Source organism: Aethalodelphis obliquidens, unplaced genomic scaffold (assembly GCF_003676395.1).
Source record: "Aethalodelphis obliquidens isolate GAN/ISIS:26980383/991018 unplaced genomic scaffold, ASM367639v1 scaffold13, whole genome shotgun sequence".
Taxonomy (NCBI): domain Eukaryota; kingdom Metazoa; phylum Chordata; class Mammalia; order Artiodactyla; family Delphinidae; genus Aethalodelphis; species Aethalodelphis obliquidens.
Genome location: NW_020837957.1, coordinates 40715025 through 40777374, shown reverse-complemented (window position 1 = coordinate 40777374; position 62350 = coordinate 40715025). Strand labels below are relative to the sequence as shown.

General features: G+C 38.0%; 1 protein-coding gene across 1 annotated transcript; it reads right to left on the bottom strand.

Annotated features, from left to right (window-relative positions):
• Positions 1–25737: 25737 nt before the first annotated feature.
• PRMT6 (protein arginine methyltransferase 6) lies at positions 25738–27695 on the bottom strand. The gene has a single exon (XM_027114514.1). It carries the CDS (start codon positions 27084–27086, stop codon positions 25959–25961), a length of 1128 nt encoding a protein of 375 aa, XP_026970315.1. The 5' UTR covers positions 27087–27695; the 3' UTR covers positions 25738–25958.
• Between the last annotated feature and the right edge of the window lie 34655 nt (positions 27696–62350).

Below are 62350 nucleotides of genomic sequence, written 5' to 3'. Positions count from 1 at the left end.
TTCCCTTTTCCCCTTTTTGTGAGAGTGTATGTGTATGTTTCTGTGTGTGATTTTGTCTGTATAGCTTTGCTACTACCATTTGTCCTAGGGTTCTCTCTGTCCATTTGTTTTTGTTTTAGTATAGTTTTTAATACTTATTATCACTGGTGGATTGGCTTTTTGGTTTGGTTGCTCTCTTCTTTCTTTCTCTCTCTTTTTTTTTATTACTTAAAAAATTATTTTCCTAATAATTATTTTTTAATTCAATAACTTTATTTTATTTTATTTCATTTTATCTTCTTCTTTTTTTCTTCTCCCTTTTGTTCTGATCTGTGTGGATGACAGGCTCTTGGTGCTTCAGCCAGGCGTCAGGGCTGTGCCTCTAAGGTGGGAGAGCCAAGTTCAGGACACTGGTCCACAACAGACATCCCAGCTCCACGTAATATCACATGGTGAAAATCTCCCAGAGATCTCCATCTCAACGCCAAGACCCAGCTCCACTCAACGACCAACAAGCTACAGTTCTGGACACCCTATGCCAAACAACTAGCAAGACAGGAACACAACACGATCCATTAGCAGAGAGGTTGCCTAAAATCATAATTAAGGCCACAGACACCCCAAAACCCAGCAACAGACGTGGACCTACTCACCAGAAAGAGATGATCCAGCTTCATCCACCAGAACACAGGCACTACTCCCCTCCACAGGAATCCTACACAACCCACTGAAGCAACCTTAGCCACTGGGGACAGACACCAAAAACAACAGAAACCACGAACCTGCAGCCTGTGAAAATGAGACCCCAAACACAGTAAGATAAGCAATATGAGAAGAAAGAGAAACACACAGCAGATGAAGGAGCAAGGTAAAAACCCACCAGACCTAACAAATGAAGAGTAAATAGGCAGTCTACCTGAAAAAGAATTCAGAATAATGATAGTAAAGATGATCCAAAATCTTGGAAATAGAATGGAGAAAATACAAGAAACGTTTTAAAAGGACCTACAAGAACTAAGGAGCAAACAGTGATGAACAACACAATCGATGAAACTAAAAATTCTCTAGAAGGGATCAATAGCAGAATAACTGAAGCAGAAGAATAGATAAGTGAACTGGTACATAAAATAGTGGAAAAAACTACTACAGAGCAGAATAAAGAAAAAAGAATGAAAAGAATTGAGGACAGTCTCAGAGACATCTGGGACAACATTAAACGCACCAACATTCAAATTATAGGGGTCCCAGAAGAAGAAGAGAAAAAGAAAGGGACTGAGAATATATTTGAAGAGATTATAGTTGAAAACTTCCCTAATATGGGAAAGGAAACAGTTAATCGAATCCAGGAAGTGCAGAGAATCCCATACAGGATAAATCCAGGGAGAAACACGCCAAGACACATATTAATCAAGCTATCAAAAGTTAAATACAAAGAAAAAATATTAAAAGCAGAAAGGGAAAAACAACAAATAACACAAAAGGGAATCCCAATAAGGTTAACAGCTGATCTTTCAGCAGAAACTCTGCAAACCATAAGGGAGTAGCAGGACATATTTAAAGTGATGAAGGAGAAAAACCTACAACCAAGATTACTCTACCCAGTAAGGATCTCATTCAGATTCGACAGAGAAATTAAAACCTTTCCAGACAAGCAAAATCTAAGAGAATTCAGCATCACCAAACCAGCTTTAAAACAAATTCTAAAGGAACTTCTCTCGGCATGAAATACAGGAGAAGGAAAAGACCTACAATATCAAACTGAAAACAATTAAGAAAATGGTAATAGGAACATACATATCGATAATTAACTTAAAAGTAAATGGATTAAATGTTCCAACCAAAAGACATAGACTGGCTGAATAGATACAAAAATAAGACCCATATATATGCTGTCTACAAGAGAACCACCTCAGACCTACGACACATACACAGTGAAAGTGAGGGGAAGGAAAAATATATTCCATGCAAATGGAAATCAAAAGAAAGCTGGAGTAGCAATTCTCAAATCAGACAAAATAGACTTTAAAACAAAGACTATTACAAGAGAAAAAGAAGGAAACTACATACTGATCAACGGATCAATCCAAGAAGAAGATATAACAATTGTAAATATTTATGCACTCAACTTAGGAGCACCTGAATATATAAGGCAAATGCTAACAGCCATAAAAGGGGAAATCAACAGTAACACATTCATAGTAGGGGACTTTAACAACCCACTTACACCAATGGCCAGATCATCAAAAGTGAAAATAAATAAGGAAACACAAGCCTTAAATGATACATTAAATAAGATGTACTTAATTGATATTTATAGGACAGTCCATCCAAAAACATCAGATTACACTTTCTTCTCATGTGGTCATGGAATATTTTCCAGGATAGATCATATCTTGGGTCACAAATCAAGCCTTGGTAAATTTAAGAAAATTGAGATTGTATCAAGTATCTTTTCCGACCACAATGCTATGAGACTAGATATCCATTACAGGAAAAAATCTGTAAAAAATACAAACACATGGAGGCTAAACAATACACTACTTAATAACCAAGAGATCACTGAAGAAATCAAAGAGGAAATCAAAAAAATACCTAGAAACAAATAACAATGAAAACATGACAACCCCAAACCTATGAGGTGCAGCAAAAGCAGTTCTAAGAGGGAAATTTATAGCAGTACATTCCTACCTGAAGAAACAAGAAAGAGCTCAAGTAAACAACCTAACCTTACACCTAAGGCGATTAGAGAAAGAAGAACAAAAAACACCCAAAGTTAGCAGAAGGAAAGAAATCATAAAGATCAGATCAGAAATAAATGAAAAAGAAATGAAGGAAATGATAGCAAAGATCGATAAAACTAAATGCTGGTTCTTTGAGAAGATAAACAAAATTGATAAACCATTAGCTAGAGTCATCAAGAAAAAAAGGAAGAAGACTCAAATCAATAGAATTAGAAATGAAAAAGGAGAAGGAACAACTGACACTGCAGAAATAAAAAGGATCATGAGAGATTACTACAAGCAACCTATGCCAATAAAATGGACAACCTGGAAGAAACAGACATATTCTTAGAAATGCACAACCTTCCAAGACTGAACCAGGAAGAAATAGAAAATATGAACAGACCAATCACAAGCACTGAACTTGAAACTGTGATTAAAAATCTTCCAACAAACAAAAGCCCAGGACCAGATGGTTTCACAGGTGAATTCTATCAAACATTTAGAGAAGAGCTAACACCTGTCCTTCTCAAACTCTTCAAAAATAGCAGAGGGAGGAGCACTCCCAAACTCATTCTATGAGGCCCGCAAGACCCTGATACCAAAACCAGACCAAGATGTCACAAAAAAAGAAAACTACATGCCAATATTACTGATGAATATAGGTGCAAAAATCCTTAACAAAATACTAGCAAACAGAATCCAACAGCAATTAAAAGGATCATACACCATGATTAAGTGGGGTTTATTCCAGGAATGCAAGGATTCTTCAATATACGCAAATCAATCAATGTGATACACCATATTAACAAATTGAAGGAGAAAAACCATATGATCATCTCAATAGATGCAGAAACAGCTTTCAACAAAATTCAACACGCATTTATGATAAAAGCCCTGCAGAAAGTAGGCATAAAGGGAACGTACCTCAACATAATAAAGGCCACATATGACAAACCCACAGCCAACATCGTCCTCAATGGTGAAAAACTGAAACCATTTCCACTAAGATCAGGAACAAGAGAAGGTTGCCCACTCTTACCACTCTTATTCAACATAGTTTTAGAAATTTTAGCCACAACAATCAGAGAAGAAAAGGAAATAAAAGGAATCCAAATCGGAAAAGAAGAAGTAAAGCTGTCATTGTTTGCAGATGACATGATACTATACATAGAGAATCCTAAAGATGCTACCAGAAAACTATTAGAGCTAATCAATGAATTTGGTAAATTAGCAGGATACAAAATTAGTGCACAGAAATCTCTGGCATTCCTATACACTAATGATGAAAAATCTGAAAGTGAACTCAAGAAAACACTCCCATTTACCACTGCAACAAAAAGAATAAAATATCTAGGAATAAAGCTACCTAAGGAGACAAAAGACCTGTATGCAGAAAATTATAAGACACTGATGAAAGAAATTAAAGATGATACAAATAGATGGAGAGATATACCATGTTCTTGGATTGGAAGAGTCAACATTGTGAAAATGGGTCTACTACCCAAAGCAATCTACAGATTCAGTGCAATCCCTATCAAACTACCGCTGGCATTTTTCACAGAATTAGAAAAAAAATTTCATAATTTGTATGGAAACACAAAAGACCCTGGATAGCCAAAGCAATTTCAGAAAGAAAAATGGAGCTGGAGGAATCAGGCTCCCTGACTTCAGACTATACTACAAAGCTACAGTAATGAAGACAATATGGTAGTGGCACAAAAACAGAAATATAGATCAATGGAACAGGATAGAAAGCTCAGTGATAAACTGACGCACAAATGGTCACCTTATCTTTGATAAAGGAGGCAAGAAAATACAGTGGAGAAAAGACAGCCTCTTCAAGAAGTGGTGCTGGGAAAACTGAACAGCTACATTTAAAAGAATGGAATTAGAACACTCCCTAACACAATACACAGAAGTAAACTCAAAATGGATTAAAGACCTAAATGTAAGGCCAGACACTATCAAACTCTTAGAGGAAAACATAGGCAGAACACTCTATGACATAAATCACAGCAAGATTCTTTTTGACCCACCTCCTAGAGATATGGAAATAAAAACAAAAACAAATAGGACCTAATGAAACTTAAAAGCTTTTTCACAGCAAAGGAAACCATCAACAAGACATAAAGACATCCCTCAGAATTGGAGAAAATATTTGCAAATGACAAAGAATTGATCTCCAAAATTTACAACAGCTCATGCAGCTCAATATCCAAAAAACAAACAACCCAATCCAAAAATGGGCAGAAGTACCTAAGTTTCTCCAAAGAAGATATACAGATTGCCAACAAACACATGAAAGAATGCTCAACATCATGAATCATTAGAGAAATGGAAATCAAAACTACAATGAGCTATCATCTCACACTGGTCAGAATGGCCATCATCAAAAAATCTAGAAACAATAAATGCTGGAGAGGGCATGGAGAAAAGGGAACCCTCTTGCACTGTTGTTGGGAATGTAAATTGATATAGCCACTATGGAGAACAGTATGGAAGTTCCTTAAAAAACTAAAAATAGAACTACCATACGAACCAGCAATCCCACTATTGGGCATATACCCTGAGAAAACAATAATTCAAAAAAAGTCATGTACCAAAATGTTCACTGCATCTCTATTTACAATAGCCAGGACATGGAAGCAACATAAGTGTCCATCGACAGATGAATGGATAAAGAAGATGTGGCACATATATACAATGGAATATTACTCAGCCATAAAAAGAAACGAAACTAAGTTATTTGTAGTGAGGTGGATAGACCTAGAGTCTGTCATACATAGTGAAGTAAGTCAGAAAGAGAAAAACAAATACCATATGCTAACACATATATATGGAATGTAAAAAGAAAAAAATGGTCATGAATATCCTAGGGTCAATACAGGAATAAAGACACAGACCTACTACAGAATGGACTTGAGGATATGGGGAGGGGAAGGGTAAGCTGGGACAAAGTGAGAGAGTGGCATGGAGATATATACACTGCTAAACATAAAATAGATGGCTAGTGAGAAGCAGCCACATAGCACGGGGAGTTCAGCTCGGTGCTTTGTGACCACATAGAGGGGTGGGATAGGAAGTTTGGGAGGGAGGGAGACACAAGACGGAAGACATATGTGGACATATATATATGTATAACTGATTCACTTTGTTAAAAAGCAGAAACTAACACACCATTGTAAAGCAATTATACTCCAACAAAGATGTTTAAAAAAAAAGGAAGTATAGGAGGAAGGAACCCCACTGGGAAGGTAATGACTGCTGATTACCCAATTCAGAGCCAAATATGAAACATGTAGTTATAGTTATTTTTTTCTTGAATGAGACAAGAATTTTGAACAATTCTGTCTGTTGCACTGAAAATCAATGAATCAGAGACTTATCATTATCACTAGCAAAACAAGAACAACAACAGCAATTAAAATGTTTAGTCTAACAGCATCAACGTAGATAGCAATCCATCATTTTTAATTTAAAAACACAACTACCTACTGAATTACCCTAGTATGTCTTGGGTCCAGGTCTCAAATGATCATTTAATTGATATTTTTGCCTTCTTACAAAGTTTAGATGCTTTAATCATAGTAGAAAACTTCAGTCCTTGCTTGTTTAACTGAATTGAGTCTTGCTGAAGTGAATTCAAAGATAAAGCAGGTGGAATTGGAGCTTCCATTCAATGATTTCCTAAATGCTCTACTTACTGTACATTTTTATGCTTAACCATTCAAATTTTGTGGCATAATAATTAAACTGTCAGTCAAAGACACCTGATAGATTTGGGGATAGTACTTTTTAATGTCTACGCTTTACTTTCATTTTCAGAAAATGGGAATAGTAAACTTGGTTTCTTCTCAAGGAAATGTTGTAGGAATAATTTATTTGTTTTTAATTTATGGAAGAGATTTGCATTGCAAAATATTAATGGTGTCATTTGTGGTACACAGGCAACCACAGTAGAGCACATCTAGAATTTAGAGATCTAGCCAGGTATTATCTTATTAAAACAAAATTAGTAAAAAATCAATATGTAGTTGATATTAACCACTTCTAGAAACAATTTTCTTTATCCCTTAGGGGTAGTTTGCTAATACTCTTGAATAAAGTTATTTCCTGGATCAAATCAAGAATGCAGATTATTTGTGTGAATCTAATTAAAGCAACAAAAATGTTTCTTGAAAACTGCAACCTAACTGTATTATTATTTTTTTTTTTTCCTTCTGTCTCATGCCACCTTTATTCTGTCAGGAAATCCATTTGGCTCTATCTTTATTTTTTTAACATCTTTATTGGAGTATAATTGCTTTATAATGGTGTGTAAGTTTCTGCTTTATAACAAAGTGAATCAGCTATACATATACATATATCCCCATATCTCCTCCCTCTTGCATCTCCCTCCCACCCTCCTCATCCCACCCCTCTAGGAGGTCACAAAGCACTGAGCTGATCTCCCTGTGGTATGTGGCTGCTTCCCACTAGCCATCTATTTTACATTTGGTAGTATATATAAGTCCATGCCACTCTCTCACTTTGTCCCAGCTTACCCTTCCCCCTCCCTGTGTCCTCAAGTGCATTCTCTATATCTGCCTCTTTATTCCTGTCCTGCCCCTAGGTTCTTCATAACCTTTTTTTTTTTGTTTTAAGATTCCATATATATGTGTTAGCATATGGTATCTGTTTTTCTCTTTCTGACTTACTTCACTCTGTATGACAGACTCTAGGTCTATCCACCTCACAACAAATAACTCAATTTCGTTTCTTTTTATGGCTGAGTAATATTCCATTGTATATATGTGCCACATCTTCCTTATCCATTCATCTATCGATGGACACTTAGGTTTGCTTCCATGTCCTGGCTATTGTAAATAGAGCTGCAGTGAACATTGTGGTACATGACTCTTTTTGAATCATGTTTTTCTCAGGGTATATGCCCAATAGTGGGATTGCTGGGTCATATGGTAGTTCTATTTTTAGTTTTTTAAGGAACCTCCATACTATTCTCCATAGTGGCTGTATCAATTTACATTCCCAACAACAGTGCAAGAGGGTTCCTTTTTCTCCACCCCCTCTCCAGCATTTATTGTTTGTAGATTTTTTTATGATGGCCATTCTGACTGGTGTGAGGTGATACTTCATTATGGTTTTCATTTGCTTTTCTCTAATGATTACTGATGTTGAGCATCCTTTCATGTGTTTGTTGGCAACGTGTATATCTTCTTTGGATAAATGTCTATTTAGATCTTCTGCCCATCTTTGGATTGGGTTGTTTGTTTTTTTGATATTGAGCTGCATGGGCTGCTTCTAAATTTTTGACATTAATTCTTTGTCAGTTGCTTCATTTGCAAGTATTTTCTCCCATTCTGAGAACTGATTGTATTTTAACAATCCTATTATGCTTTCCCAGTAAAGTCATTTCTTTTTCTATGATAACTATTTCATACCTCTCATTCCTTCCAAAGGGAACAGACTGAGACACATACCCGTTCTATGATAAAACTGTGGTTCTGCATTGAAAGATACTCCCAAATGTTGATATCCCTCAAAAGAGTTTAAATACACCATTTCTTCATTGCTGTCACTTACAACCCCAAAGTCCTAAACCTCAAGATGGAGACGAAGGATTTTTAGCCCAGGAACAATACATTTTTGCCTTTCTGATACTTGTGTGAGAAGAGTTTGAATCTAGGCAGTCTTGAGCTTTCAGCCATTGAAATATCATTTGCTTATGGCTTGGGAGAAGATGCGTAAAATACTATTCTCTCTGGAAAGCAAGACTGTTGAAATGACTGTCCTACTTTAATTGGGATAAAACAGCTACTTTTATGGAGTTTTAGGATGTTAACTAATGTCACCGCTTAGGGACAATGCTCATCTAGTGCTACAGAGAGAGTCTAGCATTTTTACATACTTTTAAGTATACTTCGTAACAACTCATTAAAAGATGTTGAACATTTAAATCCATACTGCAGTGGTGAATTTCAAGCAGGCAACGTAATTCCTATTGTATCACCACAAAGGAAATATTCTCTTCTATTCAATTAGTTTATTATATTTGACTATAATTTAATTATCACACTAAAATAATGCGTTTATAAATATCAGAATTATGAAACTGCCCCCCCCAATCCACCTTATCACAGGGGAAGGCTTCCTCCCACCCCACTCCCCCTTTTTTTCTCAGGGGCAAATTGGTCCTTTAAAAGGAATTTCACAGTTTCTCTTCGTGGAAAAATTCTCAGACCTTCCCTCACCAACAGCCTCCCCCACTCCACTTGCAACTCTCATGACTAAGATAAAAGAGCTATCAAAGCAGATATGCCTCATGATAACTCCATAAACTGACCTGCCAGCCTCTACTTGTGTGCATCTGGCCTGCCTTCCCTTCTTTACGCCCAGAGAAGTACTCTTCTCCCATGAAAGTCTTCCTCCTTCGCTGTGGATCTGCATTGTCACCTTTCAAGGATTTCCCTCCTTCTGTTTTCCTCCTTCATTATCAATATTTCCCTTTCTACTAGATCATTTCTATCAACATCAAGCATGTTCTCTTATCTCCTCTCTTAGGAAAGAGAAACCACCTCTTTTTTCACCCCAAATCGTCCTATAAACCTCACATGTCACTGCTCTTCACAGTGAAGCTTTGCAAATACATTGTCTTTATTCACTGGATCCATTTCATTCTTTAACTCACTCCACTTCAGCTAAGTTGGAACTCCTCTTGTAAAGTTTACTAAGTTTATTTATGATGTCAAATGCAATGAATACTTTTCGTATGTTTGACCTCTCAGCCACATCAACACAGTTCTCCATACTACATGAACTAGCTTTCTGATTGTAATGCTTGCCTAGCTTTCTGAACTCTTCACTCTCAAGTCATCTGGGATGTCCATCCTCTAAATTTGGAACTCCTCAGACTCAAACATTACTTGGTTTTAAGTCATACCTGTATGCTTGACTCCCAAATTTAGACTCTCAGTTCTCTCTTTTGACATCTACATTCATATCTAACTATCCAACCGACTCTTCTATTAGGATACCTAACAGGCACTTCAGATATATTAGACCTTGAGATGGGCTGAATAATGGCCCCCCAAAATGTCTATGTCCTAATCCTCAGAACTGTGAATATGTTACCTTACATGGCAAAAGGAACTTTGCAGGTGAGACTAAATGAAGGATCTTATCCTGGATTATTGTCCTGGTAGGCCCGATGTCATCAAAATGGTCCTTATAAAAGGGAGAAAAGAAGGTCAAAGCCAGAGAAGGTGATATGACCATGGAGGCAGAAGGAGAAAAGAGGGAGCGGAGCCAAGGATTGAGGACAGCCTCTAGAAACTGGAGAAGGAAAGGAAACAGATTGTCCCTTGGAGCCTCCAGAAGGAATCAGCCCTGCTGACACTTTGACTTTAGCTTAGTGAGACTGATTTTGGGCTTCTAACCTTCAGAACTGTAAGAGAATACATTGTGTTGCTTTAAGATGCTAAGTATGTGGCAATTTGTTACAGCACCCATAGAAAACTAATACAGGTCTCAGTGTCAGAAATTAAATTGGGTTTTTAATCCATCCCCAAACCTGCTTCTCTGTAGTCTAAACTAATTCAGTAAATGGCACTATTATTTATGCAGTTTCTCAAACCAAAAACCAAGGAATCACCATTGATTTCTCTTTTTTCCTTCACCTCTTCCTCCAATTAATTAACAATTCCTATTAATTTAAATATATCTCAAATATGTATATTTCACTATGGCCACCTTTGCCAAGTTACTGTCTTTCTTTTCTGCGGAACCTAAATGACCTTCTAAAAATGATCTTTTAGGGAAAATCTCAAATATACACAAAATAAAGGAAATAGTATAATGAACCCTGTGTACTCATCACCCTGGTAAAACACTTACCAGTATATGTTGATCTTCTTCCTTCTTTCACCTCTCCTTTTATTTTCCTGGAGTATTTTAAAGCAAAACCCATGTATCTTGTCAGTTCACCCACAAATACTTCATTATATTTCTCTGATAAGAACATTTTTTTGAAATAATCTCATTGCCATTTTCATACCTAAAAAGTAAACAATAATTTCTTAATATTTTTGATACAATTAATATTTGAATTTCCCTATTGCCTCAAATATGATTTTTACAAATGGTTCCCTTGAATCAGATCCGGTTAGGTACTCATATTGCATTCAGTTGCAAGAGTCTCTTAAGACTCTTAGTCTATAAAACCACCCCTCCCCATCATCACTGCCTTTCATACAACATTGATTTGTTGGAGAAATTAGGCCATTGTTTTTCTGTAGACTTCTCAGATTCTGGATTTGGCTGGTTGTTTCTTCATCGTATTAACTTATTCCTTCATTCCCTTTACTTTCCATAAATCTAGAGGGCTGACTAGATTCAGATTCAATATTTTAGGCAAGTAAGCTTCCTGTTGCTTTCATCATGTTTTAAGACACATAGTAACTGGTTTTCCCAATTTTAGTGCTTAGTACATTTGATTCTGAGCATGTCAGCCTGATTCCTTCAATATAAAATTCTTCATTAACCACTCCCACCCTGGTTTGAGCAACTATGGATAATCATTGCAGAGATCTATTATTTCATTGTGGGTTGCGAAATGATGATTTTCTCATTCTATCATTTCTACTGCTTTATTTGCTGGAATTCTATAAATATTAAGAACTTTTCTTCACCAGTGGTAAAGAATCTGCCTTGCAGTGCGGGGGACGTGGGTTTGATTCCTAGTCAGGGAACTAAGATCCCACATGCCTCGGGGCAACTAAGCCCGCGTGCCACAAAATACAGAGCCCACGTGCCCTGGAGCCTGCGCACCACAACTAGAGAAGAGCAAACCTGCACACCACAGCTAGAGAGAAGCGCACGCACCACAACGAAGAGCCCGAGCACTGCAAGGAAAGATACCGCATGCCTCAACAAGAATCCCGCGTGCCTGCCGCAACTAAGACCCGACGCAGCCAAAAATAAATTTAAAAAAAAAATGGTTTCAAAATATATTTTGGGAGTAAAGCCCTCAGTATTTATAGCCAATCAAATGTGCCAAAGATGTCATATGAGTTAAGACTGACCTCTAATTTTCTGGTTTGAATAACTAAGTTGTGGATAGAGGAGCAATATACTGAGACAGGAAGCCTTTGTGGAAACCAGCCATGGGGGAAGATGAGATAATCAAGGAGATATTGTAGGAAGTAGAAAATAGGGCCTCCATCTTGTTCATTACAATAACTTTTGAGATAAAAGGTGTTCTCAAAACAAGAAATGAGTTTTCTAAAATTTTAGAAATGGGAGAATATCTCAGCAAGTATTCAACCAGTTTCATATTTGAAATACCACATCTAGCACCCCAGTCATGTTGCAACACTGACTCAGGCGGCAACAGCAAATGTTATTATAGCAGCACATTCGTCCTAAAAGTTAAGGGTCTGTCAGTATTTCCATTATAAACTCCAATTTTCAGGGGTTTATAACTTGGCTATTTTCAAATCACATCAGGTTGAAACTTGCAAGTAATAAAACATTTTAAAAAATAGATTTAATGCATTTTTGTCAAGATCTAGTTAAAATATTGCCTAATATTTCTGAGATAAAGTGACCTACATTTAATATATTGTGAGACAAATGTTTAATTAAAAACACATCCTATTTTAAGTTTTCTGGAAATAATTACACTTTATAATAACATTACATTTCAAATGGATAGACTAGATATGGATGGACCACAAACATTATACTGAAGCAATTTTAACACACTATAGCAGAACTTGGCTTATGCATTGCAGTTTTGGATGAATTTCTTCCCAGTAAAACTTGTTGTAAATTGGTTAAGGTTTTATTTGAGGAACAGTAACATGTTCAATTTTATTTTATAAATAGATATATATATATTTTTTTGCCAGACAGAACTTAGTCTCAAAGTTATTGTTCAATTAAAAATATACCATCTTCTCTTTGGGATACAGTATTTTGATTTCCTTTTAGTAATAGAATTTTCTAACATATGGGATGCCAAGTTCATCTAAGCCCTTTGTAAAATCAGTTAAGCCAGGAACTGTGCCTTAAAGTACAAAAACATTCTTCCCTTATGAGGAACAGGAAGAAACAGAGAGTGTTATAGAATAAAAACAATCAAATATTATATCCTAGGCAAGGTGCAGCATGTAAAGATGCATAAGGAAAGTTCTTTGCCCTCCAGAACAACAGAACTACACGAAAGCAGACAGAGGTAAGACCCCAAAGAGTGAAGCGGGTAAAGTATAATGAGAGATTGTGAAGAGATTCCTTCCATCAGGGAAGAAAAGGAAATAGAATGGGAGGTGGAACTGAAGGAGGATCTTAAAGGTTGGACATGCAAAGGAAAAGGGACAAGATGGGCATTCTAGACAGGCAAGGGTGGCAGCATGAGCAAAGGAAAGGAGCCAGGAATTGCATGATGCTTACTGGGATGATACCACCATATTTCTCAGGAACTGAATCACATTTACCCAGCAGATGTTACCTTCTGGGTCTGTTTCAAGTATTTCTACAAAGTCTGTGTGTGTGCATATGTATGTATATTTGATTAAGAGGGCAAATTAGTTGAATGCAAAATGGACCCCAATGCGTAAATTCCTTGATGATCAAATTTAATCCTAGAAAGAAACTTTCACATTAGGGGAAATTTGCTCATGGATTCTTCCTTGTAGTGAAAAAAGTATTCCAGTCGAATATAGAGAAAACTGATATCATAAGAAAGTAATTTTTCTATATATTTAAAAAAATGGCATTGGAAACATAACCCAAATGACTCAGTATCAGAATACTCGTCCCATTTTGTTTGGAGAATTTCATTCTTGGTTATAATCTCACTGAAAGAAACCTTTATGTGTGCAAAAATAAGGCCCACAGGATGCATTTATCCATACCATTTAAACATGAATTCAGCTATATTTTAATGTTTTCTTTCTGGAAATTAATACTGCATATTATTTGGATCAATTATCTAATATTTTCTTTTTTCAGGGCTATCTTGAAACTTTTAAAAATTTGTAAACATCTGAAGTTTAAAAACAGTATTCATAAATTTTAAAATAAATTTTTAAATTTTAAAATAAATTTTAAAATATTAAAAATTGTACATTTTAAAATAAAATGTTTGTTAATATTGAGAATAAATAATAATAAATGCAAGCATTAAGAATATAACCAATCTTTTAATTTAAGAGAATAGTGTATGTCAAACTATCTTAGAAACAATTACCCATCATTGAAAAGACTGCATCAGAGTTGGCTTAGGCAGGAAAATAACTGATACAAAACAATACTTTTTGAATCTAAAGTATTAATAATGATAAATTTTGCTTACACTGCTGGTCATATTGTTAGATTCTTTTATTTCTCAGACATTTTGACTCTTCTGTATCTATCTTCTGGGCACTTTTTGACTTTCCAAACTCTCTCTCTACCTTTCTTTTTGTTGAAAATCTATCTACTGCTGTTCTCCATGCATTTTCTTTTACGTAGCTTTCCCTCTTTCTCCCATGTAATCTATTATTAAACTTATACTTTTTCATACTTCTGAAATGCTGAGATATTTTATGAAAAGCATTGATCCAACTTACACTAAAAGTGAACTCTGGTAGCATTAAGTGCATTCTACGCTTTTACATTGAAAATAAAACAATTCTTATTTGAAGTTGGAAAAAAACAAAACAAATTAAATAGGAATTAAATATCTAAATTTTTAAATTAAATAATGAAAATAAAAGATAATTTGGGAGTATTTCCCCAATTTTCAATTTGGAAAAATCTTCTTAGTCAGAAAAGAAACTCAGAAGCAATTATAAAACTACTAGATTTGGATTCATTAAAATGGAAAAGTTCTGAGTGACCCAAAATTAATGAAGTAAAGGAAATTAAATGAATGAATTATAACACATATGATAGACTACTCCTAATTAACAAAGATCCTCCCAATACCTGTAAAATTCAATAGGAAAATGGGTAAAATAAACAGTAAATTCACAGAAAATGAAATGCAAAGGACCAATGAATATAAGGAAAGATTCTCAACTGCTAGAAGTTAGGGTAATAAAATTAAACATAAGAAGCTAGCATTTTTACCCATAAGATTAAAAAAACAAGATCAATAAAATCTAGGTGAGTGAGGGTATCAAGAAACAGACTTTTTAAGATATTTTTGGTGGGAATCTGTATTATGACAACCTTACATAAAGCAATCTACCAGAATTTGTTAGAATTGAAAATAAGCAAAATACTTAGGGAAATCTATCCTAAAGATATGAAAATACCAGTATATGAGGTGATATTTATAAGGATATTAATTTGACATTTATTTATTAATTAATTTCTTGAATGCATAAGGAGAAAATAATTTTGTTCTCTATAAAATGTAGATTTTTATTTGGAGAAAATCAATATAGAAGTAAAGAAATGAATAAAATAATTTCAAGTGGTAATAGTGCTATTTGGAAGATAAACATGTGGTGTGACAATTAAGTAAATTAAGAGTTGTAGAAGACAGCAGGATGCTATTTTTATAAAGTTCAAAAACAGGCATACATAAAAGTTGGAATGGAAAATACTCTAGGGGGTGAAACTATGGGTAATATGTTATTTTTTCTCATGTTTGAAATTTGCTGTGATCACCTTGCATTGCTTTCTTGATGAAAAAAATATATACTATTAAAATAGATGAATTTTTTTCAAAATGGTTCTTAGTAAAATCCTATCAAAATATATTGGTATGTAGCCTCACTCTGTGGTTGCTGCCTCTTACTGTAGTCTCTCATAAAGCATATCTTTTATGAGCTTTACCCACTCAGAGCAGTAATTGAGAAGATCCTGCTTCTTTCCTTCCTTGAAGGAAGAAATGCAGACTCATGCTAATGCAAATGGACAAGATCAGGGGTGATCTCATGGCATAGACTGGGCAGCATGGATGATGGCAGTGAATGAAGAGCACAGCAGTCTGTAATTCCTTCAGTGGCCTTTTGGCAGTTTTGTAGGATCTGGTCCACTGAGGCCTGGTGGGGAAGAGAAGACTGGCAGATACTCGTCAAACAGTAGTTGGGGAGAAATCTGACTAAACTTGTCAAAATATAGTCTTGGAAAAAAAGTTTTCATCATCTTTAATAAATTAGACCTTGGTTTTATTTTCATTCTTTGTCATAAATTTTAGTCTTTCTCTTTTGTTCATAGAAATCCTGAAAAACCAAAAAGCCAGTCATTCTGAAAGTCCTATCAACCCTTTCATTTGTCTAATGCCTTGCAAAATTTTATTTCTAGAGATTCAACCAACTTCCTCTGACAAGCTTTATTCTGCATGCTCAGGAAAAATTGGGAGACCTAGGAAAAGGCTCAATGGCTATAAACTGGCTAGGAATTATTCTAATAGTGTCAAGTTGAATCATTTGCACTGTCCATTAGTGTTATTATCAGTATCCCAGGTATTACTAAAATTTCCGTGTAGACAGTAGAAAGCCATTGATGGATCATGTTTGCAAATAACTCTCTAAGGAGCACTTGTTTCTCAAGCCATTGTCCTTGCCTAGAATGGCTACTCTGTCCTCTTATGTAAGTTCCATTTGATTTACAAGGTCCCTTTACTCAACAAATATTTACTGGATACCTACTTTGTGCCAGATAATGTTTCAGGCAATGTATAGACAATGATGAACGAGAGAGACAAGATTTCATCGCTTGTGAATCTTACGTTGTGAGAAAGACTACACACAAGTAAACAACTGAATTTCAGATAACAAGGGGAAAATGGTATCTGTGGTAGAAAAGAGGATTCTTTTCATCATGGTAATCAAGGAAAGCTACTCTGAGGTGACACTTTAGAAGAGAACTGAGAGAGAGAGAGTGGAACATGCAGTCTAATGAAAGAATGTTCTGGGTGGAAAGTCCCTCAGGGAGATCTTGCCATGATTGTGAATCAGCAAGATGTGGTTCCATTCCTCCATTTTCAGTGAGAAGCTCTGATTCTCCCATTGTGCAGTGACCAAACTCTTATAATAGCAATTGTCTCTGTGATTCATTTGTTATTGAAAGTATGTTATATTATCATACTAGTTGTCTTTAAGAAGTTGAGATGCTTGCTTTCCACTTCAGACACAGCTCCTTCAGGATAGGGACCTTGTCCTATGCTTCTTTTTTTTTTTTTTTTTTGCGGTACGTGGGCCTGTCACTGTTATGGCCTCTCCCGTTGCGGAGCACAGGCTCTGGACGCGCAGGCTCAGCGGCCATGGCTCACGGGCCTAGCTGCTCCACGGCATGTGGTATCTTCCCGGACCGGGGCACGAACCCATGTCCCCTGCATCGGCAGGTGGACTCTCAACCACTGCGCCACCAGGGAAGCCCTGTCCTATGCTTCTTGATATACCAAAACCAAAAATAGTACTTTCATATAATAAGCATTAATAAACACTCACCGATGATCATGATCTGATGTGATGATCTATGCTGTTATCATGTTTTCAGGGAGCATATCAACTCGACTAAAGATAAAGTTGGATAGAGGGTAGTGCGAGGTTCTGGCTATTTAAAAACTACATCCGATAAATATATAGCGGTTCTGAAAAAACAAACAAGCAAAACTTAAGAATATGCTGTTTAGGGATATATACACATATAGTAAAATTATGTATATAATTATATATTATACATATATTATATTTAAAATACTTGGTTATGTTAGGTTATGCCTGTTATGTGCAAGTGGAGATGACAATTGAGCAGTTGAATATATGAGTCTGAAACTCAGTAGAAATGTCAGGGATGACAATATAAATTGGGGAGTCATCAGCATATAGATTGTACACTATTTAAAGTAATGAGACTGGATGAGATCACTTAGGAAGAGAATAGAAAGAAGGGTAAGTACAATTTGTAGTAGCAAAGAATTGCAAACAACTATTTATCAATAGAAAATTGGTTGAATAAATTACAGATTATGTATACCATACATTTTTATTTACTCTTACTAAGTTATTTATACATGTCTGACTTCAAGGAATATTCAGGATATATATTTTGACCTAAAATAATTTTTGGAGTAATATGAATAATATGTCTACATATTTGTAAAAAAACTACATAAATATGTGTATGAGTCTACATAGTAGAAAGATACATTCTAAACTAGGAGGAATGGGAGATCAACGTTTTCCTTCTAAATATATTTGTATTTCATTCATGCAGTTTTAAAAAATCTGATGATAAAGAGGGACATAAAACAAATGTGTCTTAACTATTTAGAATGTAAAGGAATCTTAGAATTGATATTTATGACAATAGCAATATCCTATCAGTAATCCACTTATTCTACTTTTTGTGGCTTTGTATCCTTTCCCTTTTTTTCGGGTACATCTGCTCCCCCAGAACTTTGACTCTTAACCTTTTGCACTGTCGACCCTTAACTGGGGGACTGCCCTTAGGCTGTGGAAACAGTTATGCCTGCCCACATGAGAGCTGGGAAGTGCCTAGGAATTTATGTCCCTCTAAGGTCAGTCATTAGCCAACGTCTGATGGGTGAAAAGGTTTGAATGTTGCAGAGATGCTCTGGAGACAGCATAGGTCACACATATCCCTAATAAGGGAGCAGCATGTGTAACCTATGCTGTCTCCAGAGCATCTCTGCAGGATTGAAACAAAGTTCCCTTTCTTGGGACTTGGCTTAATATCACATGTTAGCCAGATCTCCTTCTCTTCCTAGTCCTGCTTCCCAGCTGTCCTTCTAGCATTCTCTGGGAATACTTCCTGATAAACACTTTTACAAGATCCCAGTCTAAGACAATGACGAGTCTATTTTAAGTGCCTACTGAAGTCACCTTAACTCTTGAGGACACAGGCATCATGGACAGGATATATAGTGTAGTAGTTTAGATGCTCAGAGTTTAGGTGATGAGTTCCAAGCTCTGCCACTTACTCTCCATGTGGCCTTGGGCAATTCACCCAACTCCATGCTTTGTTTTCTCATCTATAAGATGGGATTGATAATAGAACTACTTTACAGAGCTATTTCAAGGAGTAAATAAAATAATGTACCTAAAGTGTATTTAGCATGTTAGGCACTCAATAATTATTTAAAAACTAATAAAGATGCTTGATGTAAGTATCACGACTATGTATCTCTATGTATGCTGTGGCATGTCTGACAAAAGAAGTTTCTTTTACATGAAAATTTATGATATGAAGTTTTCCTTGGTATGAAAGCCACTCTTTACAGAACATTATTTTATTATGTATGACTCATATGAAGTAAACAAAGTTAATACATCATTGATTTTAATGGGATTTTGCATACTATGATTAATATGCCATTATTGCATAAAAACATTCTACATGCTGAGAAGTGTAGCTGGTGCATTACAATATCATTTGGCATAAAGTTTCAGCATATGCTACTTTCACTATGTGTCCCTATGAATGCTTTAACATCTGGTATAAATCAGATAATGAATCAAAAAATGAAAAATTATATCTCCCTAACAACCATATCACATATTTTAGCACTGAATAATATATCATTTTAATGTCTTGAATAACATCGCTATTTATGGGGGTGGTGCAATGACCACATCCTTTATTGGTCTAGTTTTACTTTTAAGAATCTTGTCTTATTGCTTAGAGCAACTCAATTGTTCTGTCTTCTAACTACATAGAGCACCATCCTGAAGCCTATTTTTTCTTGGACCCAAGACCATGGAATTAATTTATATGTGAACCTATTTTATAATAATGTATGGGCTCTATGAAATTCCCCTGGTTGGGGTTTAAGCAAAGCTAGCTAATATTGAATTCTGTTTATTACAAACTGTACATTTCCTGCTAGTTTCTAATTTTATTTCATATAAAATTCCCCTTGTAATTGCTGTCATTCTCTCTCTGTTTTCCCCTAATTATTCTAACTAGGGTAAATTCTCAGTCCTTCAGGAACTGTGTATTTAGTCTGTGGATTTTCCAAATCCTCTTTTTAATTATTTTACTGTATATACTTAACCATTTAAATGTTTCCTATTTTTATAATTCACCAGATGATAAATAATGGTAGAGTGAGTTTGCATTAAAAAAGGAGTTTGTTATCTTTACAGAAATTCTTGGTAAAAGTCTAGCTCTAGTGAATGCTGTTATCTTTATAGAAATTCCTGGTAAAAGTCTGGCTCCAGTGAATGCATAAGATGAATTTTTTTTTTACCATTTGGGGTTTTTAATCCTTTCTCTAACATCATATATAAGTTAAAGTTAAAACTCTGCATTTTGTTGTTTTTTGGTTTTGTTTTTGTTTTTTTGCAGTACGCAGGGCTCTCACTGTTGTGGCCTCTCCCATTGCTCCGGACGCGCAGGCTCAGCGGCCATGGCTCACGGGCCCAGCCGCTCCGCAGCCATGTGGGATCTTCCCGGACCGGGGCACGAACCCCTGTCCCCTGCATCGGCAGGCAGACTCTCAACCACTACGCCACCAGGGAAGCCCTGCATTTTGTCCTTAAATATAATAGTTTCACCAAGAGCAAAGCTGCAAGTGTTTTTTTAAAAAAGGTCTAATGTCACCCCACTCCATACCACCCATTACTAAGCTGCACAACACTTGAGATAATGGAGGTTGGAAGGGTTTGTTCATAAATTTGAGACGATTAGGAAGTTCTTACATAGAAGAGTCTTTGAATAAGTTTAGAATCTAAGCTTCAAGGAGAGATTAAGGACAGGTAACAAAATAAGCAATTATTTTTAATCGATCAAAATAATCTTAGTTATGTTCTGAGCCCATGACTTCAGAAAAGCTTACCCTTAGGATATTGTGATGTAGGCAAAGTATATGCATGGGAATCTTAACCTTTATTTAAGTGCTTCTCTCCTAACTTTCAGGTCTCTTTGACCCCAAGGTATTTTTTATGCTACCTTTGGCTCTAGAAAAATACTGATTATCCTCAATCCCACTATCTAACCACCTTCTGAATACTCAACTATTTTCCTTCCACTCTACACAGGCCAGAATTTCTATTCCCCTTTCCTGTTGAATCTTTCCTGGTGACCAAAATAATAAAATAAATAGATTCATGCTAAAGGGTGGTTACAGCCACCTGTAAGTCTTCCACTCCATTCCATTTTCCTTTAAAAAAACCCACACTGAAAAGATCCATAAACCCAATGGAATTTTGAAGTTCTTTATAATTTCTGGAAATCAAACAAGGGACAGAATGTTGTGCTACAGTGCATGTTTTTGTAAAATAATGAACTCATATGATATTGGTAAGAAGAGGAACAATGTCAAAACATAATGTGGAAGTTGATTGATTCATATGTGACCATTCCCATCATCAATATTTAACACCACCAGGTAGCACCCACAGAACACAAAGCACACATACACAAGTAAATGCAGCTAGCCAGAGGAATATGTCACACCCTACATTCTTCCTCTTGGCTCTGTTCAGCCACATGCTCTATGTCCTAGAAAGGTTTATTAAGCCTTCTCCCCATCTTTGTGCAATTGTTTTGTCTCTGTAACTCTTCCTTACGCTCTTTCATCAAGCTGTCTTATTTACTGCAATGTTTATTTATTAGGGTTAACATCTTTTTAAACTGCTACTATTTTTATTAGAATTAGTGTTCTTAGTGCTCTTGGTTACAAAATTTCATAGATTGTGATGGTCCACCCAACCTAATTTTTCCTTATTTTTAGTGTGTAATATTGCAGAATGTGAAGGTTTTTACAAATACATATATCAAGCGACTGCAGGAATGCCTGTAAAGTATTTAAAAATGTGTGGGGAGGATTTCTTTCCATCTCACTTTCCTTTTTCTGTCCTTCCTTTCCTTTCAGGGGACAGCCTATAAAAAGAGAAGGAGGAATTCTGCCCTCCCCGCCCCCAGTTCTATCTATGTATTCTAAATTACTAAGTGATCGTTTTTAGAGTTAAAAAGCTATCCAACTGAAATCTCACCAGTCTTTCCCCAAAGTTATTACTATCAATAATGATGAATTTAATTATCACAGCTCTCCAAGGAGCACAATTCCAATGCTACTGTTGATATCTGAATTTTTATGAAAATTCTGTTTTGTTAGGTTTAGATGCTTTGTTTCAAATCTTTCCCTACAAGCACATATGATATATGAGAAATAGTCTCATTATGTCCTTCCTTCCTCTTTATCATCACCTTAAACTATGTTCACACGCTTTTGGAAGGGGTTTGGCAATCTACAACTCTACGGTTGTGTTTAAGATGCAATTAGGGCCTGTTCTAGGCTTACAAAGAGCTGCAGAATATTCAAGGTTTCCTCAAGATTGTCTACATGTCTGAGTTTGTCACACATTCAGAAATCTTGATTCTACAAAGTGTAAAATGCTGTAGGTTGGCTAAAAGGATGAGATCCAATCAGCTTTCCATCCATATGAATAACTTTGGACATCACATTTCACAGAAAATAAAGGGGGCGTACATCAGGGTCCTCGGGCCTTTTCTCCAACCTCCTCACCCTCAGAACTATTGCAGGTATTCCAAAAAGGAGGAAAATATCTTAATGCCAGAAAGTATTAGAAGAGAACAAAGATACCTAAATTCCAACAAAACATTAATATTTATTGAGAGGGGCAAATCAAGAAAAAACTGGGTTATGGAAATGAGCCAGATATAAAGCTAAAAACAAAAAGCGCAAGTGAACTATAAATTTGGCTCAACTTTCTAGTAGCCAGTGTGAGAAGGGTCATCTACCCAAAATATTGTGTCTGTTAGCTGAAACAAACCAGTTATATAGAGGACATAGATTTATTTTTGGAACTAACACCATAGAGAAATTTTTCTCTGAGGAGCTCATAATCTATGTGATGATAAGTAGTATTTTTGCACTTGGGCGAAATTTTAAGAATGAAATTGATAAGAGGGCTGGCTTCCTATCCTTGCTTCAGCAGGGGTAAGATTTAGTTGGAATGAAATCTTTCCAGTATAAAGGATGAATGCAGATTATTGATGTAGGTAATTCTACTCCCCACCATACCCCAGTTTTTTGAGAGTAGGATCTGCTTACTTAACTGTTAGTTGGTGTTTATTAAACCATTAAATGAATGACCGCCTGGTCAGATGTCTCTCTGCTGTCCAGCATCAAGTACCAAGTAGAATGGCAGAGTTTGTCTACCTTTGCTACTATGTTGAGGATTCAGTCCCCTGGGGGAGCCTCAGAAAGTGCCACATTTGATTAGTTCTGTTAGGGGAATGGGAACAGGGAATGCTTCGTGAGTGCCTAGTATTTGTCAACGTGAAGATCCTATATACTGAAGGTGGTGGCTCTTTGACGCCTGTGAGACAGGTCTCCAGGGAGACTTCCTTAATCTAAGGGGTCTTTTGTGGGTTAGGAATCGAAAGACTTGTGTTAAACTGTCAAGAATTAGTTACATAACCTTAGGCTAAATCCTTCCAAATCTGTGTAACTCCTTTTTCCTAGTATGTAAGGTGAAGATAATTACTTGCCCTCCCTAACACCTACACCACCCAGTATTTTGCCCATTATTTTTTGTTAATTTTACTTTCTGGTTTATCCTGTGAACATACCTATTTGAAGGAGAAACTATGTTTTACTGGTTTATATCCTAAGCACTTATCACAATGACTATTATATTGTATACTGAATAAAATGTCCATTGGTCCAGTGAGTTAATGAAAATATCTGGAAAGTTTCACAGTGCTAAATAAATGTAAGCTCTTTGAGGAAAGCAGGTAGGACTTCACCATGTTTTTCTCTCCTGAGGGCTGGTAGTTTCTTCCTGTGACCCAAATGACCCTAAGCAATCAGTACCAGTTCATACAGAGCTTGGACAGTGCCTGAATGTTGGTGCATCTCACAACCTCATCCTTCTGGAAGAATCCTCACTTCAGGGCTTAGGCTCCTTTGGCTCATCTGGTATCCAGTGTCATACATTGCTCGTCATATACGGCCATGCTCGTACTGTCAAACAACACCTGTAAAAAAATCAAAATGTTGACTAATTTATTCTGAATCACATTTTCTATGTGTCCAGATGCTCCAGGTTTGCATATTACTTTCCCGCAATTACAACAGCAAGAAGTTATTGAGATCTTAGTATGTACCAGGCACTATGTGCTTGCATGTATTAACTCATAGTATCCTCACATTTCTATAGGGCAGGTATGACTGTTACACCATTTGCATGACAGCACTGGAGAAGAAACAGAGGTTAAGTATTTTGCCCAGTCACACAGAGTGATGGAGCCTAGATTCCAGCATGAGCTGTCTGGCTCCAGAGTCCAAGATTTTAACCACTGTGTTATGTTGCCACATGACTAATGGCTTTAGCTGTATTTTTATGACAACCCATCTTACTTTGGGGAAACAGTAACAATAAGAATTTTAAATTCTGTGTAATTATGAAATACTTACCTTTTACTTCTACAGTTACCCAAAGTTTTAACTGGTATTCCCTTTGTGTGCTTATACTGGCAATACTGTACCCATACAGCAAAGGGATTGTTATAGGAAGCTAAAACAAACACCAGAAATCTACTCAAAACTGTACACTAAAATGCTAAATAAATAAATGTTCAACTTAAAATACAGTTGACCCTAACATAAGGAAGTAATTTATACCTCTAGCTTAAACCAGGCCTAGCTTGCTATGACTGTACCATTTACATGAGCTAACTATCCTAACATCAACATGGTGACAACTACAAATGTATTACTTGCTATTCAAGGATCTTGTAAAGTTGATGATTTTGTACATGTATGTTTCCCTTCATAATGGTAGATCTCATGTGTTGATACCAAATTTTAGAAAATTAGTTGTAATACTTGAATATTTTAATAAGCAATGAATAAAGGAGAAAACTCAGTTAAAATAACAGAACTACGTTAGAGTACTTCAGAAGACCAGTTTTTCACACCTGTTTTCTACTAGCATGCAAAAGCTACTAGTAGGAAGAAACCATACATTAAGCATAGTTGAATTATCCTTAAACTATATTCTGTAGGGGCTGTAACACAGTTTTTAAGAACAATATTAAAAAAGGTGAAATCTATAACTCAAACAGTACACAAGACTTACTTCATCTATAAAAATAGAGCGAATGCCAATGCTTTATTTGCCACAGAGATAAGGAGGGAAACATTGGTAAAAATAAATGTGATAACGTGACTCAAACTTCATTACAAATGATTTTCCTAAATTCATAACTTTCACATTAAGCTGAGCTAAAAAGAAAAAAACAAACCCCCAAAAAACACTAAAAAACTTTCACTTGATGAAAGTAGGCCAAATCACATGATCCCTCTGAATGAGGGAGTTTAATTTTCTAGCTGAGAAAATATTTTCCCTAATTTAGTAAGCTTAAATAATTCACCCATGATGATAAATAAGCCCTTGGGTCAGGATCAGAAGAAACCTCCTGTATCAGTTTATTTTTAAGCAGTACACAAAAATTTTATTATGGAACATTTTCTTGGTTAAATCTTAAGAGTAAAGACAATTAAAACATCCATACTACTTCACCATCTTTCAGGTCTTTTTCTCCTAAATGTACCTTCTAGATTTCTTAGGTGTGCTGTACAATTCCTTAGGGTGCTAAAGTTGATGAACACCTTACTCCATTAAGTGAAATAAAACTTCACTTAATGGAGTAAGGTGTTCATCAACTTTAGCACGCTAAGGAAGTGTTATTTAAACTTTGTCCTCATTCTCCTCTCCCACGTTACCAGTAGTAAAATTTATTTAAAAAACAATGAGAAAGAAATACCGTAGCCTAGAGGCACCTGGGAAGGAAGGGAATATGGCTCAGGAGAGGTATTAGTCATATTGGAGATTTATGGAGTCTAATTGTAAACCCCTTTACCCCCTCCCTGGTTTTAGACTTAGGGTGTGAGGTGTCTGGGATGTGCATGGAGCCTTCACAAACTGACATTTTCTTCCTTTTTTTCCCCCTTTTTTTTGCATGAAACAAAAGAAATACAAGTGCTTGGTACTACGTGCTTTTGAGGCTTAAAGGGCCATTAATAAACACGCTGTTTCGGTCGTTGAGGGGGATCGAAATCACTTTTTAATAAATATCGCCAGAAGAATCTCCTCGAAGGGAGACTGAAGTTATTCTCCCTCCCCAGGAGCCCTAAGGGGAAAGGGAGACGGAAGATAATGTCCCCTACTTGCACGTGAGATTTCCCTTTCTCCTCCGACCCCCCTCCGCCTCTACCGCGCAGGTCTGGCCGCCTCGGGAGGTAGCTGGGAGAGAAAGCCACGCTCAGTCCTCCATGGCAAAGTCTTTGGTCTTTTCCTCCTGGTCGCCCACTTTGTAGCGCAGCAGCACGCGTAGGTGACGGTGGTTGTCCTGAGAGGGCAGCAGCGTGATCTCTCCGGAAACGTCCGTATCTTGCTCCACTTGCACAGGCTCGTTCAGGTAGAGGAGTGCCTGCTTCCAGTGCGTGACTGGGTGAAAAGGCGAGGTGGACAGCACCAGGGGTTTCTCCGAGTCCCCTCCGGGGAAGGTCACCTGGAACCAGATGGCAAAGCCGTGCATGTGAGCCGAGCCGTAGCAGCTGAAGCGGAAGCGCCCACCCACCCCCGCTTCCAGCTCCTGCTCCAGGCCGGCGCGGGCCAGCTCCAGCTGAGCAAAGCACTGCGGCCGGGCCAGCACATCCTCGCCGGACAGGCCTTGCACCACGATTTCTGAGTGGCCCATGAGGCAGCGCGTGGCGAAGCTCTCCAGGCAGCTCATGTCCACACCGTAGAGCTGCTTCATCTGGCTCCAGAAGCTTAGGCGCAACTCCAGCATCTGGTCGCTGATGGGCGCCACGAAGAGCTCGGCGGAAGCCGGCAGTAGAAGACCGCCCTCCTTCAGCCACTTGGTCCGCGCGTGGAGCACAGAGCTCAGCATGGACTCGTGCAGGAGTCCGCAGCCCATCCACTCGCTCACGATGGCATCCACCTGCTCCGGCAACTCCACCGTCTCCACTGGCCCCGGCAGGACGTGCACCCGGTCCTCCAGCCCGTTGAGCCGCACCACCTCCCGGGCCTGTTGCCAGATGTCGCTGGCCTCCACCGCGTACACGCGCCGGGCCCCGGCCTGGGCACAGAAGATGCTGAGAATGCCGGTGCCCGCGCCCACGTCCAGCACGGTCTTGCCCCGCAGCGCTGCCCAGTTCCGCAGAATGCCCAGGCGGTAGGCATCGGTGCGGACGCGGTCGGCAATCATCTCCTCGTGGACCGATACATCCGAGTAGCACTGGTAGTACAGCTGGTCTCGCTCCCGCCTAGTCCTCCGGGGTCGTGGCAGGGCCACCTCCAGCTCTCCGCCATCTTCCTCTTCAGTTCCCTCCCCTCCTTCGCCGCCGCCCCCCGACTCAAGCTTTCTTCTCTTGGGCTGCGACATCTTGGCGGCTCGGGCCGGCTCCCGGCGTGCGTTGCGCGACGCGGCGGGAGCTCTAGGAAGCGGGGGCTTCTGGTATTTGTAGTGCGCGCTCGTGCCGCCCGCTTTTGGCGGGGCACCGGGCGAGTGCCCGCCAGATGCCTCTGAGCTGAACTCTGCTTTTTTACCTGCTGCTTTGGTGTCGTGTAATCCCTTTCCCACCACCCCGCACCCATATTCTATGATTCTTTACGTTCCTCCTCCTTCCCTTACATCCTCGATTCTCTTTTGCTTTCACTCCCTTCCTGAAGTGGACACGCCCACTTAAAACTAATAAATCCATGTTCTGTCATGTCTACTCAACTCCCAGATTTTTTATTACACAGAATTATCTGGGCGGCACTGTTCATACACTACCGCCTCATCTGGACAGTTACAACTCTTAGAGCTCTCCAAACGCGGAGATTTGGAAATTGCACTACATGTTTTTCTTCTCTGTTTTCAGCGGAGTTAGGATGCAAAGGTGTAAATGGAACAAAGTTTTCAGGGGAGTTAGGATGCAAAGGTGTAAATGGAACAAAGTAAAAACCCAACAGTGTAAAACCCTGGTTCGGATTCCAGTGAGACCACAAATAAATGGAATGATTAGGGCAAGCTATATAAACTACTCTTGCCTTCAGTTACCCATTCACCAGCAACAAAGAATCTTCAATGCAGTTGAAAAATTAAGTTTCTGGTCTCTATTTTAGCAGAATGGTTACTTGGCTCTTAGTCCTGCTCTGGTAATTCTGTGGCTCATTCAAGAGTTAAATCTTGGAAAGGTTCAAACCAAGGAGCAGTTGAAAAGCAACAGTGGTGTGATACAGTGAAACCCATTGCCAGGTGTATTCTGGTAACCAATTATTTTTTTTCCCCCAGAGGTAACTGAATCCTTCATCCCCTGTGATCACTTCTCTACTTCAACTCATTTTTTCCTGTGTGTCTCCTTGTCTGGGCGAGATTGGTACTCCCCTCTTCCTCTTTCATTTTCCTTTCAGTCAACTATCAGCTGTTAATCTCTTTCCTCTTGGTTGTTCATAGTAGAAATAAAATACATTTTAAAATACATGTGATGTCTATATGGGTGTCTGTGTTCTTCACAAGTAAGGTGAGAAAAAATTTTCTCCCAGCTTAAAAAAATCACACGAAGAAAATTGACTTTTATTTTCTTGTAGTCTCAAACTATGTCTTTTAAACCAATGAGCCTGTATTCCTTATCTGGGGGAAAAGTTCCTTCACCCCATTCTCTCTATTAATCTGTCATTGAATGAAATAGGCTGATTGACCTGACATCCTCAGCTGTACTTCTAACTCAGGGCTTTCTGGCTGCTCATAAGAATCCTCTGTGGAGCTTTTAAAAAATACCTATGCCTGTGTCCCACTTCAAACTAATTAAATCAGAGCCACTCCAGTGGAGCTTGCGCATATAGTTTTAAAAGCTACCCAGGGAGTTTGTGCAGCCAGAGTGAGAAATGTTCTTAATGATTCTAGTTAAATCTTGCTCCATTATTTTCATTGGGTAAATTATCTTTTTTCAGTGGCCTGGGCTCAGCCATTTAAGGCTAAAAATCCTCAGAGCATTTCCTCTCTGCCCAGTTTGATATCTTGTTTTCAGAAAATAGAGGCCCAGAGCAGGACATGGGATTAGAGTTGAAAATGTGACTGCTTCAACATATTACTTCTAGGCTGTTGATTAGTGTATACTTCTCCCATTCTTTCTGTCCTCAAAATCTTTTCCTCCCTCTTTTAAATGCATTGACTCCTCTACCCTATTTCCAATTCACTGACTTGTGGTCTTTTTTAAGAAATATCTGAATATAAGTTTTGTTGGTTCTACTTCCAAAATATATCTGAGTCCATCTTCTTTTCTCCTTATCCACTGCCTACACCTAGTCTAATTTCCCATTTTTGCTTGTATGGAAATCAGTCTCCTAAGAGATCTCTCAACTTCTAATCATACTCCTGTCTAATCCATTCTCCACAGAGCTACAAGAATGAGTTTTTAAAAATCTAAATTGGACCATGTTATTCTCCAGTAACTTCTTCTTCCAGTTACTGAAACAATCCAGTAACTTCCCAGCTTATCTCATACTTCTCTTCCCAGCTCCCTGTTGGGCTCAATATATACAGGCCTTCCACCTTTTTTCTGTCTTAAGTCTATACATACGCTCTTCCAGGACCTGGAAGATTGTTTTTCTTTTTCTTTTTTTTTGTGGTACGTGGGTCTCTCACTGTTGTGGCCTCTCCCGTTGTGGAGCACAGGCTCCGGATGCGCAGGCTCAGCGGCCATGGCTCACAGGCCCAGCAGCTCCACGGTATGTGGGATCTTCCTGGACCAGGGCATGAACCCGCGTCCCCTGCATCGGCAGGCGGACTCAACCACTGCGCCACCAGGGAAGTCCAAGATTGGTTTTCTTCTTAGCACTTCACTTCAGTCGCTCCTCATCTGTCAGGCCTCAACTTAAATATTACCGCCTAAGAAGGTCCTTCCCTGGCTACTTTAAATACTATTTTCTAACTCAAGACACTGTTTATTTCCTTCATAGCTTTTATTATTAGCTGAGTGTATGTAATTTGTCTATTTGTTTTTTGTAAAATATAAACTCCAGGAGACTTGGACTTTTGTTTCCCCATTATTGTAGTTCCTAGCACTAGAACAGAGCCTGACATGTACAGAGTGTTTAATAGTCTTCAGTGAAGACTGTTGTGGAAGCAATTAAATTGTTATTCATAGGGGAAGGAGAAGAGAGTTTTGCTTTTTGTAGTGCAGTGTGACAATTTGACTCTGGTAAACTCTGAGATAAATCCAGATATAGATCAAATTTAGGATAATCCCAGATGTGAGATGATTCCCTTTCCAAACTCTCATAACCCTTTTAGATAGAATAATGGTAAGCCCTAATTTTATGTCCAGATTAGAGAGAAAATGGCCTGTGGCACTTTCCTTTCCTGCACTCTGGCTTGATACGGAGAGCGATTTCTTTACTCATCTTTTCTACCACACTGAGTTGTTTTAAGTAAGAAGGAGACCAGATCGTAGTCCTTCTCTAAGCATTGCAGCTCAGCAGCTAACCACCTGGATGGGAGAAGAATTGGAGCTGTGCTGGCAGAGTGTTCTTTGTGTTTTCATGCCAGTGGTCTACTCACCACATCTATTCAATGTGAAAACCCATAGTTTTTCAAACAAATGGATCTTGAAATTGATTTAATACACCTTCACCAGCATTAAAAAAATAGAATAGAAAATATCAAATACACAAAATGAATAAAGGTGAGTATTACTTCATAAAACTTGTTTCAGTTAAGTATACTCTCTCTCTCTCTCTCTCTCTCTATATATATATATTTCTTGCTACAGTTCACAGTTAAAAGTTATTCTCCAAAAACAGTGTAAACTTTAATATTTTTGTAACTTTGCTTTGAGTATGGTACTGCTTTGCCTCTCACTTATCTTTTTAGGTAGTCCTCAAATGTTATCATTTTTTGGTAGCTTTTCAACCAGTCTGTGGCCCAATAATCCTTATATATGACTTTTTTCACTCATCCTCTTGTACCAGAGCTATTTGTACATATGGCTTTTCCATGCTAGACAATGGACATTTGAACGCCAAGATTTTTTTATTTCTCACTTTTATATTAAGAATCTAGCATATTGTGCTGGAATCTGAACCATTTGCACATTCCAGATTGGCAGTCCTGAGTACACATAGGATCATAGATGTGTTTTGTATGACAGTGAGAACCATGGTCGATTTCTGCATCACACACATTCATGCATTTATCCAATCATTCATTTATTCAACAAACATTCTGGATTTCTACTCTGCACTAAGTATTCTAGAAACAGGGGACATATCAATAAACAAAAAGACAAAAAGCCTTACCCTATGGGGCTTCCCTGGTGGCGCAGTGGTTGAGAGTCCACCTGCCGATGCAGGGGATACGGGTTCGTGTCCCGGTCCGGGGAGATCCCACATGCCGCGGAGCGGCCGGGCCCGCGAGCCATGGACGCTGGGCCTGCGCGTCTGGATCCTGTGCTCAGCAACGGGAGAGGCCACAGCAGTGAGAGGCCCGCGTAACGCAAAAAAGAAAAAAGAAAAGAAATCCTTACCCCTAAAGAGCTTATATTTTTGTATTAATGTTATGTTATCTATTAATCTTATTTTTTTGTTTCTGTTTTTACTTAAGTAAAGTATTATACTGCTTTTTTTTTTTTTTTTTTTGCGGTACGCGGGCCTGTCACTGTTGTGGCTTCTCCTGTTGCGGAGCACAGGCTCCGGACACGCAGGCTCAGCGGCTATGGCTCACGGGCCCAGCCGCTCTGCGGCATGTGGGATCTTCCCGGACCGGGGCACAAACCCGTGTCCCTTGCATCGGCAGGTGGACTCTCAACCACTGCACCACCAGGTAAGCCCTATACTGCTTTTAACTATCAACTTTCTTTCTTGTATTATTTTACCTTGGGTCCTGATGTGATTTCCTCCCACAAATACTTATTTCTAATTTCTTTTTCTCTTTAATTTGAAGGGCTGTTGTTTAAAAGTGTGTTTTAAAGCCTAGTATATAGAGCTGCAATGAACGTTGTGGTACTTGACTCTTTTTGAATTATGGTTTTCTCAGGGTATATGCCCAGTAGTGGGATTCCTGGATCGTATGGTAGTTCTATTTTTAGTTTTTTAAGGAACCTCCATACAGTTCTCCATAGTGGCTGTATCAATTTACATTCCCACCAACAGTGCAAGAGGGTTCCCTTTTCTGCACACCCTACCAGCATTTATTGTTTGTAGATATTTTGTTGATGGCCATTCTGGCTGGTGTGAGGTGATACCTCATTGTAGTTTTGATTTGCATTTCTCTAATGATTAGTGACGTTCGGCATCCTTTCATGTGCTTGTTGGCCATCTGTATATCTTCTTTGGAGAAATCTCTATTTAGGTCTTCTGCCCATCTTTGGATTGGGTTGTTTTTTCTTTTGATATTGAGCTGCATGAGCTGCTTGTAAATTTTGGAGATTAAGCCTTTGTCAGTTGCTTCATTTGCAAACATTTTCTCCCATTCTGAGGGTTGTCTTTTCGGAGGGAGGAGATATGGGGATGTATGTATACATATAGCTGATTCACTTTGTTATACAGCAGAAACTAACACAACGTGGTAAAGCAATTATACTCCAATAAAGATGTTAAAAAAAAAAAAAGCCTAGTATAAGAGTTGAAGGTAGTTCCTTTAGAATTTCAAGAATTAATTATAATTCTCAAAGTGTGTGTTGGGAAAGGGTAAAGGAACAATGACGAACAATGTTATAAATATCTCTTTGACATGAATATTCATTAAATGATGCAGTTCTTGCCATGGTGCAGTTACTTGGAAGCTGCCAGCATAGAAAGAGGCACTTCTGTCAAAAAAAAATCCTTTATAGAAAATGAACACAAAAGGTGGTGATTTTTGTATTTAAACAAATTGGAACATCAAACATAAAAAGCCTAGGTATATGTTACTCTCTTGATGTGTGTAGTGTCTTTTAGATCCATGGTATATTGGCCCAAATATTAAACCTAATACTAAAACAGATGAATAGCAAATTCATAGCTCCCTGATGATATTATTATAAGTAGTTGTAATTCTTTTAAAAAATGTGTGTATTGAATTGTTTCAGTAGTGACAACAGGGATATTATGAATTTAATCCATAATTAGTGATTCAGTTTAAATTTACTGAGCCCTCTTAGTGTATTGAATATGGCATTTTAACAATTTCAAGTGTAAATATTGGTTATGACATTTTAACAATTTCTGCTATAAATCAGGCCACTATATTGAAAATAATACAGAAAAACAGGAACGTAAATTATAATATGGGAAAAGTAATGTATTGGTGCATCTATGGAAATAAGCATTTGCACACCTGCCCCAGGAGTAATAAGAATCAGGTAGTTTAATGAAAATCAGGTATTACGGTTAATAACATTTAATAAGATCTTCCTATTTCTTTTTCTTTTTTTCTTTTATGAAAACCTTTAATATGAAAGGAAGCTAGCCAGTTGCTTGTATCAGATGCTTACGTTCTCATAGCATTTTGCAACTGAGGGCATTTAAAGTGCATAGAAGTAATGTAGTCATGGTAGACCTGTGATGCTCAAAGTGTAGTTTCTAGACCAACAGTATCGGCATCACCTGGGAAATTGTTAGAATCACACAGTCATGAACCCCACTCTGTAACTAATGAATTAGAATCTCTGAGGTTGGGGTTCTGCAGTCTTTATTCTAACAGTCCTTCAGGAGATTCCAAGAACACTGAAACTTGAGAACCACTGCACTAGACAATCTGAAGACTGCTAGGACCAGCGTGAGGCCATGTAGATACTACGGAATGGAAGGTCTATTATTTTTCCAACTGCTGTAAAACAAATTACTACAAATTTAGCCACTTAAAACAACAAACATTTTTTATCTCATGGTGTCTGTGGGTCAGGAGTTCAGGCACTGCCTCCCCAGAACCTCTGCAAGGTTGTAATCAGGGTGTCTGCCTGGCTTTAGTCCTTTCTGGAGCTTGGGATTCTCTCCCAGTCATGTGGTTGCTGTTCCTTGCAGCCATAGGACTGAGGTTTCCCTCTTTTCCTGATTGTCAGATGGAGGGTATTTTAGCTCCTAGAAGCTGCTGGCAGTTCCCTGCCACAGGGTCATTTCCCAGGCTCTCTCACAACACTTGCAGCTTACTTCTTCAAGACTAGTAGAAGAAGTTGTTTTATCTCAGGGAGGGTCCTATTCCAAATAATTTCCTTGCCTCTCACCTCCCCAGGATAATCTCCTTTTTGATTAATTCAAAATCAACTGATTTGGGATTTCAATTACATCTGTTAAATAATGTTTTCAGCTGAAGAATATAGCTCTGGGTAAAGAGACCAAGGGTGTATTCCCACTAAAGTTTGATAGATATCGCAAAATATCTTAAAATTATTCTATGTCTCAGAGAACTGTGGGTATGGCTCATGGCATGGGGAGATGACCAGATCAAATAGATCAGAAACAGTTTTAAACAAGCTGTACAACATATCTGAGCCAAAGATTTTAATACAGCACAGTTAGCCTTAGTCACCCTTGAGTTTCTGAACCCTGCCATGTGAAAAAAAAATCATACCACATATAGTGTATGTAGTGGCTACTCTTTTAGGCTGGGTCCAAGAAGAGAAGACTTCTGGAATGAAGCCAAGCTGAGCTGAGCCTAAATGAACCCAGTAGACTGCAGCTCTCCTGTAATGGAAGCAAGAAACAAAAAACTTTTGTTGTTGCAAGCTACTGAGATATTGGTGTTATTTGTTACTGCAGCAAAAAACAAAGCTGACTAATACAAATATACATACAGAATGAATGATCATTGTAGCACCACTACTCAGATCAAGACATAAAACATTACCAGTGTCATAACTGTACCTGTGTCCCTCCAGTCCTGTACTTTTTCCCTTTCCCAAGGTAAGTATCCTGATAATACCATAAAACATTCAGTGACAAAAGTCTCTGCTTTTATGGAGTTTATATTTTAGGGAATAATCTCTAATTCTCAGAACGTATGAGGTGGTTATCAGTATCCCTATTTTCTCAGTTTGGAAAACCAAGGCACATAGTAGTTATGTCCATCACTTATTTATCTTTTCTACTGGATTGTAAATTCCTTTTAGACAGGAACCAATTTCCTTTATCTTCCCACAGTTTAGTGTAGCATCATACATATAGTCACAATATTAATTATTTTGATAACAATTAACATTTATTTCCTGCTTACTATGTACCAGAGACAACTCGATTTTCATAAAACCTCTGTAGTAGGTATTATTATTAATCCCTTTAGAGATCAGAAAATAAGCAAAAAGAGGCTGACTTGTCATAGGTCTAGATTATTTTGCTCTATATATGTGTGTTGAAATTGATCCATGTGATTGCACATAGCAGTACTTCCTTCACTTATATTGCCGTATAGTGTTCAGTTCTCAGCTCCCTCTAAAGCCACAATGGATCATACTATACTATACCTATGGATGACTTTGCATAGAGGAGGTACCCGAGCTTCTCATTTCTTCCATCTCTGTTCTGCAGCTTCTCTATTTCTATATATCAAAGGAAAAAAGCAAGTTAGACATCATATTTTTATCTAATATCTGCCTGTGTTTTACTCAGAAGAGTTGTGGTGTGGGAATTGTAAGTGAAGCTGTAGTAGACTGACTGTATATAAGAACCTTAATTGATTTAATAATATTGTAAATCAACTATACTTCAATAAAAAGAAAAAATAGAGTGAAGTTCAGTTTAAAGAAAAAGAATATTATTTGGTTTATTCACTTAATATTGTTGAGCTCCTACATATCTAGCACTGTGCTGGGCTTTAAGAAAGAGAGGAGGAAGCAGTCTCTTTGTTCACCATAAGGAGCTCACAATTGTTGGAGGAGGTCATTCAAAGGACTTTACTGACTGTTGACCCATAAGCCGGACTTGGGCAATCAGAGGCTCCTTATACTCTCTCCTGCACTTGGAATGTATGTTCTGCCCATTGTTCCCATAGTCTGAGCAATATCCAGGATGTAGTTTTAAGAAAGTAAGGTTGAGACCATCTGTACTGTGTACATGACTGAACCCCATTAAAGCCTTTAGATAAAGTTTAAGATTTTGGCAGACAGGTATGGAGATCCACTCACCTTGTGGCCACCTAAGACAAGCCTTGTATGTGAATTCCCTTGCTTATTAAACCTGCCAACGACCAATTTGGATTCATCTGCCTGATTCTTTGGTCTCTCCTCACTCTCTGTGTAGGAGGCTAGTTTCAGGTTTCACCAGGGTAGCTCCCAGGTTTAGGAGCTGGTTGGTGAGCCAACCAGGAGACCAAAGAAATGAGCCATGAAAAAGAGACATCCCAAGGGGAAATCCAGAGATCGCCATTGACCTCTGTATGGGAAGGGGTGGCCCATATGTTAGATGATTGTGGACTGCGTGTGTGTACAGAATGTACAGCTACTGTGGCAAAAAATGGGAGCGAATGGCCGTGCAGGGGGCTGACCTCTACGGTGGACAGGTTGCTGGCCCAACTAGAGGCTGAAGCTTGAGTTAGAAAGCAGGAAGAAGAGCTGCGGTTAGAGAAGGATGTGTAGTTGTCCACTACTCTGCTAGCTTCGGGGCTGGCAGACAAGATGGGAGAGCAGGATAAGAAGTTGGAGAACTTAGCGTGCCATTTGCAAAGGTAGGAGGGCTCAACCTAGAGGATAGGTGGTGAACCCTCAAAAAAGTAAAGGCCCAGACACTACCATAAAGTTTTTGGGAGTCATATGGTCAGGTAAGATGTGTATTGTCCCAGAAGCTCTGATTGACAAGATGCAAGCCTATCCAATCCCTAAGAGCATGCAATGCAAGCCTTTGTAGATGTGGGAGGTTTGGAAGACTTTTACTCCCTCCTGTGCTGACTGCCTCCATCCCTTATACTGCCTACTAAAGAAAGGGCACATGTGGAACTGGGAATCAGAGCAACAAGTCACCTTTGAGAAGGCAAAAATACTAATAAAACAGATAAAAGTTCTGGGCATCTTCCAAGCAGGGCTACCATTTGAGTTGTTAAATGTATCTGTGACTTAGGAAGGTATGGGTTGGGCACTGTGGCAATAACAACAGAAGAGGGTACCCCTAGGTTTTGGTTTCAGCTCTAGAAGGGGACAGAAACCTGATAGACCCCCCCCCCCCCCATAGAGCAACACTCCTAGGAGTGTACACAGCACTCCTCCAGGCAGAGCCTCCTATGAAGGAAAAACATATCATAGTAAGAACTTCCCTTTCTCTCAAGAGATAGGTTGAGAATATGTTCCATTGACCCATCTCTGCCATGGCTTAAACTCCCACGTTGACTTAATGGCATGCCTGTTTGCAGCAGGGGAGCACCCTGTATGCCAACCCCTGTCTATGGCTTGGACAATGGGAAGCCAAGGGGTGGATGATTGTGAATAAGCCCTTGTGGGGTCAGAATGTATGGAGAGCATTTGGGTTTGCCTGCAAAAGCCTGAAGTAGTCCTCACTGTCTTCCACATCCTGTCTCATAAGGCACTGACACCCCCTTGGCAATCAGGAAGCTGATGCCCTTGCTCCAGTATAATCCCTAACAACTGACCCTTCAGCCGATACAGCAGGTTGGATGCATAGAAAGAGTGGCCACTCTAGTGCCTGGGTGTGATGGCATATTGTCAAGGATACCCAATTGCCTTTGAAATACAGTGGCTTGTTTCATGTACTAACAGTATGTCCTGTGTGTTCTAAACAATAACCAAGGCAACTACCAAAGAGTTTGGGGCCATTCACTGGAGTTCCCAAACGGTGAGGGATTGGCAAATTTTGATTATATTGGCCTCCTTCCTCTGACTGAGGGTTCTAAATATGCCCTGGTTTGTGTGGACACTACATCTGGCCTAACTCAAGTTTTCCCCTGTCACCATGCAAACCAGGCTGCAACCATTAGGGGATCAGAGAAGCTGAGTACCATATGGATACTCCCGTGGAATAGTCACATTTCAAAGGTCATGATATGCAGGACTAGGCAGAAGACTATGACACTGAATGGAAGTTCCACCTCTCCTATAACCTGCAAGCTGCTATGTTAGTAGAAAGGAAAAATGAAATAGTAAACCAGCAAATTAAATTACTAATAGGTAAAACTGCCTTGGTCTGGTGGACTAAAGTACTATCCCAGGCTTTAATACATTTGAAAGATCAACTTATAGGGCATATTGCCCCATATGCCAGATTGGGAATCCTTGCCAAATACCCAATGCCATAAAGGTTTGGACGTCTTGAAGACAATTATTGCCTTGGTTCTCTTGTGGTTTTTGTGCTGTGCTGCTGAGAGTACAAAGCTCCATCATGCCTGGGAAAGACATTATCCTTGGCAATGGGAAGTTCCACTGGGATGTGTGAATTACTTCATACCTCTGGGTGAGGGGGAACTACGCAATCTCCACTGGGATCCTGTTGTCTTGCTGCAAGCTGGACCTATTGAAACATACTATACCTGGAATGGAACATGTACCATTGAAAGAGGGGGAAAAATGAGAGTCCCGATCTGACACATCCCACACCAAGCCCATCTCCTCATGCCTGATGGGGCTGCCTCCTCTGGCCAACAGGTATGGTATGTACAACCAGGTCAAATTCTTAAAGCTGCAGTCACATTAACATCTAAGGATTAGTCCACAAATGTAAATCTTAAAAGGGGAAGGTCTTCCCATACAAGTTTCTACTAAATCTGTCATTTTGGCCTTAGGCTTCTGCTGCTACTCTGTTGTCTGGCCACAGGATGGACACCTAATGGAAATACCTTTTTACAGTGGGCCCACTAGTATGCCTGACAAAGGAATCAATCCAACTGTTGGGTATTGTGGGAAGCTGCCCTTCTTTAGCTCATCAGGATTACCATAGTGGGCATTGCCACTCCAGGCAGAGAATTAGAAGGCCCTAAAGCAGTATATTAAGGTAGAACAAGTTAGGACTAGTACTCTTAATTCATCTGGCAATACTTGATCAACCAATCAAGTATCAACCAATACTTCATGCAGAGACCTGACCTGTGGCTTGAATATCAGTAACACTTGGCATGGGTATTCTTTTTCTGTCAATCGGACTACACAGGCAGCCCATCACTCTGCTGACCAGAAGGGTCCTAAAACTACCACCACTAGAGCTGTAGGTGGTTACACTCAGATTTGGGATGGGTTCATGTGGCTCACCCTGGGTCATGGACATTTGAACCCAGGCACCCCTATGTTGGGAACAGATGAATCACTCTAAACAGAACCAACCCAATTGTACCAGGAATATGGAATGGATATCACCAAAACTGTGTAGTCATGCTGTCACATGAAAGGATAGTGACTGGTTTGGCAATCATTGGTTGTGACCGCCAGGTATTTGTTGGGGAACCCGAATGGAACCCAGTGGCTGTGTGGCGCAAATCTTTGGCCATGGCTTTCACCTGGGTGGTTGGGCCACTGTGCTCTATCTAGGTCTTCCCTGGGCACAGGGGAGAATCCACCCCAAAGTAACAAAAATTGTCAAACCCCCTCTCCTCAAGGCCAGATGGGCACATTCTGTTTTCCACTGGTACAATCACTTGGCTGCCATCTTTGTTCTGTTTTTTGGCCTGGAGGATATTATAGCACACATAGAAACCCTTACTGAATTCACCCAACAAGCCTTAAATGATAGCCGACAAAGCCTGTCTTTACTGAACAATGAAATATCTCTCATGAGAAATTCTGTCCTCCTAAATTGGATGGCCTTGGACATTATTACAGTCTCAAAAGGAAGCACCTGTGCCATTATCCAAATAGATGTTGTGTGTTCATACTTGATGAGTCTGATAAGGCATCATCTTTATTAAATCACATGAATACACAAGTGAATGTTATGAGGGATCTGACCTCCAGCCTATTGGGACTTAATAAATCAGGTTCAGATCATGGGCCTCTTGGTGGAAAAAAACTGTTACTTATTTTGAGAAACATTACCTTTTTCTGTGTTTTCTCTTGCATGTGCCCATGTGGCTGCTGTGGAATCTGCCTCCAATGCAGCCAGAGAGCTGCCAAATGAGCCACCTTCCTGCTGGTGAAACCCTTTGCTGACCACTCAGGGCACGTTACAGAAGAGGGGTGTGTGTGAAATTGTAAGAGCCGGTTACGAGGGATGGAGTGTTGGAGGAGGTCATCGAGAGGATGTGACCGCCTGTTGACCTGTAAGCTGGATTCAGGCGATTGGAGGCTCCTCACCCCTCTCCTGTCTTTGAAATGTATATTTTGCCCACCATTCCCATAGTCGGAGCCATTTCATGGATGAAGCCTTAAGAGAGTAAAGTATTGTTGAGACCATTTGGACTGTGTATGTGACTGAACCCCATTAAGGTCTCTATATAAACCTTAAGATTCTGCCTGGCAGGTGTGGAGATCTACTCATCTTGCGGCCGCCCAAGACGAGCCACTTACATAAGTTCCCTTGCCTTTTAACCTGCTGCCTACCAATCTGCAGTGGTCTGCCTCTCTTCAGTCTCTCTTTGTCCTCCATGTGGCAGGGCCAGTTTCAGATTTCACCAGGGGAAACTCCAGAGGGTGCACACCAGCATCAATACAAAGAGCTCAAAATCTACTTGGTAGTCCTTTAACCCAGGTTTGTCTACGGTTGGCAGATAATGCTGAGTCCCTTTCTCAAAAACTTGAGGATAATTCTTGTATTATTCAAATATCTTCCCTACATGGCTCTGCAGGTATTTAATTTTCACTCTGAATTTTCTTGCTGGTTTGAGGTACTACTGTGTTACTCTTCGGATGAATACCATTAGGTTTTCCACTTTTATGCCTTAGGATATCTGGATAGCGTAATGGCCATACTTAAGAATTCAATTAATTTTCACCTTCACGTATATTAAAGCTCTCTGTAAAGTGCTATAAAATGATACTATGATTATTGTTGTTTTTATTGTTGAATTTATGCTTTCTCAGCCTAGTCAACATGAGGAAATACCTGAATGACTGAATCTGTTTTTTTTTTTGTTGTTTTTAAAATGTCCATTGAGTTGACTTTCTTCAAGGACAGGAAGCAAAATATAACACATGTTTCCAGGCTTGTCTTTATATTCTCAAGTATGGTTTACAGCCTCAAGCATGGTTGTCTTTAATGACAGAACTACCTTTTATCTTCTTTTTACAAGATAAGGTTGATCTATTTTTTAAGTTAATACACCACTGGCTTTATATCCTTGTCACACATACACTTTAGGAATAGGTTAAAGCTTCTTTATGTTGTATTATTTACTGTGCAGCCATATTTGAAAATACAATGAATACACGGAAATTAATAACTCTAGAAGGGTACAAAGTGATAGTATTCACATTTAATTACAGAGATCATCTATTACATTAATATAATAGTGATGCTATTTGAATGTAATATAGTGAATAAAAATAAAGTGACAGGCTAACAGAATTTTAGCTTTTCAGTTTAGAAAAAACAAAGGAAGATAAATGGTTAGCGGACATGGTTAGTAGCTCAAATGCATATGCTATAAGCCCTTATTTGAGTGTCAACTCTTAGCAAAGGACACCAAGCAAATGAACTCGAATATCCATTTGATTAGCTTCTTAAAAACTGAAATAGGTTTTTATATACTTTGGAAAGAATTGCTAGCAAAAAGGATGAGGATTTTTTTTTTGTTTGTTTTTTTGGGTTTTTTTGCAGTACGTGGGCCTCTTACTGCCGTGGCCTCTCCCGTTGCGGAGCATAGGCTCCGGACGCGCAGGCTCAGCGGCCATGGCTCACGGGCCCAGCCGCTCCGCGGCATGTGGGATCTTCCCGGACCGGGGCATGAACCCGCGTCCCCTGCATCGGCAGGCGGACTCTCAACCACTGCGCCACCAGGGAAGCCCCGAGGATGGGTTTTTAATGGAGGTAATCCTCTAAGAAATTACTGCTTAGCAGTTAGAAATATAGAAGAGCAAGATAAACTTGAAATAAGCCTGATAAATCCTATCTTACCCATTGTCTTCGCTTAATAGATACTTTGGATCTGGATTAAACGGTGCTCAGTAGTCACCCCAAGAAATCCTATTCTTTATGTATCTCCTTCCACCCCTCTTCTTACTCAGCTAATGATGACTTTGCCACTTACAAGTTATGAGTGAAGTCACTGAATGCAGTTACTTGGTGGAGTCCTAGTTCTTGGCTTAAGATCATACATCTGTAATGAGCCTTCATGTGTTCTATAAATGGTGACTCTCAGACCCGCCTGAGCATCAGAACCATCTGTGTAGCTTGTAAGAAATAGGCATGTCTGGGTCTCACTTGCATAGATATTTGTTCTGTAGATCTGAGAGGAGCCAGGGCAAATGTAGTGAATCCTATGCATTGTTGGGTCAAAGTACATTTCATAAACAGGTGAGAATTTTTAAATATATTTCAGCATTGATTTGAATTCATATTATTTTATATATTTTATTCATGTACAATTAGTTTTTATTATCCAAGTAATACCTTTGCACTGTAAAAAACATCAGAAAAGTCAGAAGCAAAAAGAAGAAAATAACTTCAAATATGACCACTGTTAAATGGATTATTTGGAGTTTAACTATAGTAATAGAGTAGTTGCCTTGCAACTAGAAGCATAATTCTATAGGTGCTCCATAGAGTTGGGTTTTTTTTGTATATAATTAGATATTATCTGTTCAAATTGGCATTCTTTACTGAAGGGAGGATCCCATTCATCCCTTCTTCCTCTACTCAAACACTTTTCTGGTTCTTTCTCTCTGTTAAGTGGCATGTCTGAGTTTAGTATGGGAGTCTAGCAAAACTGATAATGGGCTTTTGGAATGATCAGTCCTGGGGACATACCAACCTGGTGTGACAGCAGTTCTCCCATCCAGTTATTTATCCACTCAAAAAATTTATTGAGCACCTACTAATATGCCAGAGGCTATGCTATGTGTTGGTGATATCCAGTCCCTTCCCTGGAGAAACTTCACACCCTCGTATGGAAGATAGACAAACAAACAGAAATTAAGGTACATTGTGTATGTGCTGTGAAAGATGTATGCACAGGGCATGTTGAATGCACAGATAGGGGATATCTAAATCAGAACAGGGAGTTAGGGAGGATGCATATAAAGAAAGGATGTGAAACCTGGATGTCAGAGCCCAAAACACTCATGTGGCATTGCTGATTTAGGAAATCTTTATCAAGGGGCATACTCATGCTTTAACTACTGTGTTTATTGTCTAGAGAGGAGACCGGAAAGCTCTCTTTTGTTTCCTGATGCTCCTTTTTTTTTTTTTTTTTAATAGAGTTCTGTTCTCTTTTTCACAGATGCATTATTTTTTATTATATTACTGAAGGTCTTAGTAATATCTCGAAATTTTCTTCTTCCTGCATAGTTTCTGTTTCTTCTGAGAAGCCTTTTCCATTTTTGTTTGTTTTGGTCCCTATCTTTCAAGGTAGAGGTCAGATTCTTCTGAGAAAGCTCTTCCAGTCTCTTGACAGGTTATTTATAGGCCTGGCTTTCCACTTTTGTGAAGTACAAGGGTAAGAAGCCTGAAGTCTCAGCATTAAGGTTGTAAATGTCTTCTGGGGAGAAACCATCACACAGGTGATCTGGTTTTATAATGGTGGGATAACTGGTTCTTACAAAGACTTTTCATCAATCTTCGTATTTTGGCTTTATTTTCACCTATACCTTAGGCAGGGGTGGGGTGTGGGGGGCACAGTTATATGTGTTAAATGCGGTTGCTTCTCACTTCCCTCATTACCTGCTTTGCATTTTACCTTCCCCAGTCTGCTGTCAGTTACCATTAGTCAGTTATCATTTGCTTTTCTGACTTCTAAACTTTTCTTACCTTTCTCTGTTCTTCTGTTCTCCTTGTCCTTGTGGCTTTGTGTCTTAAAACAAAACAAAACAATTCTATTACGATATGGTTTCAGGAAGGAGAGAGACTAAATTCATGTAATCTGTCTCTTCTTTGGCCTGCATTAAGTGCTTTCTTTTTGTAGAACACTGTACTAAGAATTTAATTTATAATAATTCTAGGCAACAGGCATTATTATTGTGTCACTTTTGCAGATTAAGGAAGTGATGTTCAGAGAGAGTAAGTGGCCAAAGAGCTAGTAAGTGGTAGAGCTATGGCAGATAAGTGGCTCTCAAATCTACAGAGTGGTTCACGTAGATTATGAGGTCTCCTTTGGGCTAACATAGGAAAGACAAATTGTTCTCCTGCATTTTCAGAGCTAACCCTGGTTCCAGATCCAGCTTTAGAGATGAGGACATTAAGGACCTGTGAAGGGAGAGTTGGGTATGCAAAGCTATGAGAGAGCAACACCTCCGTATAGAGCTGACTTTTATCAGTGCTATCACCAATATGGATTGGACCATATTCTGATATAAATTCTTTCTTTTAGGAGCTTGACAAAGTTGCATTTTGATGATCTATTTTAGTATTTGCTAATTATGAAATACAAGCCACCTGCTTTCAAAAGAAGGAGCTGAAGTGGGGAATAATAGCAATGTAAATATGGTGAATTTATGGGCAAAAGAAGGTTTTTAGCAGCATGTTTAAAAAAATTAAGTACTTAACAGTTTTGAAAAATGCTTCCGTATTGTTAAAGAAGGTGTACAGGTAATTAATTTTAAAGTAAAACTTGTGACCTCATTTGACTGAATTTACCATCACTAAGTTAATTAATTAATTTTGTATATCAAATTATTGACCAAATTCTAAATCTCTGCTCACTAAAAATATTTATTTTTTCATGAAAGGTAAACATAAATTAGCAAGACAAATTTTCTTATGTTCTTTGTGAAACTGACCTCATGGTTTTATGTCTGTAATTGGTATGGAATGGAATATACATTACGTTTTCTAGAAGGATTTTAAGATGAGATTTTGGGGATGTAATATTTGTAAGTTAGAGAGTGAGGTTTTGAGTGGAGAAAGATTTTTAAGTACATTGAATTTAAAATACAAAAGAGTGAAAAGAGATAATTGAAAAATCATATCTCTTCCAACCAGGCTTCCATTAACATGCATTTCTTACCCAGAAAATGGTTTACTTTGGCCCCTTGTATGGACAGAATGTTTGTTTCCCCCCCCCCACCCCACAGATTCGTATGTTGAAGCCTTACCCCTACCCCACATGTAATGGTAGTTGGAGATGGGGACTCTGGGAGGTAAATAGGCTTTGATTTGGTCATGAGGGTCGTGGGGCTCTCATGGTGGGATTAATGGCTTTATAAGAAGAGGGAGAGAGAGAAGAGATAGCTGTCTCTCCCCCTTGTGGGTTCTCAGCAAGAAGGGGGCCATCTACAAGCCAGGAAAAGAGCTCTCACCAGAACCTGACCATCATGGCACCCTGATCTCAGACTTCCAGCCTCCGGAATTTTAAGAGAATAAATTTCTGTTGTTTAAGCCACCCAGCCCATGGTATTTTGTTATGGCATCCCAAGCTGACTCCTATATGCCTCAACACTGTACTTCATCTTGTTCTAAGCTTTGTAGGCCCCAAGCCCCTGGTGGTTTCTCTCACATGATGCTCCCTCTTTTCTCAGTGTAAAATACATCCCTGAAGTGTACCTGAAACAGTTCCTTCTCTCAACACTTGGCAATCCTCTGTGTCCCAGTTTTTGAAAAGAAGCTGAAAATCCAGATTTTTATATGAAATTGCCTAACATTTTTAGTACTGACATAGCATTCTATAATAAAATATATTTCTGTGCTGGATTGACTCTCAAGCAACATGTTTATACACTTGGTTTTAATGTGTATGTCCTATCTCCTAAGCTCCCTGGAGGGTGTATTTGTGTTTTATTTTTATTCTCTGATTCCCAATGTCTGAAATGGTTGGTAATCAAATGTGTTCTTGTTGTTGCTGATTCTACTCCCCTTTTCTCTTACCCTTCTTTTCTTTGGGCAGAATACTCCCAATTCCATTCATTCTTACATATGTCTTCAATTTTACTTTTAGTTCATTTGGTTACACTCCTTTGATCTTTCAAAATCCTTTGATCTTTCAAAGTACCAAAAGTGGTACTCACCACTTTTGGACCCAAAGGTGGGAGCATTGGCATGGAGGTCTCTCTTCATCTGAGGGCCTTGAACTGTACATAGAAAGGAACTAATAGATGCTAAATATAAGGAGGATTGCCTCCGGTTTCTATGTTTTCCTCCTGTTTTCATTACCCACTATCTTGATTGTTATTTCAACAACAGTGCTGCGTTACTGCTCTGTGGTCCAATTTTTCTTGGTCTCAGTGGGAAGGCTTCTCTTTTATTTATCTGTTCATTCCTAGTATGTGGAGATTAAACTTCAAGTGGCTATACACCTGTTTATTCATTCTGTAAGTGGTACTTCTCACTGCCAGTGGTTGTCTTTGATGCTAATACTGTTTCTTGCCTTGTTTTATTTGGATTCCTGACATGTTTGCAGGCCTTCAGTATGCAATAAATAACAGTAATGAATTCTTTACCAGTCCCTGCTCCTCCCTCACCACAGCCTTCCTGGAGTCAAAATGAAGAAACGTTCTTTTTCTCTGTTTTCATATTTGGTATACATAAAGTGTTTAGTCAAGGTGCTTATAAAATGAAGTTAGTTGGCGTTTCAATGATGTAGTACTGATATGATTTTCTTAGGAGATTTTTCTGCAACTATTTTTTAACATGTGGTTGTTAGGATAGATAATACAATATCATAGTTCAAAAATAATGTACAAAATGCAGAAAGATACACTATGAAAAGTCTTAGTCTTACCTTTTCCTCTCTTTTTCTCAGTTCCTACCTCCTTACTCCAACTACTTTAATTAATTTCTTATATATCCTTCTGCTGTTTGTTTTTGTACATGTAAGCAAATGCTGATGTTTATGTATATTCTTATTACTCTGTTTTTTAAACACAAGATACCATTGTTCTGCTTGTTGCAGTATTCACTTAATATTATATCTCGGAGTTTTCACCATCAAAATATAGAGTTCCACATTCTGTTATACAAGTGAATAGTATTTCGTTTGATGGAGAGATCATCATTTATTTAACCAAAGTCTTACTGATGAACACTTGTCTTGTTTTTAGCATTTTACTAGGGCATGCTGTATTGCAATGAATAAACCTTTTACAGACCTCATGTCATACACGTGCAAATAGATTCATATAGAATAAATTCCCAGAAATGGAATTATTAGGTCAGAAGGTCTATTCACTTGTGATTTTGTCAGATATTGGTAAATTGCCTTCCAAAGAAGTTATACCAGTTTATACTTTCAACAGCAATTTGTGAGCTCGTCCATAAAATGCTTTTGGATTTTATCAGTCTCATGGATAAATACAGTATCCCAGGGTAGTTTTAATTTGTATTATGAGAGCAGTTGGGCATCTTTTCATATGGTTAAAAGCCATTATATTTCCATTTATGTGTGAATTGTATGTTCCTAGCCTTTACCTATTTTTCTGTTGGGTGGTTAGATTTTCTTCTTATCAATTTCTAGGAGCTATTTATATATTACAAGGATTAACCTTTACTGTGATATGAAAATCACAGATAAAGGTTGTTTCTAGTGATTTGAGATTTGCTTTAGCTTAGGGTGTCTTGTTGGGCAAAAGATTTTTAAAATTTTTAATTTATTCAACTTATTTATCTTTTTATGGATCTAAGGTTTTGAGATACAATAAAAAGGGCTTTTCTATACACCCCACCTACCCACCAACCCCCCACCCAACATACAATTTTCTTCCAGCATTTGATAATTTCATCTTTTTAACATTTAAATTTTTGTTTGATTTGTTCATTCATTCATTGAACACATTTGTTGAGTGTCTCTCATGTACTAGGAACTATTTTAAGTACTTGGGATGTATCACTGATCAAGACAAATATCCTTGCCATTGTGGAGTTTACACTCTAGGGGAAGGAGATAGATTAAAAAAAAAAAAATCAAAACAAAAAACTCCCAAAACAACATAATACATAAATTATATAGTATGACAGAAAGTGATGAATGCTATTAAAATTAAGATAAAGTTTGTTGAGGGGAACTGGAATACCAAGTGGCAGGCATAAGTTGCAATTTTAAATAAGGTGATTGTTGCAGACCTCATTGAGAAGGTAACATCTGAGTAAAGCCAGGAGGGAAGTGAGTGACTTTCATGCAAATCTCTGGGAGAACATTCTAGGTTGAGACCCTAAGTTAAGAGCATGCCTGAGAAAGAGCAAGAAGCCATGAGACTGGAGTACAATGAATGAGGACAATAGTTGGAAAGGAAACCAGAGACACAACAGGGATCAGATCATCTAAAGCTCTCTAGACCCTTATAAAGACTTTGGATTTTATTTTAAGTGAAATGAGGGATCATTGCTGAGTTTTGAGTGGAGGAAGGACAAACATGACATGTTTTAAAACAGTAACTTTGACTGCTGTGTTGAGAATAAATTACAGGAAAGCAGGGGTGGAAAGAAACAGACCAGTTAGAAATCAACTGCAAAATTCCAATAAAGATATGATGAAGCCTGAGAATAGGGTAGGAATAGCAGAGATGGTGAAGTGTGGTCACATTGATACAGTCTGTTGGATTTGCCAGAAGAATTTCCTCATGGATCGGATACAAGGACAAGAAAAAGAGGATATAAGGATGACTTAATGACTTTCCTGACCTTGGAAGATTGGAGTTATCATCAACCTAAATGGAAATGCTATGGGTGGAGAAATTTTTGTGTGGTGGGGCACAGATATAATATCTGTTCAAGTTCAGTATAGACTTGTTTTGTTTTAGTTTTTTAACAGGCATCTGAGTGGTGATGTTGAATAAGCACAATGAGATTCGATGATGAGACAAGTGAATAAACATAGAGAGAAGAAGACCAAGGACTCTAACCTGGGCACTTCATTATTACTATTTTGAGAAGAAGGGAAAGAACTAGCAAAAGAAGTTGACAAGGGATGACCATTAAGTTTGGAAGAAAACAAGACGTATAGTATCCTTGAACCCCAATGAGGATAATGCGTCAAATGTTGCTGTTAGTAGTCATCAAGGAAGATGAAGACTGAGAATTGACCACAAGGTTTAGCAGTATGAAAATCTTTGGTGACCTTGTTAAGAGCAGTTTTGATAAAGTGGTTGGGATGAAAACCTGATCTGAGTAGGTTTAAAAGAGATGGGGAGAGAGAAATTAATGACAGTTTAGATAAATCTCAAGGAATTTTGTTAAGAAGGAGGAAAGAAATGAGATCGTAGCTGGTGGAGAAAGTGAGGCTGAGAGAAAGTTTAAAAAATTATTGTTTTAATTTGGGATAAATAATAGCTTGTGTGTATGCTGATGGAGATTGTACAGAAGGGAACAAGAGTTTGATGATAAAAGAGATAGTGGCAGAAAATGGTAACTAATGTCCTCACTTAGGTGAGAGAGGTGGGACCTAGTTTACAAGTAGGGGGACTGGCTTTAGATTATAAAGATAGATGGTTTATCTATGCCAGTAGGAAGGCAGACAGACTCTACCTGGATCTAGATGGACACAGGTACATAGATATCATGGTGCCGGATCTTTTGAACCTTTAATTATCTCAGTGAAGTAAGTAGCAAGGGCTTTAAGAGTGAGGAAGTGTTGGAGGTTTGGAAGAGAGAATAGGTGTTATGGTCATCTTGGAGTGTGGGGGAATGAATATACAAGAACCATAAGTGTGCTGGTAGTACTAAGGGCCCACTTGAGGTTCATGGTCATGGATTTAAAGTTAGACTACTTTTGTTCAGCTTTAAGAATGTAGGTACAGAATGGTGAGAGTTGGATTTAACCAGGGTTATGGCATTTCCAAATTAGTTCAGTGAACTGGGAGACAGGGTAGAGGCACTGAATAATTGGAGCAGGCTGAAGAGTGGAATCGGGACATCGAAGGGCAGGGCAAAGGTAATAGTATCCTTTTTACTGGGGTTGAAGAATTACTGAGACCAAGATATTTTAGAATTAGGCTGGAAAGGGGAATCACCAGAGGATGGGAAGCAATAAATTGAGATAATAAAAGAGTTGCAGCTATAACAAAGCTTCTGTGTAATCTTGAGAGTGGGTGACTCAGATAGGGTAAATGGCATAATTTGACATATATATTTAAAGGATATATGTTTAATGACAGGATCATTAAAAGAGGTGAAAGCAAGGAAAAGAAAAGACAGAGTATAAAATGGATCATCCACATGTGTTATGGGCTGAACTGTGTTTCCCCAAAATTCATATATTGAAGCCTTAACACTTAGAACCTCAGAATGTGACTAAACTTGGATGTAGGTTCTTTAAAGAGATAATTAAGTTAAAATGAGGTCAACAGGGTGGGCGCTAATCAAATCTGACTGGTGTCCTTATAAAAAGAGGAGATTAGGACATAGACATCAGAGAGTTTGTGCATAGAGAAAAAAAAACATGTGAAAGGGCCAGCAAGAGGGCGACCATCTGTAAGCCAAGAGAGAGGTCTCAGAGGAAATCAATCTGTAAGCACCTTGATCTTGGACTTTCAGCCTCCAGAACTGTGAGAAAATAAATTTCTACTTACTAAGCTACCCAGTTCTTGTATTTTGTTATGGCAGTCCTCGCAAACTACTATAACATGTTTATTGAATCGTTGTAAAAGAAGGAAAGAGTAGTAATGTGGAGAGCGAGACAGTGACTCAGGGGCTGAAATTTTTGAGAAATTAGGGGAAATGGTCCAGAACATTTGATATGTCAGCAAAAATAGGGAATACTTAGTGACATAATCTGGTGACAATCTATTCAAAGCTGTTTTTTTTGTTTTTTTGTTTTTTTTGTTTTTTTTAGGGAGAGAATGGTCTGAAAGCAGCAATGAGGACCAAGGCTGACATCGACCTCATTTAGAGCTCAGTGACACTGGGGTTAGGGGTGAATAAACAGCTGCCACTTGAAAGAGCTTCAGGGAAAGTAGTGTCCACAGGGGAGAGCCATATTTCAAGAAGGTGAAGGGAAGATGATTTTGCTGATAATGGAACCATGAATTTCAGAGGGTAGAGTGGAAAAATTTCAGCAATCCGATGGCTTGGGAAAATGAGACGGAAAAGATAATGTAGGGATTCTTATTGTGATTAGAGTGTAGCTGTTCTAACTAAGAGTGTGGTGATGGCCATACACAGAGATAAAGGGCCTAATGAAGTAAGTCCCTGAGTGTGTTTAAGGCAGAGATCCTCTTCAGGACTTAAGAGTTTAAATTGGAGAGGGGTGGAGGGTGAGTTTCTGGTTAAGGAGTTAGAAGTCCTAGTAGGTGTTGCTTTAGTCTCTTGATCTTGAATGGAGTGGGGGTGATCTTATTCAGAATATGCTGTGTCTTGACCCCATGTTGATGGCCCTGGGGACTCTGGGAAAGCAGAGTGTTACACTAAATGCATGGGCTGCTTCCTGAAAAATAGGAAATTTATCCTGTTTTTCTCTGTGAAGTACTGAACCAACTTCAGTTTATTCTAGACAGTTACCAAGTTGGCTCAGAAACTTTCTTTGGACAGCCTCTTTCCCCCCATGGATTTGAGATGCCACCTTTAACATATATTTAATTCCTATGTCTATCCTGGGCTTTGTGCATATATGTATTATTGTTTTTTATGCTATTTTGATTAATAAATGTTCTTTAAGAAGTGTTATATAATTTATAATTATATATTTTGTTAATGTGATTTTCTCAAAGGTGGGTCATAAAAGTATACAGCTAACATTGGCTGGACAGGGGCATTAAGTAAGTAAAATTTCCTTTATGTTATAATAGAATCCTTATACCAAAATGTTGTGAGAATAACCTTTTCCATATTTTCCTTCACTGAGCTTATAATTCTGCAGGTATTGGCCATTGTTTTTCACTATCAATGGTGTAGCAACATAGCATAACTCCCAGGAGTCATGTTATCACAGATTGCCATCTGCCGTATGGTAAGTTAAGAGTGCAAGATTGAGCAAGTCTTTCTGTAAAGTAGCCAGTAGATCCTGGCAGGGTCAAGTACATATTACAGTTTCACCTGGGACATAGACGGTTTGTACTGCCACCAACAAAGTGAGACATAATTGATTAGTAATAGTAATGATGATAATAAAAACCTACTACTACTTATAAAATAGGTGCTAATCTTTAAGCATCTTATTAAATCCCTGGTACTGTGCCATGGATTTTGATAGTGTATGATTAAAACAATAAGAAATTATTATTTTGGTTTTACAGAAGAGAATGCTAAGCCTCAGGGAAGTTGAGTAAATTGCTTAAGTCACACAGCTAGTAAGTGGCAGAGCCAGCATTACATAATATCTATGCTCTACTCTTAAGTAGCAGATTTTTGTTTTCTTCTCACTTTACTGATAAATATAGTTTAGATTATATGACAGAGAAAATCTCATAAAAAACTAACCTCCAGAGCAGAAAACATAAAAATATCTTAATTATTTTGGTTTTGAATAAGTAATTATCATTCCCAATTAATATATTCATAAAATTCATGCATACATACTTTAATCCATCTAGCAGTTATCTATCTACCCATCACCCATGCCAGAATAAATTTGTATAAATTATTATAGAAATAACAAACACTTATGTAAACTAAAATATTAAAAAAGCAAAATAAAAGTGGTTTAATTTCATAAAATCCAAGATTATGGAAATTCCAATGGCAAAAATATATGGTGAGGGCCTTTTATCTGTTATTATAAAACACATACCTCAAAAGAGAGCATCTTTATTAATAATGCCTAAGGGAGTTTAAGAATGAAAGTCCAGTTTTATCAGATTGTGTGGTCTGTATTCTAATTCCCCACAAGGAGTAATTGGATTTGTAAGCATTTTTTTCACTTTCATATGGAATGTAAATTAGATTTTTAATTTGACAGAGAAAATATAATTAAATAACTTTCTAGGGCATCAGAAAAAATCAACAGTGCTTTTGTTTTTGTTTTATAAATCACAGCTGTGTTTTTTTCCCTTAACATAAGTGTAGTCTACATATTGATCATATTGATTTTTACTCAGTGTGTTTATGCATTTTGTTGAAAGCTTTTTCTCTTTTTGCATTGTGTTGGGCACTAGGCATTTCAAACCAGGGTGTGGAAATCTAACAGTCATTATAACATGAACTCTAATAAAAGAGGGATTTTGCATTGTATTCTAGTGACAGGTACCTCAATTCTGTTCCTTGACTCTGCTGAACACTCTGCCGTAAGGGCATTGGCACTAGTTTCCTTGTCCCAGAATGCACTGACCCCAGGTATTCACATGTCTCTCTCCCTTACTTCGGTCAAATGTCTTTTCATCTCTTATTTTCTTGGGTCTTTTCTGGGTGGCCTTTCTAAAAGAGTGTCTCCTCTCTGCAGCCCTGTGTCTTCCTCTTGTTCATGAACATAAGACTACCTCAAGCTTTATTTTATATGTATGTATTTGTTTATTGCTCTCTCTTCCACTAGAATATAATTTACAGTCTATTAGAGATTATTTTTTGTTCACTGATGTATCTCCACGATCTAAAACAGCGTGACACCTAATGAACACTCCAGAAACATTTGTCAGTTGAGTGTGTTGAGTTTGTAATGTATAAACACTTCTGGGTTCTCTTCCTTTACTTTACTATTTCCCAAAATATCTGATCTATGGAGAGCAGCTTTTGATTTATCTTTTTTTTTTAAAATAAAGTAACCATATATCATATCTTGATAGATGGTATGATTCCTTCCCATTGAATATCTTCCAAGATCTTTTTGATTGTTATTTTTCTGTAGCAACGTACGGAATCAAATGATTTCCTTTAAGTAAATCATCAGAATTCCCACCACATTTTACCCAGTTTGTAAAGAACTGTAAAAATGTTCATTAAAAATAAACATAAAGAAAATATTTATCTCTACATATGAATCTTTAAAGGATGTATATTCCACCATTTATTGAAACATTTAAGATTGATTAGTATGAATAATGCTTATGAAAGCACTTTGAAGTGCTTTTATGTATATTATTATTATTTAATATTTTGACTGTATTTGGAAAATATCTCTTGAACGAACATTAGACATTTTAATTTTTAACAGAGCACATTTACCTTAGATTGCTGAAAGTTCACTTCTAAATATTTAATCTTAAAATCATACAAAGTATGTTCTTAAGAGATTTGAGATTTCACTACTAATGCAGCTTATTTGCTTGTAATTGGTGAAAGCTCAACACTAAATATTTGAACTTAAAATCATGGGGAAAAAAAATTCTGAGATTAGAAGTCTTTTTATTGATATGCAGTCTGCCTCTGTTGGCAGTTGGTCTTGATGGAAAGTCATTTAGACCGTTTAACAAGAGAGCAAACCATTAAAAATATGCAAGCTCTAGAAAACAAAATCCAGTATACTAATTAGAACTATTAAGGCAATTACAGAGAACTATAAATGATGTAAAGGTTATGTTGGGTTCCTCATGGTGCCAATGACAGAAACCCAAGGAGTCCCTATTTTTCTAAATAGAGTTAAAGAGGTCTGGGTGATTAATCTCAGCACCATTGAGTTAATTTGCAATGAGTCGACAACAGAAGGCACATCCGTGGGCATTGAATAATGGTAGAAGATGATTATTTTACCACTTGATGGTAATATAGCTAATAGTCAGGGAATGCTTTAGTAATGAAGGAAAAAGTACAACCACCTGTTGACAAGAAAGAAGAAACATAAAAAGTTTCCTGAAACAGTTTTTGGTATCTACTTGCAGCCAAATCTCTGAGATTTCCCTGATTATCATGCACAGTTGAGAAGATTCTTAACTGCTGCCTTAATATCCTTTGATGGGTGATAAAAGCATCATGACTTCTGTTTCAGAAGACAACTTCAGGCTTATGAACTACTAATAGAAATTTCAAACCTGTTCCCTGAAAGGCACCGATTATTTGTGGTAGTATGGAAAAACCATCTCATTTAAGGAAATTAAAAACAAGGCTGTGGTCAATAAAACCTTAAGGGAACTGTTTTTTGTACAGACTTGTGAGAGACTAAAATCTTTGTTACGCGGGCCTGTCACTGCTGTGGCCTCTCCCGTTGCGGAGCACAGGCTCCGGACGCGCAGGCTCAGCGGCCATGGCTCACGGGCCCAGCCGCTCCGCGGCATGTGGGATCCTCCCAGACCGGGGCACGAACTCATGTCCCCTGCATCGGCAGGCGGACTCTCAACCACTGCGCCACCAGGGAAGCCCCGACTAAAATCTTTTTAACATACTTTAAAAAAACCTTTCACTTATTGTTTATAATCACTGTGAAGTAACCAAAACAGATATAACTGTTCTCTTCAGATGAATGATTGAAGCAGAAAAGTTAAGAAATTTCCATAAGATTTTCAGTAAGGGAGGAGAATTATTAGGTCAGGACTCAGCTTTCTTAACTCCTCATCTGGCCCAAGATGGCTACAATGAGGTGGTCCCTGATACTGCGTGACTATTTCCCCAATCTCAGCTGCATAATGAATTTTCAGTTGTTTGTGCCTTGTAGCATCACGTATTGCATAAGAGTATTTACTATTATTCACCAAATTATGACAGATGTTCAAAGTCAGCTAAGGTAGAATAAGTGTGAAGGAAGGGACAACCAACAACATATGTGCAAATGTCACATCTATTAGAGTCATCCTCAGTGGTTTCCCAGGGACAGGAAGCCATCAACAGAACTGCTTGAGCTGCAGAATCTCATACAGTGCCCACCTCCAGAGCTAAACACAGCAGAACAACTTAGTTGTTTTGGTTTTACATTAGTGATTGTCATCTCCACTTAATGTGTTCGTAAAAACAATGTGCATACATTTTAATTGGTATATGCCCATGACAGAATGGAGTAATATAAGAAGATGAACCAAAACTAAATATAATTAATGGCCCATTTTCACCTCATAAGAGCCAGGATTTAAAAATCCCAGTTGCAAAGACATAGCTAATTGTGTTGCTTTAACCCATTGCTGCAGCATGCATTCTTTAAGAATGGATATTTCTTAATTGAGGTCTTATTAAAACTAATAATTTTCTTTTTCTTCTGACAAGGTGTAGATTAATAATAGTGTGAAATAAATGCCTCAGGGAATCCATAGTCTGTAGACTGAGCAGCTTAGTTCTTGGTCTGTCTTCAGGTTGCTGTCATGATCTTAAAATGCACTGACCATGTTAGGGTTTTGTTTTTTTTTTTTTGGTCAAGTTTCCATTACAGACTAAGAGTTCATTGACAGCAGAAAATTTTCTCTTGTCTTTTTATCACTCTTGCTTAATATCGTACCACAGGTATTGAATAAATGGTGAATAAACTCCAAATTTTATATCCAATCAACAAGTATTGATCTAGAGAGAGTTATATGTGTTCCTGAAATGGCTAACTGGGAAGAGAACTTTGTCTTTGGAGCAGTTACACAGGAGACTTGGTGAAAGTTATTGAACATGATTCTGATTTTACTATTTTTAAAGGATGAATAAAACTTCTGAGAAAAACCTAGAGAGCATATCTAGGATCTGTGAAGAACTGGGTTGCTCTTTCTTCATGGAGGAGAAAGGAGAATATATTCAATCAAGAACTTGGTTGCTAGATGATGTCAGCGTTTTCCTAGATGATGGTATAAGAGTGCCAAAACAATGAGCTCATTATGGGAAAAAATGGAGCTCCAAGGTAAAATTCTTTTACTAAGAGATCTGTCAGGTTGATCAGCTGAAAATAAATCAGGGATTCTAAAGCACATAAACATATTCAGTTATCCTAAACTAACCTAGAAAGAGGAATAACAATGGAGAAAGTTCCCAATAGGTCATACTGAAAATGCAAAAACAAACAAACAATAAAAACAAAACAAAAAACAAAAACAAAACCCCCCAAAACTTAAGATGACAGAAGATGGCACAGCTTAGTTATAGGAATCTAATGATATTACTGAGATTTACTATAGTAGGATAGACTGCAAGAATTTTGGTAATGGGAAGATATAGATAAGTACTGTCTAATAGACCTATAAAGTGAGCCACATATGTAATTTAACATTGTCTGGTAGTCATATTAATAGTGTAGCCACACTGGCTTTACCCCAAGAGAGGTTTAGCTTTTGTCCTTGCTTGTAAGAGGTATCTATGTAATACCTGATGTCATACCATCTATGTCTTTGTTTAGGGTGGGGGCTGGCCACATCAGATCTTAAGATGGGACCAGCCGCACCTCATAGTCTCAGAGTGGAGGCTGGCTACTCTGTACACCAAAGCTTGAGTGAGCTCCTCTGGTTGGCAATGCTCTCTGTGGATTGCCATACATCCTGTGACAACAACCAATGGAAACTTTGCTTTTGGAACTGTCCTAGACTCTGCCCTCTTAATGTTGATTTCACTTTCTATCCTTTCCCTATAGTAAAAGAATAACTGAGTATAATAGCCTTCAGTGTGTTCTGTGACTCCTTTTAGTGAATTATCAAAACCGAGTGTAGTTTTGGAAACCCCTTGAACTTGCAGTTAGTGCTTGAAGTGAGAGCAGTTTTCCCTCTAACTTTTTAGTTGGACTCTAACTCCTTGCAGTTGATGTAAGAAAGTCTTGGGCACACTTTGTGTCAGAAGTCTTGGGCGCAGTCAGCAGTCTGGGGGAATGTGCCCTCAACTTCACAATTTGGCTAATTCTGGACACACATTAATAAAGTAAGGGCTTCCCTGGTGGCGCAGTGGTTGAGAGTCCACCTGCCAATGCAGGGGACATGGGTTCGTGCCCTGGTCCGGGAAGATCCCACATGCCGCGGAGCGGCTAGACCCATGAGCCATGGCCGCTGAGCCTGCACGTCCGGAGCCGGTGCTTGGCAACGGGAGAGGCCACAACAGTGAGAGGCCCGCGTGCCGCAAAAAAAAAAAAAAAAAAAAAAAGTAAAAAGACACAAGTGAGTTAATATTAGCAATATATTTTATTTAACTTAATATATTCAAAAGACTATCATTTCAACAGGTAATCAAATAAAAATTATTAATCAGCTTTTTATGTTATGTTTTTCATACTATGTCTACTGGCTAGTGGCTACCATGTTGGATAGGGCCAGGTATAGAATGTTCAAAAATAATAGAGCTCTCAGCAGAAGAGATCAAGTATTGTCATTTGTTAAAACAACATTCACCTGTCATAAAAACTCATGAACCTGAAGGTTGAGGCAAATTGGAGAACATTTGTATACAGAGTAAAAGCGGGAAAATGATGTAAGTAACAGAAGACTGCATGCACAGGTCAAGAACATGGGTTTTATATCCCTGAATCTGATTATAAAACTGGCATAGAGGCAATATATGGTAGCAGCATTGGGGGACTTTAGCTGTCAGATCATCTACTGATATTTTCATTCAGTGAAAGTCAGTACTTAGGATAAATTCTTCCCATTTGTTGCAGGACATCCCTCTCTTTTTCTCTCTTTCCTCCTTGACTCCTGCTTTCCCTCTCCTCTTCCCCCCTCTTCCCTCTTTCCTCCTTCACTCTTTGTTTTTCTTTTCATTTTTCTTTCTTTCAACAAATATTTATTGACTATTTTTTATATGTCACGTGCTATTTTTCTCCTAACAATTTGATCCCCAACCCCAGTGGATATTTGACTATGTCCAAAGATATTTTTAGTTGCCATAGCTTGTGGCAAGGGTGCTACTGGAATATAGTAAGTAGAGGCCAAGGATATTGCTGAATACCTTACAATGTATAGGACAATTCCCCACTTCAAAAATTAACTCAACTCCAAATATTAATAGTGCTGAAGTTGAGAAACCCTGTCTTAGAATGTTTTAAAGATGAAGGGGGCTACTTTTCAGGGTAGCTTTGATTAAGAAGGAAAAAGTGGAAGTTAAAGAAGTGTTTAGAGAAATCAACAATTAACAGTAATAATAGTAATAATAATATAATAACTAACACTAGTGTCTTTACTATTTTATAAGAACAATGGTAAATATTTTACTTATATTAACCTCCTTGATCTTTGCAACCTAATAAATAAATTTACTGTTATCTTATTCAAATAAATATTAATATTACTTAAGGATGAGGATACTGAGACCCTTGTCCACTAGCTGAAGCTGTGAAGCGGTGGCATCATCATGCTTGAGTAATGAGAGAAAGGAGTAATTGACTCACTCAGGTGCTTACCATCAACACTAAACATACGGCTTTCAAAAATGGAAGGAAATGTAGTGGGCTTCTGTGATCTGAGGATATAATAGAGGATGGCTTAATAGGATTTGGAGTTTCAAAAACACATTCTAACAATGATATAGAGAATGATCTCATTAAAATAAAAATGGATGTTTTATAAAGAGAGGTATTAGTCATCTTGGTGTGTAGAAGCAGATGCTGTCAGTATCCTTGCTATATCCACCAAACTCATACAGTTCCCATGGTTGCAGAACTGACCCAAGAGCTTCCTACTGAAAATACCTGCAACTCTTTGCCTAAGACTTTTTTTGAGGAAGGTGGAGAGTTCTTGGCCTGCAATAGGCAGCCCAGACAATTTTTAGAATTAATTTCTTTGGTAGAAGCCTTCACTAATTGTTGACAAGAGTATGCATATTAAGTGAGCTTTCTTGGTCCTCTGAGGTGGACTCTATGAAGTTTCCCAAGTTTCTCAGCAGAACTAATCCTCTGTTGTCCACAGTGGCATCCTGCTTTGTAACATGCCTTGCATTGAATTACTTCCTTTCCCTGTCTCATCTAGTCCATCTCCTATGGGTGCTTCCTAAGAAGACCTTTCACTCATAACCTTGCTCAAGGTCTTCTAGTGGAAACCCACCTAAGATGAGTGTTCTCAGATTGAGTCAGATTTAGAAATAACCTAGCAAAATAAGAACTGAGGAGCAGCAGGTAAGGATGAATATGAATAAACCAAATAACTATAAAATAGAGAATAAACTAAGGTGTATGAAAATTGTTGTAGACAGCCTAAATGGCTGTCTTCGGAGCTAAAGGAAGAAAAATAAAAATAGGAGAAATGTATGTTCCAATGCTGAAGAAACAGAACCAATATTGCTTCTATCTTCTATGTTGAGAAAAACTATCTTTACCTTGAATAAAAAGAGTAGAACAAATATTAGTGAAAGGGAATTGAAACCCAAATTCTTTGAAGAGGTGAAGACTTCTCAGCCTATGAGGGGCAGGCAAGACAAATTGAGAGTTAATCTCCTTGTGAAAAGCCTTCAACTAATGGTTGACAAGAGTTTGTGCATAATGATTTAGCTTCATTGCTCCTCTGAAATGTCCTCTATGTAGTGTCTGAGGTCTTCAGCAGTCTACACTATTTTAAGTATCTTGATCCAGACAAATTTTATTTCAGGAAACAGGACACTTGAAAACGATATTGCTGAACTTCTGCCAGAAATCTTAGAAGAACAATGGAAAACATGTGAGGATTGATATAATTTATATAAGTGATCAATAAAGATATTTTATTGATCAACTGTATTCCCCTTACTACATCTGGACAGAGCTACAAAATAAATTATAGAAAAGACTAGTTTGTGAGCATTTGTCAAGTGAAAGTGTAACTCTTCAGAGCCTGTATGGGTTCTTTGACTATTCCTGGTTTACTTGAACCTAAAGAAATAAAAAAACCTAGAACTCTCCCCATCCAGTGTCAGATAATTTGGTCACCCCAGTTGTAACCCTGACTGTTACAATTTTTAAATGATGAGGAAGTTAGAAATATACATTAAACCACAGACCTGACTTTTATCACACAGATAAATGGTAAACTAATGAGGTTTAACTAGATGAACATAGCTTACTACCTTTTGAAAAACAAGCCATGAAGGAATTAAAAGGGATGCACTCTGAAACAACTTTATTTCATTTCTTTTCTTTTACTGTTGATTGCTCAGAGCTTGCAATAGTCTAAAAAATTAAAGGAGAGTAAACCAGTCATAAGAGAACTACATAAATTATAAACTATTTGAAGTGATTTTGATTGTATTAACTTAAATATTAACATAAAGATAGAGTTTAGGATGATTAATGTTTTCCAGTATAACATTAATGATTGGAATGTCTGGTGAAAGAAATAATAAAGTATTCTATTGTTACTTTTTTTAAAATAACTTAAAAATATATTTATTTAATTAATTTATTTTCGGCTGCATTGGGTCTTTGTTGCTGCATGCGGGCTTTCTCTAGTTGTGGTGCGCGGGCTTCTCATTGCGGTGGCTTCTCTTGTTGCAGAGCACGGGCTCTGGGCGCACAGGCTTCAGTAGTTGTAGCACACGGTCTCAGTAGTTGTGGTGCATGGGCTAGGTTGCTCCACAGCATGTGGGATCTCCCCAGATCAGGGCTTGAACCCGTGTCCCCTGCATTGGCAGGTGGATTCTTAACCACTGTGCCACCAGGGAAGCTCTCTATTGTTATTTTTGTGCCCTGCTTTTTAACTCATCTAGACACCTTTGCATTTCTTTTGAAGTATGTAGAAGGAAGTTTCTCTGTGCATATTTATGATTTAGTATGTGCACTCAATAAATATTAAAACATTAATCTATTTTAAAAAACACACTGTTCTCATGTCACCTCAGACATATTCCAAAATGGGGGATCCAAGTAGAAGCAGCCATGCTTTTCAATACATTATTTTCCCTATGACTTATATCACAGTTTACTCATCTCCAAATGTCTACATTTTTAGTATTTTATGGTGGTGGTGGTGATGGTGGCAGGGGAGAATGAGGGTGTGGGTCTTGGTATACATGGAGATGGTTAGATCTACTAGTAATATGTTGGTAATTTAAAAATTAGGTAGAGGAAATAAATGATTTGACAAGAGTTAACCACAAAGGTTCAGATATCTGCTTCTCATTCAGCACATAACCCAGAGTAGGGTTGTGGCCAGGTCACTGCTATCCTTTCGTGTTAAGTCTCTAGTGGCTGAAAATTATCATCTCATGAATGCCTGTTAGTGGTTTTTAAAGCTCTATCTTGCTCTTTAGCTGCTCCTGAGACAGAGCATACATAGATATACGAACCTGACTGTAAGCAATCCAACAATTTAACTATCTCAGTGTTTTGTAGGATCTTCTGATGCAAAACTGTTGAGCCATCAGGAAGGTCTTACTTTGTCAACACATTTAGCTAATTAAATATCTGTGTGCTCAGTAGACATAATGAACACTATGTGGGTCAGTTGTTTTCTGTTTCACTTTCATAACTTTTGTCAAAGCTTGTTCTCAAATTAGCCTTGTGGCAGCTTTCTCACACACACAGAGAAACGCTGGCTACTTGGAAGTGTTAGAAAATGGGGTGTTTTGATTATACGAGGAGTATATCCAAATGAAATTTACACAAATATCAACTTAGAGTAACACAAAAACATTGGACAAGGCTTTATTTTTTTAAGTTAATGTTGCAGTTTAAAAATTTTAATCAAAATCACAGATGCCTCAAATGTAAACAAATAATTTTAAGAATCAAATAATCAAATAAATTAATTCAATAAGTAAAATTATTTATTTATTTTTGCTTTTTTTTTAAACATCTTTATTGGGGTATAATTGCTTTACAATGGTGTGTTAGTTTCTGCTTTATAACAAAGTGAATCAGCTATACATATACATATATCCCCATATCTCCTCCCTCTTGCGTCTCCCTCCCACCCTCCCTATCCTACCCCTCTAGGTGGTCACAAAGCACCGAGCTGATCTCCCTGTGCCATGCAGCTGCTTCCCACTAGCTATCTATTTTACATTTGGTAGTGTATATATGTCCAT

Excerpts from the sequence above, each read along its gene's own strand:
- PRMT6 (XM_027114514.1), bottom strand. The coding sequence starts at position 27,086 with ATGTCGCAGCCCAAGAGAAGAAAGCTTGAGTCGGGGGGCGGCGGCGAA.